The 61,850-nt window shown below is 38.0% G+C and overlaps 1 protein-coding gene across 1 annotated transcript; it reads right to left on the reverse strand.

Moving 5' to 3' along the window:
- Window positions 1-11,906: 11,906 nt before the first annotated feature.
- Window positions 11,907-56,122, reverse strand: IFT81 (intraflagellar transport 81). The gene is made up of 19 exons (XM_067307094.1): window positions 56,049-56,122; window positions 55,521-55,686; window positions 54,605-54,708; window positions 53,547-53,727; window positions 50,428-50,517; window positions 49,303-49,368; window positions 48,874-48,984; window positions 47,518-47,602; window positions 39,265-39,428; window positions 36,431-36,526; window positions 34,293-34,439; window positions 25,611-25,760; window positions 23,480-23,608; window positions 22,255-22,344; window positions 20,755-20,841; window positions 19,073-19,144; window positions 18,896-18,981; window positions 14,412-14,457; window positions 11,907-13,453 (listed from the first exon to the last, which is right to left on the reverse strand). Exons 2-19 carry the CDS (start codon window positions 55,662-55,664, stop codon window positions 13,271-13,273), a joined length of 2,031 nt encoding a protein of 676 aa, XP_067163195.1. The 5' UTR covers window positions 55,665-55,686; window positions 56,049-56,122; the 3' UTR covers window positions 11,907-13,270.
- Window positions 56,123-61,850: the final 5,728 nt, after the last annotated feature.

Below are 61,850 nucleotides of genomic sequence, written 5' to 3' on the forward strand. Positions count from 1 at the left end.
AAAGTAAATTTTTTGCACTTAATTTTTTTTTATTTAGTTACATCATAAGCTACTAAAATGGAAATATTTATTTTTACTTTAATAAATACCATTATAAAATTTCAAAGCCATATGTAACCCACTATAGTTATGTGCTGACCACTAGAAAAGAAGCGCTAGAAATGCAAAGTACCAATTTGAAGTATTCCGAGAATATCATGGTCTTAAAAAGCAATAGACATTAAAGGTAAATACTCAGTACGTGAGAGTAATACAGAAATTCATTCTTTTATAAATGTCAGCATTGATCCAGTTATCTGGCTTTCTAAAAATGGATTTATGTAAGCAATGTCTTTGCAGCTTGACTTTTATGTAGTGATTTTGACATTTAAAACCTGATCGTATAGTCTTAAAGCCATTTGAACAGCACCTGAATTTTCCTGCAAGGCATAATAAAAGGCAGTGGATTCCCCGGTTCTATAAGCAGTCGTATAATTGCTGTTGCTCTTGACACAATATGATTCCTGATTATCTGGTAACATGAACAAATTAAGATACTTCCAAGAAGATGGATATCTAACATGATTTATTTAGTATTCTCTATGTCTTTTTAAAATTTCTCTTTACTTTCAAGAAAGAAAGTCTGTTCTCTGTTTTGCAGCTGTTGAATGAGGGCAGCTGAGGCCACTCCGAATCTCAGGAGATCAATAGTGTTAGTAGCTGTTGATCTAATTATGGATTATTTGGGTCAGACTCTTTTCTCGTAGCTGGATGTGACTTCATTGACTTAAAAGAGGTTAGTTCATTCAGTTCATAGGGGTTATAGCATGAGTGAATCATTCCCCTAATAACTGTTATCCTATTAATTGTTAGGATAGTCTAATATTTCCTATAAGCAGGCATTCTGATTTTTAGGACTTTTTAAAATAAATGATTAAGCATATTTTAGTGATATTACATGAATGGCTTGGGGTTATGTATATTATTAATCCATTTGTATTAGGTATGTATATTATTACTAAAGCTCAGGGTGAAAATATTTACTCAGCAAAATACTGTTATGAATGCTTCCTTTGCAACATATCTCTATGAATTCTGCAAAGGTATATATGAAAAACATGCTGTTATAGTGCATAATCATCTATGTGTTAATACATTATACTGACCATATACATGAGACATGATGATGTAGGATTTATTACGTATTTTAAATTTTCATTGCTTAAGAGATTGCAAAATATTCTATCTACCTGAATTACAAAATAGCCTGTAACTCACTTAGTCATTTGGAATTTTCCACACTTTTTTTCTTGCATAAGTGTTTTTATGATCTGCCTTTTGTTGCATCTTAATTCTTATTAACTATCAGCCCTACAGAATACATACAGTGTGTTTGGGCATTAATTTAGCACCCACTAAAACTCATGTAGTCCTGCCTTAGAACGAACAAGGCTCAGTGTAAATGCTGGGGTACACTAATCAGGGCAGTCTATTTTCTTTTTTGTTGTTCCAAAGTCCTGTTCACGAAACTGGAAGGGATCTGCCCAAGACATTACATGAGGAAAGTGATTTAGGCCAATTTATACCATCATGTAAATCGTTAGCAAAACAGATTCCCAGAACATTATGTTCTAGTTTAATAGATACATATGTTCTGTGAGGGGAGGGCAATGAGTTTGTGAAGGGAAAAGCATTCCCTGGAAAATGAAAAGCCCTGGTGAGCTTTGGAATTTTGGAACTAATAATATTATTCTGTATTTTTCTATTTCATTTCTTGAGTATCACACGACAGAGAGGAGCATATGACACCTCTGACAAGGCTAATCAGAAGTTATGAGTATTAATTTCCTGACCTCCAACACTGATCACCTGGTAAGCCTTTGTTAAATGAAAAAATGTTTCTGTCTTGTTCTTTAACTCTGTGATGACTCAACATCCCTTTAGGGGAAGAAGTTCTGATGAAGGGGAGATTTCGCCTTTGCTCGTGAGCTTTTTAATAAAACAGTTATTATTTTTCTAATTTGTCTTCAGACTCTCTTGAGCTAATCAGTCAGGCACATCAAGGACAACAGAAATTGCAGACGTAGGTGCAGTTCTACAAAACGTTTTCTGTGACACTGAAGGCAGCTTAAGGTTGCATACAGTATCTCAGAGAGATTAAATTTGATGTATTTGATGTATTGATACAATATACCAATGCTTCTGCAGATGTCATTAGCTTTAGAGAGCCTTGTCACAAGATTCCTGCATGCTTTTAAAGTTCAGCTAGGGTAGATACAGCTTGAAAGAAAAAAATCAGGCTGCGGTTGCGAAGGCACTGGTTTGGTGGCAGGACCAGCTCACCCAAACCCTCTCCCCATCCTCTTCCCCTAGCCATTCTTCCACACTCTGAGGTCTCCCAGTCCTTGGGCAGGCAGAGCCATGTGTGTGCCCACAACACCGGGCTGAAAACAACACTTAAAAAAAGGGTTTCAAGTGGGTCAGTTCTCCAAAACTCTAAACACACAGTCACACAAGCAGTTTGCTGCCAGAACACAGGTGGTTGCAACGGGAGGAACATGGATGCAGGGACTGCATTTTTTATTGTCAGTGCAGTAACGGCTATGAAACAGCAGTCCTGTAGGAAAATAAAGTCTCTTAAAAATGGGATGTGTGTGTGGTTTCTCTTTTGAAACAGAAAGACCATTTAATAAATTTTGTTTTACTGTCTGTGCCTTCTAAAGATAGATTCTACTGAATGCATTAGTATATTCCAAGTCATACTTTCTGTTAAAAGAAGAGTTTAATGACCAAAATGAAAAATCATATCCATAAAGGCTTAAATTTGAGGCTGTCACTACAATATTACTGGAGGGATCTTGTTTCTGAGCAATTTTTGTCTGAAGTTCCATACACTCTGCAAAGCACCCTGTACATTAAGAAGCTCCATCTAATCTTTTCTGGCTGTGCAGATGCACATTGCTGGATTGATTTTCCTGGAAAACCACATCCTCAGTGTAGTCACGGAGCAACCATAGCATGTACAGTAAGAGGGCAGGCTTAATCCATACTTACAGTGTACTTTATTTCTGGCCAGTAATCACCCCCAACTTAATTAGCTAACGTTGTGTTTAGGTGTTCAATATTTATGTATCAGTAAAGCAGCAGTGCCTCAATCCCCTCTATTTGTTGCATGCCCTTTTCTAAAAACTGGATGTACCCATACGAATTGTTTCAAACCAAGATAAACTGTACCAGCGCCATGTATTTGCAGGTAAAGTTGGCTCTGATGCAGCTGTATCAGAGGAAAATTCCCTTATGAAGAAACTCCAGCATCCATGCCGTTTGGTGGAGAATACGATACCGCCAGCGTTGCTGAGCCTGCTCTGGAGCGTTTATCTGCTTCTACCGGAACCGCACAGTAACAAGCTGTAGGCCTTATAGGTAAGGAGCACGTTTCCATCAAAGTTATTGTGGTTCGTTTGAGTTTTTCATTTTGACTAAAGAATCACTTTTTCAGCAAGGGTAAGATTGCCTTGGAAATTTTTACCTTTGCATTGAATTTTTGTTTGTTGTTGAAAACCGGAATTTTTGAAAATTTTGTCAAAAAATAATATGAACATTTACCTGTTTTGTTTTGCTGACATTGAAATTTTTCATGGAGAAAATGTGCTTTTGTTCCCCGTTCAGTAAATGACTATAATACGAAAACTTCAGTTTTTGTTTAAGGCCAAATTTATCAGACTAAATAGGAAGTATTGCCATTGACTGGCTTATTCATTAACTGGGGTTACCCTGGATTTGTTCTCACATATAAAAGCAAAATTTAGTATTCCAGTGATAAATCTGGCATTTTTCTATCTGAGAGGGTCCAATTCTAACCAATTCCAGCACGCCAATACAGGGAGGGAGTACACCAGGCAAGCACAAAAAGCAGCTTTGACCACAGTTGGCCACGACTGTAAACCAGAAGCACAAACTTTAGCCTCTTACCATGTTTTAAGCCAGCCAGTTTTTCTCTCTTTCTGCTTTCTCATTTACACTTCACATTTTTAAAGACAGCGTTGAATAATATTCAAAATCTCGTCAGTTCCTGTAGATGTTTAAGAAAAAAATAAACGTTGCTGTTGTTTCTGCTCTGGGTTATATAATTAATGTTTCAGATACGGTACAAAGCAGGCATTTGTCAAAGACTGTAAATGGGCACAGGACAGGCATACACATAAAAAGCTGCCCCAAAACACTGTCGGCTGCTTTATGACTAAGGGGCCTAATCTTTGTTCACATGCGTGCACGCGCATGCACACACACACAGTGCTTCTATCTAGGCCTGCTTCTCTAATGTTTATCTCTCTGGGATTATAAAAAGGTCTCAAGGTAAGAGAAGATCCCACATTTAGTTTTATTGACTCCATGGACTCAGTGAAGGTAGTTGTGATGGTTTTTATCCTTTTAATTCCTTTTATATTTGTTACAATTTAATTTAAAGTTCCTTTAAAATGGCTTTATGTTTGCCTGCATCATATTTATGTTTGTCTGAACCTGTCATGACCTTTGATTTACACATTTCAACAAATTATCACGTTGCAAATGTACAGATGTTTTATTTATAAATTACCTTTTGTGGAGAGGCAGAGGTCAGGCGAGGATACTCAAAGCTAGGACACTGACTACTGCACCGGTAAATCTGGGGACAATATTTGCTATATCGTCCCTTTGTGTTTGGTGTAACCCAACCTCTGAGCAAGGTGAGGGTTAGGGCGGCCAAACGAGAAGGCCTGCGGGGATGGGGAGCCTGACGGTAGAGAGCTGGCCACCACGAGGGCGGAGGACGGGGCTCGGGAGGTTTCTCGGGGTGTTTTGGATCCCAGGCGCACTGCGGGGCTGCGCCCCAGGGCTGGCGGGAGCACAGGCGCCAGGACTTAATTCCTAGCTCTGTTTCTGTTTCATTCTGCACCACAGTTTGTTCATCTAGAAAATAATAAAGATAGCAGTAACTTGTTTACTTGACTGTGCTGCCAATAGACTTTACTGAGGGATGTCTGTGAATTATTTAGAGATTCCATGATGAAAGTTGCTGTCCCAAGAGTTTATTTTAACCTGATTTGTGCAGGTATGCAATGTGGCCATGCTCACACACATACAGGTTCACAGGATCAATTAACAGCTGATTCTCTAAAGCTATCCACAACTACTGTACATGACAATGCCATAAAATCAGGAAACTGGATATTCTAGAATTAATAATTGAGCCATCAGACACAGCGAGTGTATAACAGAGTTATGAAAATATCCATTGACACTGAAGCGGGATCAAAATAATTTAAACAATGACACTACACTCCTGACTAGTATATATTTACATCTGCATTTGCATCTACCACTTACGTCGAATAGATTCCACTGGCATGTCTAGATTTAGTTCTAATATTATAATTTCTAATAATTTGATCATTAGATAACACAGGACAAAATTATTACTGAAGAGAGTAAATATTTTACAGAGGAAATGACAAGAACACTGTTGTTTCTGTTTCCATTTACAGCCGTGAAACTGCATTACCATTGTAACAAACTAATTCCATTTTGGTACAGCCTGCAGTATGCCTATAACCGACACTAACACAAATGAGTTAAAATTTATTGATTAGATAAAAACCGAGAGCAAAATATTAAAAACTTCTTAAGTGATTAGATGTAATACAAATTTACAGATCTAACTGCACAGCTGGCAAACTGAGGTCAGAAGAAAACAGTCACCGCACTGTAGATGTGCAGAGAACCTGGCTCTTAACCTTGGCTTTTAAACTTGAAGCTTGACAAACAATATTTCTGCTGTGATCCGGACAGGTGGCAGTCCCATCAGAGAGCATTCGCCAGCATTACCACTCTCCTCATTTAGACTTTACATCAAGTCTGCGCGAGCCCTGGCTTGAAACCAGATTCTTGATGTCTATAAGCAACGACAAAGGCTAACGCTTAGTTATTAAAACTAGGTTTAAAGAAACAAAGATCCTGTGCAAAGGACTGCTGTTCGTTCAGATTGCACAATATTTTTAAGGGAGATGTGATAAATTAGAGGACTATTTCTAAGTGTATTTGAAAGTAGATTGTTGATTACCTAAAATAAAGTTCTTGCCCTAAACAGATTGGCCCTGCTAACCAGGTACCTACTGCAGAAAAACAGTTCTACAATAGCTAAAATAATAAAACCATCTTGTTTGCGAGTATACAAAAGGCTTGAAGAGTGTAATTACTCTCTCAGACCAAATGAAGTCCTAAATTGGAAAAGCAGCTCCATCCAAGGTCGCCTCTGTTGTTTCCAAAAATATCCTGAAACAAACGCAAGAGGGGCACTTTGTTGGATGTTATCTAGACATATATAGTTTCAATCAAATTCTTCAAGAAGTGTCAGAATAAAAGTCGAACATTTGTTTGACATTGCCAAGTCACTAGCAAGTGATCCCTTCAGAGGTTGAAAATAACTTTTATAACAGAATTAAGAATTAGAGGATGTGTTATTTGTATGTAAAAAGTGACATTCATTCGAGATGGAATTGTCAACACTTTTCAGACATTTCATCAAAGGATTGTACAATTCTTTCCACTCCGCGGGGTGAAGTATTACAAGGTTGTGTTAATGATCCCGGGAAAATATTTATAGTGCTTTTTCCAGTATAAGAGCTCTCTCTTTCCCTCTTGTTATTTTTTATGATCAATCTATAGCTCGTTCAATCAAATCAACAAGCAGAAAAGAACCTTTAGTGTATATAGATTTTAAACCGATGTATTCCACATAGAAATGGTTAAAATATGGTGGAGTAAATAAAAAAATATAAAAGGAATAGTATGCACAACAGTTAACAACCCGTTACGAAGTATGCCACGCTCCACTTCCACGTCAGAAGAATTCAGGTTGTTTTACAGTTACTCGTTGTTGGAGACATTTTCCTAAGGAGATTCAATTTTGAGAGGACTGTCTGTCATTGCCCATAAAATAATAAATGCCCAATTTTCATTACTGTCCACTGAACATTAACTAGATCTCTAACGGTCTCCTGGCTCGCTCACGCAGATACCTGAGCAGTCTAATCAGCCTGCATAAAATGGAAATGAAGCAGAGAAATCCTTCAGGACAAAAGATGCAATATGAATGTAAAATATTAGTGGAACAGGTTGTCTGTGGGTGACTTTCAGTGTTCTGATACAGTTCTGTTTTCTTTTTAATATGCTATAAAAACATGGCAAGCTTTAAAGCATGGAGTAAGGGAGGTTGATATAATGTTTTATAAATAGTTTGAAAAATTCTAAGTTTTCGAATGTTCACAGAACACCGTGCTGGAGAAATGCATCATTTAAATTGCGGTTGATAAGGAATATGCATCATTTTCATGCAGTTTTTCAGTTTTTAGAATCTCAGGTTAATCAGCGCTTTTTGCTTTTGATAATTCTTCATTTATAGCTCTGACATTTCTGTGTTTAACTGCAAAGAAATGTCTAAATACTATTTTACTTGCCAGAAAATACTGCAATAGTGTAAACTAAGTAAACTGCTGCATTTTTTACATTTTATAACCTTAGAAAGTTTCAGCTGCTATTTAAAAACAATAATCCAGCAACAAAAATTGCATTTAAAACAAATTTTTTAAATTGCATAAAATCTTAATCCAGAATTTTGATTTGCTCACTATAAACCAGTTGTATAATTTCAAAGAAGAAATTGTGAGATTAATTCCTTAATTATTTCCTTTACATTGTTATTATATTGTATATGATGCATGTCTTTATGCTTTTTGTCATTTTTTGCTTCCTAAGGGCCAGACATATTTTCTATTCCATTCAAGGGAAGGAAGTAGGGAGAGAGAAAGGAATTTATCTTTGAAAATTGGTCAGATCCCATTTTCCATCCTCCTATCAACTGCATTTTTTTCTGGTATTAGCAAAATGTGCAGGGTTTGGCTTTATCCTATTTAAAAAGTAGACCTAATGAAGTATTTATTGTATAAATGAGTGCTTTTAAAACATGAGCAGCTGCAATGAAGTTTAGAAGCTTAAAAATTAAATGTTATTCTGTACTGACAGACTTAACTGAAACAGTGTATGTAGACATGGGCCCGTGTGGGTCCGCCTGCAGGCGAAGGACACTAATTCCTGGCCATTTAGCAAATACTCGTTCTGTGCACCCTAACGTGCAAAACCATACTTTGTTTTCAAAACCATGAGGAATGGAAATACAAAAGAAAGGTAAAAATATACTTATTTTTATAATAACTACAACTAATGCCTTTAAATACAAGGAAATGCATGAAGTTTTATTTTAAAGATAAACATTATAAATACTGTAGCGCTATATTTGTGCAAGACAGCCTCTCATAGATGTCTCATAACGATAAAGCTATATTGCTAACTACTTGTGTATTTTGATTGTTCATGCCGAGAAAAACTTACAAAATATTTAATTTTTGCTATAAATGTTTCTAATGGAGCGTCGATTTGCGTCGAATGAAAGTTGTTATTTTAGATACTTATATTTCTTTTTTTAAAAAATATGTTTGTTATAAATCTGATCCTATGCCTTTAATTGCTGCTGTTCTCTCAGGAGAAATAATACAGAGCTAAATCCAGCCGACCTTATTTTGGCAAAACTCCCGCTGAAGTCAGTGCGGGTTTTGTCAGAATAAGGACTGCTCGATTTGTCTCGCAGTTCCTGCTGAGTATTTGGAAGAAGTTTGTTCCCCTCCTCGAACACCAGGGCTTCTCACCGAGTTTGGTGTTGCCGCGGCCCAGCGCCTTACAGCATTTTCATCTGGAAACTGGAATCATCAAAATCAGTGTAATGCAATTATGAAAACTACCCTTCTCACCCAGTGACCTCGGGTGAAATGGGTTGCCTTGGGAGTCTGAAGGCTGCTACTGTAGAACTAACAGTATAGAAACAGAGATGTTGCGAATTTAGAGAACCCATTTTAAATTCCTGTTGAGAATTTAAAGAACCTTTTAAATAAGCTGAAAATAGGTCAAATTCTGATAATTAAAAAACAGCTAATCAGTTGCGCGTTGCCCAGGCAGGTGGTACCACCCGCTAAAATGTAGATTCACGTAGCACTTCCTCCCTGGAACGCTGACACGCCATGGAAATGTATTCTGTCTCCATTACAGATCGCAATGGAGAAAGGCAGCTGGAGAGTTAACAGCCCTTCTTCAGCAGGAAACCTACTGCTGCAAGTGATAGCACAGGACACACACGGAGAACGGGTTCGTTATTTTTTTCACTTAAATCTCAGCAAATACAGGGCTGATGAGCGAAACCAGATCCGCAGGCATCAGTGCTCTCTTCATGCCCAGCAGAGATGCAGGAGAAAGTTTCCCATGCTCCGCTCGTTGGCGTGTCGTGACCTTCTTCCCAAGGTGACAGCTTTCGGTGACAGCGCTCAGCCCCCTCAGGTCGGCTTTCCCGTGGAAGCTGCCAAACGCTGCCAGTGGAGTGGTGATTTTGGAACTGGACTGATACTGCCAAACCGCTCTGCACAGACCATCTGCTGAGCGCAGCCATCAGGTAGTTAGCAGTGAACTTTCAGCCCCCGTTGAACTGGGTCAGACATGAAACAGTGCTATGAGGACGAAAAGCTCTGTACTCCGTTTCCAGTCCCTGAACCAGCCAGTCATTTAGAGAACAATTTTTATATCGCTTATTGGGTGCTGTTCTATCCAATCTCATTACTCAGGACATCTTCATTGTAAGGACATTTTTTAGGCACTGAACTGTTGCTAAATACTTTTGCTGTATTGTGTTTTATAATAATGATCAGCATCATAGCAACAGAAATGTCTTACTAAGAAAGCTCTGGAAATCAGAGTATATTAAAACATCATAAAATAGCAGGGCCAAACGCCTATGCTTGCGGGCATATGACTTCATCAATAGTAATATTCATGTGAGCAAAGATATACACGTAAGTATTTACAGATTTGGGTTACCTGAGGAAATCTAAGAACATTTATTTATTAAAGTTCAAATGGGAATAAAATGGTACTGCCAAGAGAAACAACATAATCGGATATCCAAATGATAAAATGACTGGTCATACAACAAGATAGATGTACTGTTTTCTCATGCCCATTTCTGATGCCAATAGCTGATTTCATCTCTTAGATCCATATGGAACTTTCTTGTAGCTCTAAGAGGGACAGCTGAAGTCAACGTGACTAAATAACACAGAGCTGGGAATACTACAGTAGTTTTTATAGCTGGAGTATTTCCTCGTCCAATTCGGGGTAGAGATAAGGAGCAGCCTTCCGAAACCAAGCAGGCTGCTGCTCAGGAGCGACGGCTGGGATCAGCGTTCCACCTGGAAGAAACTGGTGCAGTGCTGCGGCCCCAAATCTAACTATGCATATTTTTTACTTTTTTGAGCCTTCAGAAGGTATTTTCCACAGGCAGGCATTTTCCACATGGCATGTTTAATCTTATTAATTAATCATCTAGACTATTAGAAATAACAAAGCAAAAAAATAAAAAGCAAGCTATTTTGTTGCAATTTAGGTAAAGAAGTAACTACCACATGGAGTCAAAATTTTTTGAAAGCTCCCATCAAATCTGGGTGGAAAAGCCAGTGAACAGAATCCATTAAAGTTGCATTATTAAATGTCCACTTACTTACATAAAAGCTAAAAATAGGTTTTGAGTTTTTCCAATTTTCTTCTCATAACAGTTATTATGATTTTCTGCTTCTTTGCAGAAAGTCATTTTGATGCTGCTGTACTGTATAATCTGCGTGCCCTTTCTTGGTGCGGTACGAATGATGGAGTACTAAGATCAGAACAACAATCACGTCATCTTTGAGTAACTAGCAATAAATTGTTTTTACAAGAAAGAAAGACCAACTATTTTTAGGGTAACTCTCAACAGGAAAACAGAAAATGATTATACTCAATCTTATGCTACATCATTACCATGAATTTCAAAAGCATCGCTTTTTCCTGGATAGCAGGCTAATCCATGTAATAAATCTTTGCAGGTACGGTCTAGTCAAATAGGGTTTTTAGGGTTTTGCTGAAAGTTTGGGCTTGAAGTGTATAAACCCTACTCTTCTTCCCGCCCCCTGTGGTGGCTTTGGACCATGGGCGTTCCTTCAGCACTGACTCCTAAGTAACCTAAATGCCCATTTCTGGTGATCAGCCCATGCTCTCCCCCAGCATATGTAGATGGCTGCGTTATTTTACTGTTGTTGACAAGTATTCGGTAAAACCCTCCTTCAAAAGTCCAGGTATGTAACTCCCATAACTTTTTCCAGCTCAGTAGGCACTACAGTGCAATGGAGATAAATAGAATGATAATAATGGTACTGGGCTAGCAGGGAGAGAAGTTGGAAGTAGTTCTGGAGATAGCTTTCCCCGCACTGTGTAGCCTGCACATGCCATTTTCCTGAGCTTGTCCCTTTCGGATTGATATGGTCCCTTTTCACTGCCTTAGTAAAGCCCATCTCCTCCTGCTGTGCAGAGTGACCAAACCGGGGACGCAGCGGGTGGTGGCAACGCGGCACGCTTCCCCGCTCCAGCTACCCTACCTGTGCCTGCATCCCACACAACCGCCTTCCCGCCACACTCACGGAAAATCTGCGTAGGGGAAAAATTGCTGCTTCTCCTTGTCCTGGGAAAGATTAGTGTGCAGCTGTCGAGAAAGGCTATCTTCAGCTGTTCGGCAGTGTGGGAGGGCTTACATGAGGATGCCCTGGGAATCCATGGATCCGAGACCTGCTCCTTAGGCATACGCTGGGGTTTTGAACCCTTTGGGGAGCATCTGAGAGAAATTCCACGAAATGACCCTGAGTTTTTCAAAAGTCTTTCTCCTATGGCCCAGCAAAGTGCTTGCCACTAACAATTTACCTTCTATTACTTTTACCTCAGAAATGTAAAAAAAGAATACCATACAGTCAAAATGTAGTCATCAGATTTTATTTTAGTTCTGTTAACAAATATATTTAATGCAAAGACAAACAAGGAACTATATAACTCCCATCCTCTCTCTTGATAAAGAAAACAGTGAAAGATCTCAGGTATCAGAGAAAGCTAAATTATATTTTATGTTCAAATTACATCTGAAAGAACTATCAGTGACTAAGTCCATTCTACTTTAGGCAGGAAAACAGAAAAAAAAACTATTTAGAAATTCAATTGGCCAAGAAAGTAAAGAAGAACAGCAAGAATTTTGGTCTCCCAGACTTATCTCTCTGCTTCTGATCTTTCACTGTGGCTAAGAGGGGCTCATCAGAAATGATGAAGCGTGAGAGACAGTTTCAAGCCTCATCTGCATTCCTCTCATCCTGGGTCAGCTTTGGGTCTCATGATGCAATTTTTAGGGCAAAGTGAAAGTTGCTTGTGGCTCACAGGTCAAAGTTAGAGCACAAGGGAGCCTTGTGTATCTCTCTGTTCTGCATACCTGAACACACGCAAGAACCGCTGGGCCATATCTGCAGCATCAGTGACCCTCCATCCCTGAGATGACCCTCTTTGGGCAACTGTAATCGCTTTGGACTCACACTGCACAGATATCCTCACTAGAGAAAGCCGTTAATGGACTACAGTTAACACTTTCACATGGGTAACTAAGAGAAATTCGAAAAAGGTATATGTGTAAGAAAAACACATTTGTTAAAAACAACAAAAGATAGTGGAAAAAGCTCAGAATCCAAGTAATTGTTCTCAGATCCTACTCCTGACGCTGTAGCCATGAAGTGTCTCCTGCAAGCACAATCAGTTTAAATCAACCGTGCAGGGAAAGCATGACTAGGAGCGTGCAGGCAAGGTCTGTGCAGCTCCGACCAGAAATGGCTCCATTCTTGCCAGTCACACTAGATGAATAAAGACAATAGGGAAGGAGGCTGCCAAGCCAGGAGGTCCACAACTATACAATATCCAGTCCCAGGCGCTGCAAAAATGTAACCTTAGTGATTCAGAATAAGGAGCCGGGCAATTACGTAAGTTTTCTGTGACCCTGGAAAAGGATTTCTTTTCCTTTGATCTCGCTGCAGATGCATGCCATTCCCAGCCTCATAAAGCAAAGATTTACGACAAGGTTCACCCTAGTGCAGATCTCATAACAGATCTTCCTAACCACATTATGTTGTCACTTAAACAATGGAGGAAAAGCTTCGTACAGTGGTTAGTTTCACTCGTTGTTTATGCACTAAAACCAAATAATTTACGACAAATTTATGCAGAAATAATGAAAGCAATGATATTTAGTATGAGATTACCTTTAAGAAATCAACACACTGTTTTCCTGCTTTATGTTGGTATAAGAAGGAAGAATTCATAATACAAGCCTATCTTTACCTCCTTCCTGAATGACTTGACCGATGGCTGTTTGATTTTGTTGTTTTAGAAAACATTCGCTCTTACATTCCATTAACTGCTCAAAATCCTGCCACATTTTAACTTGCTTCATATTTGGCCCGTGACTTTCCCGTACAACTTTTTGCTTCTCTCGTAATTTCTGTTACAAATACAAAAAAAACATTAGATTTCTGGAACAATTTTACACCACAAAAGTTGCTTACGTAGGCAGCTAAGAATGACAAAGATTTTTATTTCCCACTGAAACAGTATTACCTTTGGTTTAAGCTAGTACCACACCTTGCAAGTGATAAATGCAACAGCACCCGTGGGCTTAGATATGTGCTTTGTGTGGATTGACAATTATTTCAATGTTTTAAAACTCTCTAAATAATAGTCTCATCTATTTGGGAAGTTATGCTAAAAATGTGAGTTCATGGTCACACAGAGCTCTTACAGTGTCAAGTTGCAGCCTACGATGGATTCACATTATCATATTATAAACATGAAATTAATGTTTTATGATGTAACCCACTATGAATCATTAATAGTGGCAGCCCAAATGTGTAAAAGTCACTCACAGACTGACTCATAAAAAGAAAATTAATAAAAGAAGGATGTTTAGTGGGAATTAGTAAGGCTAACCTCCTCCATGCTGATCTGAGATTCGTGCAAGATTAGAAATGGACAACTGCTTTTGTTTAACACTGCTACAGTGATGATCCCCTGGCCTTTAATAACAGTGATAAGGCTGACACGTTGAAAATTTATTGTCTTCAACAGGTTGCTTTATATACAACTTAAAATTTGAGCTGGCACCGTTTGTTATACCCATGTTTCAGTTTCTTATCCAAATGGTTTACAGGGAATGTGCTGTCATGTTAAGCTGTTTGACTATCTTTTACAAGCAGCTCATGCTATACGCTGTAGGAAATCAAGCCCTGAAGAGCCAGCATGATCTCTTGTCAGGGTATTAGTTACCAATGCCAGCAGTAATGGAATTTTCTTTGTGGACTGCAATATGCTTTTTATAAAAGACTGACCGCAGCATTCTGTAATAAGCCCCACAAATATATGAACTGTACAAGGCTTTTACAAGGTAAAAACCTCATTCTTACCTTCCCAAGGTTTTCTTGTTCAAGGATCATTCGTGTATACTGTTCTCTAAAAGAAATATATAATATTTTTATTATGATTTTAATTGTTTCTAAATAATAGGACATAATAATGATGCAAGCCTGGAAAATTATGAAAGTATTGGGAGGTTCATAAATGAGCCAGTCAGAAGAGGAAGCATGGAGAAACTTTTTTGTTACTGGGCAACATATCGCTTGACATCAGGGATCAGATATCCTTGATTCCCTCAGTTATGCAGTTAGCAAAAGTGTTACTGGATAAGATCTCTTACATTTTCAAAGCGCATATGATTACTGTTGCTTCCAGCTTGAAGATGACAGCAAGACCAGTTAGGCAAGACATACATGATCCCTTTTTAGTAATGCATTTACGCTGATGATATTCTGAGGTTATCCAGTACCCTCTATTTGTACAAATGTCAGAGTATACGAATCCACAGCCCTTAACGGCTACGGATGTAGCATTAGAATGAGTGGGAAAATACAGGAATGAAGGGCAGTAGAATTTCACCCCAGCTTTGACAAATCCAGTTACTGCAATGGAACCATTGTGTGTTCAGCACTTTTAAAAACCAGGCTTCACATTTAGGTGCTTAAACATAAACTTAGTAGCATAACTGTTGACATTCGTTATTAAAAATCTTGGCTGTACGCTTTTGTGTGCAACAAGTGGAGGGATTACTTTCTGACATACCCAAACTCAATACATGAAACCTGCAATATAATATGCAAATCATAACAGCAAAAGTGAGAAATATTTCTACACTTATTTTTAATTTTTTTGAAATGTGACAACAAAAAGACATCTTCACTGATTCTCTTTTATGAAATCAAGTATTACATTTTGTGTGTAACAGGTAAACTTAGAGGTTGAGAGTTTGACTGCTAGTGAAAAACAAAATAGGCCAGCTCATCAAAAGAACTTTCCAAATTGCTCAGGATAGAAGGACTTTGCACAGAGAAATCCAAATTTCCATAAAGAAATATCAGCCTTCACGATGCTCGAGTGTGAAGGTTTGCTAGCGCATAGTGAGCAGCAGTGTGGAAAGAGAATTGGAGCATCATGTTTCCAGTATTTCTCCCATTTCTACCAGGTACCGCAGCCCTTGAGCTGGAGCGCTTGGGCCCCATGCCGCCCGGTGCTGCGCGCCATGCTCTCCCCGGAATGGATGTGCAAGGAATGCAGCTGGGTCATTTACTGATCCGTCAGCCTGGGATGACTCTAGTCAGTACAGAGCAGAGCAGTCTTGAGGCTGCTCCAGGCGCGGTGCAGGCACAGCTGATCCCTAGCAATCCTCACCAAGTCAGAGGGATGGAAAGCCGCACTGCATCTTCTGATTTCCCACTGGCACACTGTATATGTTCACACGCATTTGGCCTCAAGAACATACTTTTTTTTTTTGAGTACAGTTTTCAAAATAATCATCAGAAAATTAGATGTCTTTCTTGGTAAGTTTTTCTTTACTATTTATAATGATGACTGGAAAGAATGCAACTTAATAACTTAATTAAAAAAAAAAACACTTTCTGTTTTTAGAGAACAAAATTAACTTTTCACATTCCTAAGAAATGACTGCACAGAACAGAGAGTTTATGTTCAATAAAGAGGGTCGGAATTAAGACATTTTTTGTTCAATACGTTATTAGGAAAGTGCTGTTCTATTTATGGCTCATTTTTGCTCCGTTTACATTCCAGTGCCTGCTGAAAAATACATACACATTCTAAAAGGATGTCTAGAAATACATTTTCTCTCCTCATTTTCTTTTGTGTAAAGCTCTGGATACTGAACGTTGTTGTAATTCATTTAAATGTGACTGTTCTGCGACATCTTACAGAAGGCCAAAACGTGCGTAGTCCCAGGGAGGGGGTTCATTTCCCTGCCTTCGGTGCTCGCAGTTAGCAAGTGAGGCAGGGACAGTGCAGAAAGCGGTACCGCTCCATTCGCATTCTCCTCGCCATACCTGGAATTACATAGCTGGACTCGCCCTTTAATTCCAGCGTTTGCCTTTGATGGCTTGTCTGTGTGTGTATGCACATTGTGGATGTTCACTTCACAAGCACTTGAGTTGGAGAAATTTTTGCTTAGCATCTGTGTATAAACTCAATCCTCCCCTTCCCTGCAAGGCCATAAAAGGACAGTGGCTGCTGCGTGACCTGCATTTCCTCTCAGCTGCTTGGCTGAGCTGTGCCGCCTTTCATACTAATCAATACTCACGTCATCACTAAGATTTTTCTCAAGGGTTTTTCTCTTTTTTTTTTTTTATCCTTCTGCTTAATTTTGCTGTTTTACCCATTTTTATTAGATAAATCTTCTGTATCCTTCAGCCTTCTGTTATTTTGTGAGACGGAGTAAGAAGCTTCTTATTCTCCAGTCAAAAGTGGTCAACCCTAGTGGCCTTTCTTCACTGTGGTGAGTGAAGAAATTGCCTCAGGTGATACTGAATGACATTTGACTACGTTTACTACCAACTTACTGTTGCTTCCCTAGTCACCACCACTGCAGCAGAAAGGCCCAGAAATTATTCCCAAAGGCAGTGAGTCTAAGAGGACAGATATCCTGGGAAACAGGTCTGTTCTTCCATCTCCTTTGAGAAGTGATAGACAACTACTGGCTCTCTTTTTCTGATGTCACTTCAGCAGCTAGGTGGTCTGAAGTTTTAAAATGAAACATAGAATGCTTATTATTTATCTAATTAGCAGTTCTGTCTTTGCTTTGCCACTCAATCATGTTTTTTAATTGAGTTTTATGAATGGGACAATTTTGTGAAGGATTTTGGCAACTTGTATAGAAGGCTGTACATGAACCACAGCTCTGACGTGACAGATTATAAAGATCTCAAGCAACAATCTGTCATGTCTCTGAAATACGAATACAGAAATCTAAGAGGCTTCACATCCAAGACCTATATTGCTGTGGCTTTTTACAGTCCGAGCAATAAAGCAAAGCAGGAATGCTCATTGAGCAGACTGTAGTGAGATGGAGAGGTACACGGCAAAGCTGATGCCCTCTCAGCACAGATTTAAAAAGGTGTACTCTGCAGAGACTCCTTGGTACTGTAGCGACTACATTTTTAGAGATGCGCAATCCTACTTTCAAAATATCCAAGTGTTTTTCACTCATTTCATTCATTCAAAATAAAACTAAAAACCATACTCTTTATCAAACCCAGCATACCTTAATTTTAAAACTGATGTTTGGATAACTATTTTCATGTCTGCCAAATAAAATGGGGTGAAAGCTACAGATGAAATTGTAAAACTACTGACAATAATTTAAACTTGTTCATTTTATTGAGAGCTAGATTTAAGACATTTTCTAGTCAAAGATAAAAGCAGCTGGAAATCACTATTTCTATTTCATGGAGAATTCTGGTATTTTAAAAAAAGTAATTATGAGTAAGACAAAAAAGATATTTTGACACTTTTACTAAATGAAAGTTACAAAATATTTGATTTTGGATTCTTCTGATGTTTAATTTTGGCAGGGATGAACCATTGTGTTGACTTTATTGCCTGAATTATGTTTAAACTTTTATATTGAATTAAAAGATTGAATATATATACCATTTTAAAAAGGATACTTTTATTAAAATATTTAATATGTACTGAAGTGTAAAAGTCTATATAATGTGATAAAGTTTAAAATTATTTGCACAGAAAATTAAACCAAAATATCCCCTTCTCAGAAAATATTTCAATCTTTGGCAGAACTGTATTATTTTAAATGGAAAACTACATAAAAATGTTCACCAGCTCAATTCATAACCTTTTAGGCTTCCCTTCCCACCATGTAAAGATAAGGGGTCCTGAAAAAACTCACAGGCTGGAGCAATTGACCTTATACTGGAGTCTATTAAATTGAGTGTAAAGATGAGGGTTAGTGGGATAGTGCAGAGCAGTATTTATTCTGTCTATCTCCAGTGAGAAAGGCAAAGCAAAATCCACTTAGGATAAGTATATGCAGTTCTCCATTCCTGCACCAGCGATGGCGATAGCTATTATACCTAAAAGAACAGTTGAAGATTTGCAAAAAAAATGGCCAAAATGTGGGGGCAGCATATGGTTGCTCCCTTCGAGAGGTGGCAGACCTCCTACTGCTGCATGCTGGAGTCGCAGGGAAACCTGGCTCGGTCACTGCGTCTGGTGGAGCCGCGCTTCCTGCAGGACCTCGCAGCAGCATGGCTTCTCTGGGTCTGCGCCAACAGGGGCTGCAGTGAACAGCCACTATCTGGGGCCCATAATCTCCAGCAGGAAGGGAAAATCTTTTGGTATGTCTGAGAGAACTCTTAGATTTACAGCAGTACATACTGGGATTCAAGATGCTTATTTTTAGATTATTATAGTGTTTCTAAATTTATCAGGTGAACTCCTTCAGTTCAAATGCCAGTGAGAAAATTCTTAACTTCAGTTTCAGTTTATGAAAATCCTTCAAGTTAACACAAACGAAATGCACTAATATATTTACCGAATTGCTTTTCGTCTCTCCTGTGGATCTGGGGAAACGTATGTTTTCATTTCTTCTTTAGCACGCTGCAGCTGTACTTCTATATTCTATAAAGAAATACACAAATGTTTTAAAAATATATACTATAACTCCTATTTCATTTCACCAAGAACAATTTGGTCTCTCTTCCGATCTTACCCTCTTCATGCAGTTAATATAACGGTAGTTGCTTTCTTCCTGAATACACTCCTCAAGAAGTCCTTTCACTTCCTGCAGTACAACAATAATATTTTAATGGACATCATAACTGAAGGTCTACAGTAGATGCCCTGTGTTACTATATTAACCATGAGAGTCCATAACAGAAACAGGCATAATTCTGAATTGATCATTTCTTACATGTTCATACAATTTGGGCTTTACAGTAGTCTCTTTAAAAGTAATAAATGAAAGGGTAATTTCTTTTTTTTAAATTTCAGCTACAGTTAGAGATGCTAACGGATTGTGAACAGGCATTTACTAATATGACTTTAACTTCTAACAGACACTTCACAAATGCTGCCAAGACTCTCGTTTCTTAAAGTGCTAAATACAATTGTGAACAAGTATTTCCTGGAACACATCTGTGAAATGTGTGTTAGAAGCTACAGTCATGTTAATAATATGTTAATTAGCAATCAGTAACTATGTTGGGGAGTATGGAGGCAGTGGATTAGCGTTCCCCTTCAGGTTCCCCAGCTCTAAATGGTCCATACCAAGAAAACTGATAATCCAAGCGGAATTCAATTACTCCAGGTCACACAAAAGTTGTCAACTCCAAAGCTGTGTCACTATGTGACTTTCAGACCATCAGCTAAAAACCTGAATTCTGTAGTTGCTGACAGTCAAGTGCAGCTTAATCAGTGGACTTGCTTGTCATGATGTGTTAGAATATGACTAAGGTTTGTCTAGGAAGGAAAAAGCCTTGAGTAGTTATTGCACAATAGTTCTAATGGAAGGTCTACTTAATACTAGCTTTATCTGTGGATTCTTTTATCTCACTTGGGTTAAGCCATACAAAGAACTTTTAGTGCAGAGAAAAAATAGCTGTATATCCGCCTGCACTTTAAATGTACACCTTTTTTATTTTGAAATATATTGCTTATGTGTCCAAGTCCTTGAAAATCAAGTCCAGCCAAAATTCAAAGGAGGTGATCTAGACAAATAAAGCAGATTCATATAAATATATTAATAATAGTATATCTGTACCCACATTAGAGGATTGCACTGGCTTAGGTACATCCCTTCCTAGAAGCACTATTGTTCAAGCCATACATAAACTGCATATGGACAAGCCTCACATATGTTTGTATTTTTTTTAAAACTATTGTATTTTTGTTGATAATTTTCAAGAATGCAAGACAGTCACGTTTAATGAAGTAACCTTGCCATTAATTTCAGTGTATTAATTATTGGTTAAATTGGTGTTGCTAATTTAATGAATCTGCTAAGTGCATATGAAGATTTGTCTTGATAAATTAGTCCTTAACATTTTATTGTCAAATTGTTTCCTAATAGATACTATACAGGTCGGCAGGATTTCTGGCAGATGTACCATCTTTTACAACATTCCTACTAATCGAAGCTGGACTCCACAGGATGGACTGTACATACCACTGTGTTCACTTGTTGCTATTAAAAAACAAGATGCATGGGACTGTAGCTAGTGCAGAGCAGCTGCAGGCACATTGATTTGCGTAGTTATGGATCACCACGGACTCATCTCCACCTGAAGTGAATTTGGACTGTCCATATCCAGAGGGAAGGTAGGAAAAAGACTATACCATAACGAATAACTTGCACAGCATTTATTAATATACGTGACCAAGTCACCACCTTACCTGTTCCAGTGTAGAGCGATTGCTCTCTAACCCCGCTGCACAACTGTCGTACTGGACTTTTTTTTCATCACATTCTTGAGTTAATTCCTTATGTGGAAAGGGCAAAGGGATATGTAAATGAAATCTTCAATTGACTGACATGTGACATCCAGGCAGACTGTGTTCCTGTCAGTCTCACACATCAGCCTCAGCTACTGGCACACTCACAGGCACTTACATAAACCAAGCAGGCACACGGCTATTATTACACACGGGGAAGCCGCTAGCCCCTGCTTGCATACTGGAGGATCAGCTGTATACACCACAACATAACATGCAAATATCCTCTTTATAGTCACATCCATAGGGGAGTGTTTGCAAGCAGAAAGGAAAGGTAATTATAAAATTAGAGATTAAGACAGGATAATTATACTTGCCACCCATGAAAAGTGAGCTTTCTAGTTGTACACAACAAACAGCTTAGCTGGATTTCATTTGTTGACACTTTAAATTGAACCATTAAAAATAAGTTTTCTGGAAATGTAGTTGAGAGATAAATGGATAGCTCCATTTACTACTATGAGGATGAGCCAACTTACAGCAGCTGAGAGCCTGAATGATTTTTTTCAGATCTGTATAAGATTTTGAAAGCAAATGGATAAATCTGTCATTCCTACAGACTGATAAAGGACGTAGATCACTGTGTTCAACTATTTGGATGAGATATTATTTGTGATCCACTTTAAAAGGAGAGCTTTAGCTGAGATGATTAGAGCTGAGAAACAAACAAGCCAGCACCTATCAGTCATTTGGAACCTAACTTTGCTACATTTTGAACCATGATTTTTTAAATTTTCTCCTGGTACAGCAACTTTTAAAAATTTACAGTAAAAGACAAAATATTCAGCCTGATTTTGTGCCTTCCCTGTCAGCTTTTAATAATTCCAATCTCCTGCATGTTGCCTACTGCAAATCACATTTGACCTATTCTGCTATTTCCAGCTTTCCTTTGGAGCTGATTATGTCCTTGTACAACACCAGAGATCTGTAAGTTAGGCTTATTTCTGATTTTGACTTCACTTACCCAGAATGAAAGGAAGGGTTAATACATCAAAATAACTGTATTTTGTGCTTAAAATAAAAAATGCATCACACAAACAAGGTGTACAAAGTTGATGAGACACTGAGGATTTGCAGTATTTGAAGCATTTAGGGGTCTGATAAGTGGAATCAAACTTAAGCTAATCACCTTCTGATCTGAATTTCTGTATGGTCTCAACTCAGCTTCTAAATTGCACATATCCTCCCTTTTAAGGCACAAATACATCCATGCCAAGGCATATATATATATATACAGATAGTATCTATACATACAATCAACTCCTTCTGTAACTATAACCTCTGACTGCATGGACAAATTTGCAGAGGAAAACACAGGAGTATTTCCCAAAGTCTGTCCTACTACCTACCTATTTCATTAAGAAGCTTTGTTCAAAGTATTCCTAAAGTGTTTCTACTAACCTGGCACTTCTGACGCAACTGTCTCAGTTCTTTGATAACAGGAGCTAGGTTGGACTTCTTATCTGCCACCATAGTATTCAGTTTTTTTACCTGATAGAGGGACAAATTATAGACATTAATAATATGATATTAGTAGTACATTTATATTATTAGGAATGTGAAAAGAAAAGAGAAGAAAGCCAAAATATGGAGAGAAAAAAGATGTTACAAAAGAAGATGGGACTATATATGATATAAAAAAAGCACAGGGCTAATTAATAAAGGGAAAGAACCCATATGGCAGTGGTGTCATTGGCACAAAACAGACAACTACTGCTCCCGTAGTTTGAACCGAGCACTTCACAGAGAAGTCCAGCAGACAGCCTGTGTGCTAGACACCTGAGCAGCTTGGTGAGTTGGGAAAAATCAAGGAGTTGAATAGAGGTGGGCTGACAGAAAGGAAGAGAGCCATAAGAAAAAAAAACTGTACAGGTTAAATAATGTTTTAAAATGCTAAAAACAAATAGAAACACTTTAAAGTATTTATATTGAAGATCAAAATTCTATCCAGCTTTCTATCTGAGAATCATTCTGTTTTAGTTATATCAATTTATTTTAAAAGTGCCCTAATGACTTTCAAAAAACGTTATTTTGGTTTTTGCTCTTTTATGATGTTAGAAGTTCATGTTCTGTCTTGCTTCTATGGCTATGCGATAAATTAAATTAAAACACCACAGAGCTAAGAGCAATTGAAAATTGGGTACAGAGAAAAAGAAGAGCTATTTGCTTCAGCTCTTTAGTCATGTTAAGTATTCTTTTTATCAAATGCTTAACTCCAGTATTTTACAAACACCTTAGAAAAAGACTGTATTAAAGATTTAAAACATTCCTCTCTTTCAATTACTGTGCAAGAACAAACATGAAACCACCTACTAAATCACAAAAAAGTCAAAACCAAAGACAACAAGACAGCAAGACTTGATATCCCTGATATTTCTGAAGGGGGGAAAGTAGGATTATTTTTTTTAATTCTAAATTTTTTCTTCATACATTAAAAGAAATATACATTTTGGTAAGCTTTTTCCAGATTACCTTTGCAGAGATATACTATATATATATATATATATATATGCAAACGTACATAAAACAACATGAAAAACCTGACCAAAAATATTAAACTTGGTTTTATATTCCGAAGAACTGAACATTCAAACTGCAGAAATAAAATAATTATGAAAAAGATCACCATTTCAGACATGTTATCTAGTGTTCGGCCTTTCATTTCATCCATTTCACTTTTTACTGCAGATACTCTTTCCAGCTCCTCCTGGGTGTAGCTATATCCAGAAATACCTTTCTTGTCTTCAATAGCTTGCTGCAGATATTAAAAAAAATGCAAAATGTGAGTTCATTACTCCAGTAACACAGCGAATTCTCTCATATAGCTGAGATACTGTAAGAAAGCTGAAAAGGTAAGTACTGTAATCAATTTATTTTAAAAGTCATGAATAATCTAGCCACCACAACAACTAAATCCTGTATCTGGCTCTTCTATCGTAGGACATGAACAACTCTGTAATACCACGATTTGGTCATCTGATGCCCAATGAAATTAACAGAAAGTTTCCACCAAATTAAGTGGACTTTAGGTCAGGTTCTGAACAGTTAAATATGTAAAGGACGGGTGCTCAATCTGAAGATGTAAGGTCTAATTATTTTATAAACAACTGTCAAGCTAAACTAAAAAAATTCTGTATTCATTATAGTAATACTAATGCCATCTTACCAAATTTTAGCAAAACTTTACATTTAATTGTAAATGTACAGTTTAGCAATGCTTGCTCATTAAGTATGCAAAGAGGGTATTTCTGTAAACTGAAAGCTGAGTGTTGACTTAAGCATCCACAATTTGCTAAAAAGGAAAACATTCATTCTTAAGAGACACATGTATCTATGAACTCCATGTCCATCAGCCTCACAAAACCCCTCACAAGCATATGTTTAAGAAAAGGTTTTCTCTCATAATAGCTACTGCTACTATGATGGGACCATTTTGTAGACTTTAATAGCAGTGTACAGTTTGATAGGGCACTACACCCAGGGCAAGAAAACTATATTTCTAGCTTTGCAAAAAAGTGCATGCTAGTTTTCTGGTGGTAAGAACTTTATGAAATTAAAGCTCTGTAGTTTTATTATAAGATAGTTTAGAAAAAGTCAGACTTGCACAGGAATATACCGGTGACCACGTGTAGCCGCTTCATGGAGAAACTTCTAGGGCTTTGCCTCTGCTGTGATTTTATTGTGGGATGACTAGTATATATTGGTTATCCTGCTGTAAATAACAATTTCTTAAGTGAAAACACACGTCCACACACATCCAGATTCCTTTTAGCTGAGTAACAATCGGAGGAAAAGCCCTGATCCTTTACTGCTTAGGTGCTTCTTGGTACCCAGGCAGCAGTTCTGGTTATATTTTTAATTAGACAGTGAATGCCCTGTTGAAATTGCATAACATCATCCCTTGCAACTATATGAGAGCCCTTTCCAAAGTCTGTCCTATGTATTCTCACACTTTCATTTCATTTTTTAACCGAACAAGTATTTTTATGTTTAAAAATGCAAAATATGGGCATATAAACACTGATATAATAACAAAAATATTTTGATAACAAAAATACTGATATTAGAAGAAAATATTGTAGCAGTAGATTGTTGTAGACTAAAAAGGGAATCTCCTTGCATTTGGAATACATGTATATTCCCTGAATGCTTACAGGTATGCATAGCAGAAATCTTTTTCCTGCTTTTCCAGGTTAGAAAGAGCATTCCTCTAGTTTTAAATTTTGGAGTAATATGTCTGTCTTTTCCTTCACTTACTGTGAAATACATTTTCTTCTAAATGTTCCGGGGTTAGAATTTTTTTTCCCTCCCCCTCTCTTTTTTTAAGTACTATTCCTATATATTTTTGCAGCAGTAATTTGAATCCTGTTTACTGTTAATAACATAATTTTAACAGCCCTTAACGTATATATGGATACCAGAAACTAACCGAATAATCCAATCTTGCTCTAACTGAGGTCAGGGAAGATTTGCCATTGACTTCAGAAAGTAGGGTCAAACCCCTGAGGCTAAAAAGAAATAGCAGAACATATATGACAGCCTGTAAAAAACGACTGCTGCACAGAAAAAACAGCAGCTTGGCATAGTCAATAGATGAAAATAAATTTTTTACCCCCGTATGTCTTTTACTAATGGCAACAGGAGAGCTGAGGATGAAATACATTAGAAAATAGCAAAACAACGTCCGCCTCATTACATAGCTAGTTATCAGGGGAGCCGGGGTGATGAACTGCCGGAGTGGTACATGCTTGTATTACCAACTGCTGCTGAATAGCCTCATGGCGCTGTTTTAGCAGTTCTTCTGTCCTCTGGAGGATACCATACTCAGCTGTAATTTCTGCTATTTCTAGTCGCTTCTTTTTATAATACGTGTTTTTGCTCCGGAGCTTATTAACATAGTGTTTGAACTGAAATGAGAAAGAATAGAAATATCTGTCATTTAACTTAAGGCAAAAAATGGCCTCACCACAGACTGTTGCTATAAACAATGTAATTATCCTATTTGGACTACATACTGAAGATTAAGCGTTTAGAACAGAGGAGTGGAATTCAGGATTCCCAGAGTCTATTTATTTTCGGTCCTGCATTTGCTCACTGTTCGAGATCAAAAACACCAGCTCCATTGCTCTGTGTCTCAGCTCACCCATTTGTAATAGGGAGATGATTCAATTCTACTCACTCACCCCCATTTGACAGTTGGAAATGTAATTAGTGTTTGTAAAATGTTCCGAGAATCACGGATAATAAAAAAGTTAATGTAACAGTAATTTGTACTTGCAGCAGAACAGGAGATCAGCAGTGCCAGCCCCCAAGAGCTCTGCAGACCAAGAAGCATGATAAGAAAGTACAGAAAAATTAGGAGAAGAGAACATGGGAAAAGATTATTGGTTTTTAAATGCTGGTTCTCAATAGTTAAAGTTTATTGTTCTCTTTCAGTGCTTCTTGCAGACCTGAATGACGTTACTGGCTAATTTTTTAACAGGAAAATAAAAGTAGAGTTCTTGTATAGAAGTGGAGAACTGCCATAAATAAACTTTGCATAAAATCTAAGGTAATGGAGAATTTACATTTTCACATCCTGAAAGATCAACAGCCTTTGCTAATTTGCATCTGAAATCCTTGTGTGCGCAATTTGAAAGACATCTGAAATACCAGGTGTTGAAACACACAACTAATATTTTTCTTTGCCTTAATTTTTTCCATCTGTCAGACAGGCTTAGCTTTTCTTCTTATATTTTACATGAGAGATGAGAGGCAATTGCCAGTCACAGCTACAAAGTGTATTCAGATGCAGAGACAGAAAACAAATAAAATCTATTAGAGTAAATAGTGCAAGAACAGGCTTTGGAATGTTCCTTGTCCAGGAGGGGATCAGCATGTGCAGAATGAGCCTACAACAGGCAGCCTCAGGGAGAAAGCAGCAGTCCCACTACCACGGATAGAAATCTAAAACTCCAACATGAAAGAACCTACATTCTGAAATTTACATTAATTTTCCTTTTTTATAAAATTATGTGACTCTCCCTTCTGAAGAATAAATCCAAAAATCCAATGTGACTACAGCCTAAGAACCCCCAGAGTAACTGTATGTTCTATAAAAAGTGTCCTGGGCAAAATGCCCAAAATGAAATCAACCCTGTTCATCTGCCATCCTGTGCAATATCTAGGCCAAAGCTGCTTCTCTCTTGCTATGCTCCAGAACTATTTTTAAAGCCAAAAGCTATAAACGTTTTTGGTGAAAGAACAAACCCACAAATTACTCAATGTGCTCTATGCAGATTGGACTATGTGTGGCTTTGGAATACCATTTACATTGTGCGTATTACCTAGGACACGGATAGACAAGGTCACCTAAGACACAGCACTGCACAGCGGAGGCGGCGTTACAGTCCTACTGTCTTTGTTATATTATTGGTGCATTTAATATATTATTACCAGAATGAATTGTTTTTTCATAGCAAATTCAACTACATTCTCCTAGTTAGTACAAGAGACATCTTTTGTTTTGCTTAGACAATTCCAACTCTTCTGTGATTTTTCAAGAGACTACAGAAGTACAAATACATTCTCTCCAACTAACTGAAGAAAATTGAAGGGAAGCATAGTTCTCCGTCTCGATGGAGTTATTCCAGGGATATTTCATTAGACCAGTGGAATATAGTAAAGAATGATGTAAGGGAAGAAACTTAGCTCATATGTGACCACATACAGCTATCAAATCTGAGTGATTTTCTGTCAGTTTATCCCAGGATAGAAAGTAAACTATTATTCTCCTCACTTCTATAGCTACTTCTAAGATTTTGAAAATAGCTTGAGTGGGAGGTAGAGTATTTGCATATTCAATATTCAAAGCACAATGTATCTTACAATGGAAATCAAAGGATCTTGTTGATTAAAGAACTGATTCTACCAATGTTCTATTATTAGCTGATTAAGTTAGGACTATATAATAAAAATTCCATCCAAAACTAACTATCTACAAGCTGCTTACATTGACAAGTGAAACCTATCCATTTTAGGAGATGCATGTCTATCTTTGATTGTAACCTCTGTTTTTTTAAAAGCAAACTTAAGTTTTCACATAACTTACATTTCAGGAAACAAGGTAAAACAAGATATAAACAACCGTAGCAAAATGGTAATATCTATAGAAAAAGAATCAATGGTTTGGCAAAATTTGCAAGAGATTTCATCTACTCCAAATGCAGCACAGATTAGCCCCTCAAAATCTCACCAAGTGAAGCCTTCTTTAGATCCAGGGCCAAATTCAGAGCTGGAGTTATTAGATTTAACTCCACTTAAACCAGCAGCTTGGAAGGATCTTATGGCAAAATTAGGTTTCTCCAGCCTAAAATCTGAGAATCCATAAGTATCCAAAAATTATAAATAAGCCTGCAGAAAGATACCAACGTTTTCGTTTGTGCGAGCATTACTTCTGAACCTTTAAACAGCTCCTGCTCCCACCAATATGTGGATGAAAAATCAAGCCCTTAAAATAGTATAAAACACGGTATTGTACTGTGGCAGAAGGTCTTTTAAATAATATGAATAATTCAAAAAAAGAATAACTATGTCTAGCCATATCACTTTCAAGCTCATGACCCAAAAGGAATCCATTTTTGACCAACAGCATTTTCCCATAGACGAGGTCAACTGCTCCCTGCGTAGAAACTCAGCAGGCTCAACCTACCGAATTCCCATGGATCTGTCAATGCCCGAAGTAACGTACCATTCAAGGCTATGTCCGCTAGTAAGCTTTTCTTTCTCAAGCAACTTAACACAAATAGTTATTTAAGCTTCAAAGATTAAATGACTGGACAAGAACCAAATGCTGGCACTGAGTTAGCAGTCAAAGTAAACAGGCCTTTTGACCCATGTTTGCTAGCCTAGTCAGAGTCCCCTGAGATATAAAAACTATCCATATGAAAGCAAAGAAATATTACGCTTTTCCACTTGCCTATTTTTATGGGTGACTATAATATGAAAAGCTTGGAAGGTAGGTTATAAAACAGAGTAAATGAAACCATATACTATCATATATTGTCCTGAAGCATGCAGGTATTGAGCATCCCTGGGGGAGTTTCTGTATTATGTTCCATTTTTGTTGAAAAATCCACCAATGCCGGTACTTTATGCTTCTCCATTTATTACAGTCTGCAAGCGATTGATATCAACAGATTAAGTCTTACAACACTTTTGTGAGGTAACTAAGTACTATTATAATCCTAAATGACAAAACCGAATCAAAGCTATTAAAATGGCATCTGTAGGACCATACAGAGTCTGGCAATTCACCCCTCTCCAGGAAAGAACGTAAGCATGTTAACCACATGCTTCAGCGCATTGCTGAACTGGGATCAAAGCCCAGCTCCTCTAATCCTTAGTCCTGTGCTTTCACTATAAACTCGTAATTTCTTTTCCTTAAAATTAACATTTGCCCCATGTGAAAGTTTCACAAGGTTCTTATTCCAAGATTATCATTAATGGAGAAACTGAATAAGCTTGTTTGCAGAAAAGAACAAATCCCAGATTAATCCCCCACTTTTGTGTCAATCTTTAAAAATAGTGTTTTGTGGATTACTGTATTAATTTGTATTTTTATAGTAATCAAAATATTATTCGTATGAAAGCACTACAGAAAATAAGGTATTAATTATTAAAAAAAAATCTTTCTGAAATACAAAATCTAAAGAAGCTTCCAAATAAATAGTTTTGTCAATAAAATTATTTACATAAACAGGATAATTATAGCAAGTCTTAGTTAGGTATCTCTATTTTTTTTGAGGATTAAGGAGCAGATGTTTAATTTTCTAGCTAGACCAATTAACATATATGTACAGTTCAAAGTATTAAAATTCAGTTAAGATAAATTCCTGATCATGACAGGTTTTCAGTAATCTTTTCCAAGACACTCTAGATTTGAGCTAGTACAGCCCTTGTTGGATAAGATTAATGACTCATATACAGAAGGACAAACTTTTAAGAGATCAGACCAGTATTATCTCAGTCTATTGAAATTAAAGTATCCGACAGTTTGCTTAATAGACAGATTAATCAGGAAAATTCTTCATTAGCTGTGAGTAGAATATCTCTTCTAGGCATGCTTGCTCCTGGGCAGGAAAGAAATATTGAAGTAGCCATTAGTAATAATTTGGACCAATCAAAATATTTTTAATGAAAAACCATTTTCAGTTATCACTGAAAATGCACAGATCAATAAAATTAATGATTTATTCATGCCAGTGGGGGCTGAAAGAGCATTCAGTTCTGTGAAGCTATATTTTATGTCTGAATCACTGCATATATTTGGCCTCAATGATGCTTAACTTCTTGCAGTAAAAAGCTTCTGGCTTCTGCAAGAATCCTATAGATTTGCCTTCTTTGTTCTCACAACTCAACTGTAATCCACTCTCCTATTTTCTTGTTTGAGGAGTTTCTGGCAGAAAGGAATACAACTGTTCCCAAGCTCTTAATGAAGAGAGGAAGGCAGCATACTGATGTGATAATATCCTGGGTCCTGGCTTAAACCATTTAATGTTTGAATTGTCAGCTCTTCAATACTCTTTTCAAAAAATCCATCTATTTAGTTATGTGCTACGTATCTGTTTCCCGGTGAATTCAGATTCATTTGACAGTTTTAGAGGAAAAGTGACAAGAAAATCTATGGTACAAGACTCTTGCTTTCTGTTTTCAAAGCGTATCAATCTGTATATTTTTTATATTGTTTTACGTGGGATGAGGTATGGATGTGCATTTGTATGAAAAAATTAAACTAAGTCCTTATGTAAGCTAATATGCAAACCTCTTATCTGTTAACAAATTTATAGAACTGTCTATACTGCAGTTTCAAAAATATTCATTTTAACTACTGTAGGTAAGCACAGCTATGATACTATTCTACTCTAATACCCTGGGAAAGCATAGGCTCTTGGGGCCCTACACTGAACTCTGAAAAGTACAATGTGCTGTGTAAAAAGCTAAAAATATCACAGCTTTACCTAGGATCACTTGTAATTGAACCATCTAGCCTTCTAAGTGTCAACATTTGATGCCCCAATTTTCAGGATCTGACAGCTGCAGCTAGGAGCTTGCCAACTTTGCCCCATGTTCGTTGCACTTTTGTTTGAAGTACTTAAAAAGATTTATAATCCTTGAAGCAGACAATTTATTCCTACCATTTTGTGTTTGGTGTAGAACGAACTGGTTATTCCCTACTGCTTCTTCTAAGTTCTATCTAGCTGTACAACCTCTCGAACCAACTGGAATGCTGTAACATTCCTGTTTATGATCAGAGAAGAAAGCAAAACACTAACACCTAAAAACATAAGCCAGGATTGACCTTTTGGTGAATGAAGTGCTAAGAAGACCTCAACTGGAGATCCAAATACTGGTATGGGAGCACAAGCTAGGAAGGCATTAATCCTTCGATTGCCAGGTCTTGTGAGTGCCGTGATGTAAGAGGATACAGCAGGGCTAGAGAAAGAGAAGATGAGAAATGCTGGGTATAGGAGACAAATAACTCTTTAACTGTAGAATTTAGATGGGCTAAAGGTAGCAGGATTAAAAGCCAGCTTTAAACTTAAGATAGCAAAAGTCTGTGTTAAAAACACTTCTTTCTTCCTTTTTGAAAAATGGAGGAACTAAATGAAAAATGTGCACAACTGCAACAAAAGAGTATAAGGAAGCTCTGGGCTGTCAGAAAGTGCAAAGTGAAGGCTGAATGTACAACCTCATTCTGTTCCCATCGAACATATGTATTACAATAATGTACTACATTAATCAAGATTTCCTTTGGTATTGGCTCAAAGCTGGAGTAACAGAGCAGTGAACTAGAAAATACAAATTTAAAAGCATATCATCTTAGAAACAAACGTAGACTGAAAGGTTATCTAGGTGAGTGATGAACTGAGACTTTCCTGATGAAAGATAACCTGTTCACTTCACTTTTGCTTCAACACCTCTTCCCCGCAGACTCATTTGTCTCATCTCTTAGTCCTGTCTTCTCATAACCTAGACTCTGAAGCAGGACTGTTTCAGTAATATGTGTTACTATTGTGCTTTAAAGAGATAAATAAATTATGATACTGACTTCCTATGCAGCATTTTTGTCAGCAGAGCTCAAGACAGTTACAAAAAAGTTAAATATCACTATCTCCATTTTATAGATGAGGAAACTGAGACCTTTGAAAATGAAGTGACCAAATCCAAATCCTTTGCTACAATTTTAGCCACAAGAAACACTCTTTTACTGTTTTACACTGGTGCCTGTGAGTACTACCTCACTATAATTAATAAACAAGGACAGGACATTAGTTTTTTAATATTGTCTCCTTTGGGACAATGTACAGAGAGTATTTTACAAAATAAGAAATGCTTTTTGACAAACAGGCAAACACTTCTTATTTTAAGCAGATGGTTTTGCTCAAAGTGCTCAGTCATTTATTCTCCAGTCCTCAAAATAAAGACCTTAAAAGATTTAAAAAGTCAAAAGCAGAATGTATTCAATAAAAGGAATGTAGGTTATGTTCAAAACAGGTCTCTTCTTCCTTTTTTTCCATCTTGAGCCACTCCCTGGGTCAGACAAAGAATACAAATTTTTCATTATCAAGCCTCTTACTAGGTTATGCAACCACTTTTCCCTCCTACCCTGCTCTCCTTGCATTATTGTATTAGCTAACAGTTCATGAATCTGAGCAAGTTGTCCCTATCAGGAGTAGGCACAATATGAAGCATCTCTTACATTACCATGCATTGACAGATAATGTAAAACATATGCTGCTGTCTTTCTAATGCAATGCTGTTGATTAGTTAGACATTTCTTTCCCATTATATGTCATGAAGCACGTATTGTCTGCTTTCTGTTTTTATTTTTTTATTTGAAACGTCGTCAAAGACTCTAGCAAGGTGCACACGGGGGTTAAAAAGCCTGTCATGGAGAGAAATCTAATCCAGTGGTTTGTTATTACTACCACCTCTGGAACACAATAAATGTGTACATTATGTCATAGTACAAGTAACAGATCAAAGTCTAAAGTCTTAATTCTTCAAAGATTTACTGAAGTTTGGCTAACATGAGTAATTTCATTGGAGTCAAGAGATATCCATTGCTCTAAACACAACCTGGGTAGTAAGTCTCTGTTATTGTTTCCACCTGTAGTTTTCATCTTGATTTACAGAAGGGGAGAAAGGCAAGAAGGAAGACAGTATGAACAGAGCAGCACGAGAGCAATGTGTCTTCCATATTATACAGGAACCTTTATGCAAGACTCTACACATACACATTTCCATGCTTGATTTACTCAGTAAGGTCCCTTTAAAAGAAAACTGATTTCTGTGGAGCTGGCTTTTCCGAAAGGACCTGGAAGGCAGTTCCTTTTACAAAGGGTGTTCTCTGTTTTGAGTAGTATGTAAAAAAGCACAGAAACAGGCAAAGAAAAAGAAAACCAAGACTGTAAGTCTTAATAAATGATGGGAGTGCAAGTGAAAAGAATATGCAAAAGAATAAAAAGATATACTAAGTCAAACAATGATGCAGCTGAAGTACTCTTTGCTTTAGCGATTCTGCCTGTAAGTAGACTCAGCAGGCTTCTTCCAAACAGAGAAAAAGTATTGTCTTAAGACAGATCAACTCATTTTGCAGACACATCATTACCCAGCTCCAGCAGCCTTATTCTTTGCAAACTTTTGATGAAGAAAAAGCTGCTTTGATGAGTACAGCTTCAAATAAAACTTTGCTTGAGCTAAGCTGATTATGCGAGTCAAAATCTGTCTCACAGGTAAACTTCAGGAGGGTCTGTGAAAACATTTTTGGAGTAAACACCTATGTGGCTAATAAATACAACAGAACTAACTGCATTTCTGATAATTGCTGGCATTTTGCTTTTCAATCATGTATCATACAAAGGACAGATAGTAATATTGTTGATTTTTATTGTACATTTATTGTAAATTGATCTACATGGCTTATCACTTGAAATCCTGTTCCTATCATTAGTCTTGTTAACCTTTATAGTTTGTCAAAGTTATTTATCATCATACCGTTGTGATGATATTAACATTATTTTGACTCAAAGCTCTGGATTGTTAAGACAGACCAACTTTAAGTACTCATACGCTTTGCAAACTGTTATGTATGATTTCAGCTATAAATATTGGAAAGCATTTGAAAGCACTGGACAGCATTGTACTATCTGCACTTCAAAAAAAGTCTTCAAATATGCTTTTTTTCATCAAAGTCTAACTTACTGTACATAAGAAAAGCAAAAACTAAGCTGTTGCAATGCTGAGGCCATACAGTTTGTCACCATACTATAGAAATTGATAAGATACTGTAGAAACAGTTACTACAATGTAAAGTTAAAAGGAAATTGTGAGTAAGCAAGAATTGACCCATCTATTATGAATTTCCTCTTTCTCATATACACTGTTAATTTGCATACCTCATCCCCTTTCAAAACTTCAGAGCCTTCTAACTCACGGGCCTGATTTGTTTTCTGTAGCATCTGCCTCTCAGTGTTTGACATCTCTTCCTTAGCAGCCTGAAGTTCTTCTGCCTTGGCTTCCTTTTTCCGAGCAATTATAGATGCCTGCGTGATCATTAGAAATGTATATAGACAAGTCAAATAAAAATTGCACTTGTTTAATCATTAGCAAAATATAATCCATTAAATTTCAGGCGTGGCACCACTAAAAACATTTCAACTATAGGAAACTGACTTTCATTAAGAAACGTGAGCGTGTCTCTGCAAAGAAAAAAACAACGATTACACATTATATATATGGTGGGTTAAATCACAGCTTCATTGAAGTGGATTGCAAACTCCCAACTTTCTTTAGCAGAACCGAGATTTCACCCATATGTTTACTTCCCCAGATTCATGTTGATATATTTTACATTTTAGATATTCACTCCTTCACCTCATTTTTTCATTTTCATTGAAAAAAAAGGAGTATGCATTTTAGCGTTCTATTTCATCTACTTAGTTCCTTCTTGTGCATATGTAAGATACACCAACATGGCTTAATTGGAAAGGTATCCAAGATTTCACAAATGTCATAATACAGATTTTTATAACTCCAACCTACTCCAACCTACAGAAATATGTTGTACTAACAGCAGAACCTAGGCACTAAATCTTGGCAAATAGCTAAAACACAAGGAATAAAGCAATACAGTATAGAAATACTGCAGATTACAGATTAGTCCCTTTCTTTGAGTCTAGAAGATAAAATGTTTAATAAAAAATATTTTATAGCAGGTAGAATATTTAATAATACCTAACATTTGACCAGGAGATTAATGGATTTAGGAACACAAGTCTAAATTAGTTCAGAAGAAAATAAACATTATACTCTTACTGAAATGTACTATTTAAAAATATTTTAAAATAACACAATCCATGAATTTAGACACATAGTTGGTTTCTTTGTATGAAAGGAAAAACTTGAGAAAAAAATGAAGCAAACGACACAACAGCTTTCTCACACTAGGTTAAAAGGACCAGCTTTATTTCTAAAAATATATCTAATAGAGAATTCTGCCTAGGGTAGCATCTCAGCTCTTCGCTTCATGAGTTATCTGCTGTGACAAACGGCAGTATGATATATATGATTATTTTGTGAAACAGAAGCCAGTCCCTAGTAGAACAAAGCAAAGACCACCATATGCTTTCAACTCACAAAGGAAACCTGAATTCCTGGAGCAGTTCCTCCACTGAACATCATAACTATATCACAAACTAGTTGGTCTTTTGTACCAGCACATTATGTAGCAGGTTAATCTTTAGGGAAGAAGTGTATCTCTTACAAAACAAAATTGTGTGTTTCATATTGCATTTGCGATTGAACTGTAGCATGTTTTATCACATTTTTTTCCTCCTATTGATACATCTTACCTAACCCTTTTTTTTTTTCTAACTGTAACCATAAGCATTATCATGAAAAACTTCCATAAAATTAACAGCTATACAGGTTGTTGGAAAAAAAAATCACTTATGTTTCTGTGTAAGCTCTGAAAATCTCAGATTTCACAAATCCTTTTTATAACTTGTGAATTTACTAAGACTAGACCAGATAGCCTATTTTAGAAAGAGATTATTTCATAGCCTTAAGATGAAAAGCAAAGAATACCTTCTTAATAGGTGTAACAGGAAAATAGCATGTGGTCAGTCACAAGCAAGTAACATAACTGAAAGTGAGCCTTGCATCTAGGTCTGACTGCAGCAGTCAGCCCACACACTGTCTTCTAAGAATCTGTCCACAGCTGGAGCTTTACCGAAATAGCTCCTCCTGAGAAACCCTTCCAGAATTACCGGGATGCAGCTCAAGGACAACACCTATCCACTTAGGGGCAGCAATTAATACAAACTCACTAACACCACTGAAAGCAATTGTCTGAGTAAGCTCTAAGCGTACATATATTCAAGTGCTATTTATTTCGTTTTTTGTCTACCATTATTATTTATGTCTACTGATTTATGCTAAATAAATTAAAGAAAAAACAGTAAGTAAAACACTCAATCAAAGATTAAAATTGCTTTACTGGTTCTGCTTAAAAAAATGTTTTGTTCCTTCTTACCTGTTGACGATACATGGAAAATTTACTGTCAATTGGCTCATACTTCATCATTCTCTTCTCAATAAGCTGATTAATTTGTGCATTTACTTCATTTATCTGGAAGACAAAGTAGAAAACTAAGGAAATAAAGCTTTATTTCTTTGTCTTCTCCAAGAAAATCAAATGCTTTGCAAACCAAATTTACAATGCAACTGAAGGAAATATTACTAGTTCCATTTTTAAAACAGAGAAACAAACCCAAAAAACTCAATGAGTCATTCAGTATTGTCCAGGAAGAGGTTATGTTTTTAGATTTTCAGTTCTGCGCCCTTATGATAAGACCTGCAGAAGCATGATGTTGGCCCGGAAAAGGAAGTGAGCTGGTGCAAACAGACAGAAAATGCCTGTAAATTGGCACACAGAGATTAAAAAAAAAGAGTGATGTTGCCATATATTATGTGAAAATGTAATTTTATCAATATTTGCTAAAATATTTTTCACTCAACCATTTATCACCAGTTTAAAGAGAAGCAGATTAAGACTAAGTAACAGCAAATTTCATCAATTCTTTGAAGATTCCCACACCATCATCTTCCAGCTCTGTGGTACATTCTTTCTACTGCCACAAAATGCAGCTGTTTGCCCATATTCTCGAATTCTTGATCTTCATTCTAGCTGAAGCTTTAGAGCCTGCTGTACCTGAAAACTAATAAACAGCTATACCAGTGTACTGCTTCCAGCTTTTCCAATTCTGACTTAATGGTACGCTGGGACTCTCATCAGCCATGGAAACAAAAGCCCAAGCAACCTTCCTTTAATTCTCTGCTAGCTAGATGAGTGCTGATAAGCAAGCAGTGTATATATGTGCTGAAATCCAATGAATTTAAAGCATAATGCAGGTACAGTGCTGGGAATTACCTTAATATTTCTGCCAGTAATACCTGTGTACTTTGAAAGCTAAGTATTTCAAATATAAGAATACTGCAATACTACAATTCTCTTCTTTTACCAAAGCTATTAGTGGTAGAACAGGTCTGAATCTGAAGATGGTTTATAGATTCCCTTCTGTGAATACTCCTGTTTTATATATTATAAAATGCATGATAGTAGGTTGCTTAGTGCAACTCAGCTCCTTTTTCAGACATTCAGATAATAGAAGACTGACTTTACAAAGAATGCTGTCTAAGGCCATGCTGTGATAACAACCAAGTACACAGCCTGCTTTTATTAGATAATAAGATGAACATTCTTCCAAAATACAACAAATTAACAGGGAACCTCATAGGGAAAAAAAGATCTTGAGGCGCTTTAAAATATTGCCACAACCCAACGATACACTTGGAAAAATAAGGTGCAAAGCAGGGCTTCAACTATGTCTAAAAGAAATGATTGCAACCACAGACATTATTTTGATTAGAAAAAATACGCTGGGAAGGCAGAGGTTGAATTACAGAGCTAGTCTAACGTTTCAGATCTAATCTACAGTTTAATAATGCTGTCATCCTTAAAAATATAATGATCAGGATCCAGAAGGGCATTGGGCTGTCATTGATTTTACTGTTACGATAAACAGACTTAACCTTAAAATTTGAACATATTCTTGCTGGCACTTGACTGCCAGTTCTTGTCTAGGAACATCCAGAAAACCTGCAGGCATTTCTTCATTACACTAATGTGACATGCACTAGGAGAGTGAACGCTCAGGCTACCAGCATGTCGACGTAGATGCTGAACCTCTCTGCTGTCAAGACACAGCAAGAATGGGGGGTGACAGCCCTAACAGCCCCATGGGTAAATCATTCTCTGATCTATCACAAAAGCGCTGTTTCTTCATTATCCGTCTTTCACAGCAAATTAACGGTTGGAGATCCTGGGAATATAAAAAACCAGCTGGGAAGGGAAAGACAGGACATTCAGACTGAATAGTGTACACAGTGGTACGCAAAACTATCCTTCCTGCCCTAGCTAACATTTTCGAAAACTTTCATCACAATCAACAGAAATACTAATAAATAGTGCTCCTCTAAATTCCTCTAAAACATAATATTACATGTTTAATCTTTCATTATGATGATGCAAATATGAAAACTTCACTGAATGAAATATACAGACGTACTTCTGTGGCAACAAATCACACATTTGGTCAATTATAAATTATGTTTTGCTATAACACCAAGTCTGTCAGATCCTAAACTTGCTCAGTAACATAATTATTAAATTTTTAGGCTTAGATTTCCCTACACAACTAGGATATATATTAGGATTAAGGATTTTGCTCATTCTAACAGAATTAGCTTTTAATATCTGGAAAAAAAAGGAAAATTAAAACAAATATCCGATACACAACTTTGCTTTGTTCTTACCAACGAAAACATCAATAATACACAACTATTCCAAACACAAAGGAGTTCTCAGCCATCACACATTGACCAAGACGGACTATTGCTGAGATACACTGTTCAGAGAAGGTTGTTCTCCACTGCATAATCACTCTTTATATGTTGATATAAACTCCACTAATGTCATAGCCTCTTTAAGGATTTAAAACAAGCTAAAATTGAAGAGAACAAAAATCAAAACTCCAGTGCTAAATTAACATCTTTGTTCATACCACAGCAAATTGCTAACGCAATTTTCTAAATAGCATTTGAGGATAGGTGGATTTTTTTTACTTAGATAAGAGCTTGCATTTAGTGAATGACACATCTGCTTTACTTTTAGAACTGAAGGGAATTTCCTTTGGGAATTAAACACATTTTCTCAAGGATGTAAAGTAAGGATAAGAGAATTACAATGTACAAGAACTCTAGAGCATGCTAAGGAACACAAATTAGGTGTGACTTTTGTCAACTTACCTTGATTTCAAGTACATTGAGATCAGATTGGCTCATAGCTGGCTCTACAACCACCTTTTGTAAAAAATACAATGATTTCTTCTTACTTTCAAGCTCTCTAGGTAATTTTTCAGTAACCAGGTATGAATTGAACTTTATCTCCTCTTCCAACTTCTTCATTAAGCCTTAAAATAAATTAAATCAATGTGTGTCTAAACAGAGTAATTAGATAAGTTAGGTTTCATTTCACCAACACTTCAAACTATTTAGCAGTAGATTACAATAATAACAGCATAATGTTTGAGTCTTCCTCTCAAAAATCAAAGAAATAGGTAGTTACTTGATCTAGATTGTTAATCTGGATATTAAACAATATACTGTATATTACACCTATTACCAATCTATATCTCTAACTTTACAGTTATTAATTCCTCAACAAATTCTTTAAATCAGTAAACAAGTAAAACCTTACACAAAAGAATGGCATTGAAAGCCATTAGATACACATCAACATACTGGATTCTATGGTATTTTTTTGTTGTGAACTAAATTCTTCTGAAGTTTTTAAAATTGAGGGCCTGACTTAGGTCGCTTATGCGCATTCAGGGAGAGGGACAGCAAAGCATGCCACAGCTATGACGACTTGCTCAGGGCTTCCTCTAAACTCATATCCCTTGGAACTTCCATGGCTGGAGCAGCGGAGCAAGCACCCAGAAGTTGGTTCCACCCATAGAATGCATAGGTGCTTGCTTCATGTGAGTTATGTCATCTACAGCTGAAATTATTTCAATGTGAATCTTTTAACTGCATCTCAAAATAGAGCACAAAGATCTTAATTTGACCTAACTCACGTATAGATTATTTTTACGTCTTTGGAAATTCTCCATTGAAATAAAACTTCTTTATTCTACGTCGGTATCTAAAAAGGCCTTAAAGTGAGGTGAATTAAATGTATATCTACTTTAAAGGTATTCTACATTGCCAGAGCACTTAAAAGTTACTTCTCCGTAAGTAAGAAATAGACTATTTTTTTCCTATGAGAACAAATGTCTAATCTCAGGACAGCATGTTGACCAAGAATGCTGAAAATAAAAATAAAATTGAAAAAAACAAGAAGAAATTGCTGAGTAAGGTCAAGAATCCTGTTGAGAAAAGCAAACACATTTACAAATTTTGCTCTATACAAGCCTGATGCACACTGCATATCACCATGCTTATGATGACTTGGCTCTTGCTAGGTAGAGTAATTTAGCCTCCTTTGCAGATAGTTTATAAACACAGGTACATTCAGAAAGAACAATACACAGCTGGAAAAATGTGACAGAATACAATAAAATAATTATTTAAGTTACATTGCACAATCTTCAGCTGACAACAGGCAGCTGTAGTGCCAAGACACCTGTGCCAAGGACTACAATGAGATTGGGAAGTTGTATGTCAGATGAAAGTGGGAATAAGTACTTCAGACCAAAAGAAAGGCAAGCATTCCAGGTACTTTTTAAAACTTCTTTTTTTGTAAAGAATATGAAATTACCATGAAATGCCAAGAAAAACAAGAAATTCCAAGTCGCTGTCTCTTTCACTTACTGCATAGAGATACAAGAGTACAGCTGATGTTGCTAAAACAGAGACAGTAGACGATGCAGGTCAAAGTGGAGTTTTGGGACTCGGGCTGAAGAGCCTGCTGACCATACCACTGACTGACAAAAGGAGAAGGTCCAAGCAAAGTGAAATACAAGCCTAGGAAAAGGGGCCATTGTTATTCTGCAGCTATTTACCTCTAGAAACAGGGTACTGACAGATCCTCCTCACCCTCTGCTTTCAGTTCAGACTGAAAGCAAAGCTACTTGCTTTGGCTGCCAGAGAGGAAATAAGACGTTCTTAGGTCTTGAGAAAAGTCCTCGAGAAACAGAAGAAAGAAAACAGCCCTTAGGGAAAGCGCTGCTGCTAATGAAGTGAAGTCAACACAAACTAAAAATGAGTGGGAATTCCTCTTTTCCAGCAGTTTAGTCTGTCAATCTATGTTTTTATGGAAAGCAACACTATGATAGGATGTTTTACCCTTCAGGAAAAGTTTAATGCAAAACAAAGGAGCAGCATCAATAGCGGTTTCAGAACGGTGAGTGTGGTTACTCTGTGTGCAATAGCCATTATGTACTTGGCACCACAGCTACACCCTGAGATATCAGAATTGGATTTACTCAAAGAGAATATTAATCAACATGTAAGAATTCCCTCTTGTTTCTTTCAGAAGAACTGGCTTCAGCCTTCCTCAGCTCACTACAGAGCCGGGCAGGACGGACTAGGTTTTAATGTTTCACTAAATCTATCACCTCTGCAAATACAGCATGGCTTCCCACATACACCATGAGCTGAGCTATCACCTCAGAAATGACTAGGAACACAACTCCCAATTTGATATTTCTAATCAAGAACTTTGGCGTGGAAATCAACGTGATAGCAATTAAATTGTTCCCATATTGAATGTTAATGTTTTAAATTTATCAAACTAATTTCTTTTTTTCCAATTTCCTCTTAAGAGCAAAAAAAATCAGCATATGTAACCTATACTTTACTTCTGGTAATACTCCAGCTTTCTTATAAAGCTGTACGTGCCTAAACAATTTACTGTACATATGATACTAAATTCTGGAAACTACCATGCCTGAACAAGTGCCTTCATAAGAGCAGAGACCTATTGACTTCACAGGGTATAACCTTGATTACTGCCTGGATTTATTTCTCAGATAACCTGAGAGCTGTTACCAACTTCTTTTAAACCCTGACTGCTTTTGCATCACGCTTGCTCTGGAAGGTGCAGCAAGCAATGAAGCAAGTTAAAACTTGACATCTTGATGGGGAAAGACATGATGATGTCAGCATCACTCATGACTAATACAGCTTCTTTCCTAAATACTTTCGGATATATTTTTCCTCCTGTAGGATTTGACATTTGCAGAAGTAACTACTTAAGTGCTATTTCTGCTGCTTAACAGAACCTTAAAAAACAAAACAAACACAGGGCAACTCTTTTTTTTCCCCCCCCCAGTGAAACTTTTTTTTTTCCCAAATTCCCAGGCTAGAGGAAAGCAAAGCAAGCATACTTTAAATCTTTCCATTACACACTCCAAAATCCTGTTTTTAATGTTTTAACATTGGCTTATGGTTACAAAATCTATATACGTAAGCTGCACAATAAGTCTGGCTCTTTGCCCTATTTTAGTCAGGTTCTGCCAACCATGTATTTACATGCGAAGAGCTATTAACAGCAATTCCTCATGTTTTCCATTCCTTTTTTTTATTATTATTATTATTACAAAGAGAGGGGTGGGAGATAGTTTCTTAGTGCTTACTTGGTCATGTAGGAATCAGGCAACTTTCCCTACTTAGTTCTACTAACGGATAAAAAGCCTGATTTACCTTACACTTAAATTCCTACTTCTTTTCCCTTTACAGGCCACCAGTTGTGCAATTTATACCAAAAACATTTGCGACAATTACAGATTAAAGAAAAAAAAAAACACATTTATAGGCTATTTGCCAACACTTTGTTTAACATCACATAGGAAGACCGTGACGGAGGCAGGTCTAGAATGGACTTCCACGTGGCATTCACTTGCTTAACAACGTCCTCCCTTCCCTTTCTGCAATTGTTCTCTATATAAGAGTATTAAGATGATTCAGCCTGTGCCTTCCAGCGATATCACTTCCCTCTTCCATATATCAGACAGAGGTCTGAGACACGCAAGCACTGAAAGACTATGATCAAACCATTCCTTCAACATCTCCTTTGAAAAACTAAACAGCTTCCTGAATCTTCCACTATAAGGTATACTTTCCATGCTCGTAATTATTCTTGTCCTCTTTGAAACCTCTCTAATTTTTCAGCATTCTTCTTGAATTTCTAGACAATGGACACAGTGTTGCAGTGAGGGGTATATCAGACCTAAAACCAGAGGTAATATAATCCTCCTACACCATTTTTCTTCTATGAATAAATGCTAGGACAGCAACAAATCTTTGGCTGCAGCTTTCCACTAGGAGCTCCAGTTCTACCACTTTTCTGCCATGACCCACAAGCGCTTTTCAGAGTCAGTTCTTAGGAACGAGTCCTCCATCCTGTAACTACATTATTCCTAGAGGAAGAGCATCACATTTGGCTATTCATTAAAATATATACTGTTGGCTCATGCTTGGCTTACTAAGTGATTAAGGTCCCTGCGAATCAATAGTCTGCCCTCCTTGTTATCCAGTCACTTCCCCAATCTTTATTTCATCTGACAATTTTAGCAGTGATCATTTGCTATTTTCTTTCACGTCACTCTGATGTAAATAATAAACAGTGGAGAACCAAAAGCTGATTTCTGCAGGTCCCCATTAGAAACATCCACTCAGTGCTAATTCCCTGATTAATTTACATTTTTAAACATTCAATAAACTACTTTTAATCCATTTAATATATGTCATGCTGAATTTTACTGCCCTAGTTTGTTCATCAAAATGGAGTGCAAATAGTGAGTCAAAGGATTTAAAAAGTCAACCATAGCAATACCATTAGCCTTACCAACCAGACCTGTGTTCTCATCAAAGATATCAACTTAGTTTAAAAGTGTTTTCCCCCAAGCTTGCATCAACAGTAATTTTATTTCCATCTTTAAATATTTTTATTAAACAAGTTCCAACTAAGCCATTCTCCTTTACCATACACATCTATAACTTCAATTATAACCTGGTCAGCAGTGTTGATGGAGATTATTTAAACTTGGAATTTTAGGGAAAGACAGTTCTGGGGATCAAATGAAGATTCAAACCAAACAAAAGAATAATGTTAATGTTTTCATTCAAATGGAATATGTTAATAATAGCATCCTAAACTGCTATTTTTCATCAAGTGTACAGAATGACACAAAACAGATCTGTATAAAGCAATTCCTCTTTAACTGGTACCTTTGAAGGCCTCAGTGCTCTAAATCTATTACAATGTATTAACTTAATGAAGTATATAAATTACACATTTCACTGTTTATCAACAACAATCATTTTAATACATTCTCTCAATCAATATTTTCAAGCCAGTTACCACTTCTCAGTATTTCTGCCAATGAAATGAACAACAATGTTCTGTACAATGGACAGAGATCAAGAATTTCAGTAATTCAGTTCACTTCTTGGCGTTAACAATTTGTATTTGTGCCAGCAGAGATATTCAAAGCAAAAAGATGGCAATCTTGCTGAGAAAGTATGAGTTAGGTTATTCTAGCTAGTGGTCAGAGTCAATAAAAATACTATTCATATCTGGAATGAAAAATTAGAAACTGCAAATTCATGTCACTTATGTTAGTTCTAATCGCAGCAACCACCTCTGCAGTTAAGCAACACACTGAGTAGTACTGCAGTTAATAAACAGGGAAGGAGTGTTGTATGGAAACCAGTGTTATCAATTTTAGTGTGCAGAACATTTCATAATGATCAACTTGTTTTTCACAATACAATAAAAGTTCTTCTAAATATCATATTATCTTGCTAAAAGAAAAAAAAAATCACTAAACATTAGCTACATTTACCTGGCCCAGCTAAAGCAGACTGATGCTAATGAAACTCATAAATATGTTCTAGTTGCATTCCTTAAAGAGTTCCCTTACATTTCTATAAAGAAAACTTCATTCTAAATTAATTACAGGATGAAGTAATCAAACCAGTATGCATCCTTAAGAAGCTTCCACTCATTAACAACAACTTTTTTAATTTTATCTTGTTTTGGAAGTAAAAACACTGGAAGTATTCAAAATGGAGGAAATGATTTTAAGGGAAAGTATCTAACTTCCAGTGAAAATCCACAGCTACCAAACAGCCTTTGAATTGACAGCATAGAAGTTATAGTGATATGAGTAGGCAGCTGAGCTACAGCATTGCAGCCAAAGGGAATTTTTAAAATGAAATAAATTGTGCTAACTGTAGACCAACAAAGCTTTTAAAATAAATGGAATCCTGTTTAATGCATTTTGGTCCCCTAATTTCAATTATTTAAAAAACACAGTTGTCATTCTGTAATTGCTACTACAGGCAGTGTCTTTGTAATTACTACAAGGAAAAGCAATTAGAAAGCTAAATCTTGGAGTCTTTCTTTGGGCAAAATTTCAACACAAGTCTCTTAAAGTAATGATTCCAAGTTTTTCTTCAGAACATCTAAACACTTTTCTTTCCCCCCTTTCATGCAGGGCTCAAGATAAAGGAGTTAAATATGTTAACTTTATCTATATTTTCATCTCAATGATTAAGTTACGTATTTACTGACTTTTTATTATGTTGCCTTTGCTCCTGTGAACTGAATCCATCAAGTTTCCATTGGCCTTAAAAATACCCCAGGAACTGAAATAGAAATGTTGACACAACTTTGCTGCATAAACTCTCTGATAGCTACTACAAGAATGGAACAGTTATAAAATCAGTCGCAGGTTTCTTTGAGTAAAGAAGATAGTTCAGATATTCTTTCAGTTCCATTTGTGGTTCAGTAGCTGATGAAGTATCATAACATTTTTAAAAAATTATGAAATACTTTTTTTAAAATGTAAATTTAAGAAGTAACGATAATACACTATGCTGATCACTGAAAAAAAAATCCTCTAAACCCAAAACAACTGCTGTTTGAGGAAGGATTTGAGGCATATTGAAACAGCCAAAGCAGATCTGTGATGCAGTTGGAATATCAAATGTACTTGAAAGAGTAGGACAATGATTTACTTTGCTAAATATAAATCTAAAAAGACTCAGATTCTATCCTTTGGGAAGTAACTCATACGTGTATTGATGTCCAACCTGCTCAACAGGAGTTCTGGGTGCACAAATCTTAGAAAAATGGCAAGAATTTAGAAATTGCTTTTTAATGGATAATACCATGACAGTAATACAGACATATAACAAAAATTATTCTACAGCATTTTTCACCACAGCAAGTTAGAATGCAACTGAAAAAGCCCTATGATAAGGATCATTCTGAGACTTATACCCTCATATTACAGTCCTCCATACAGTAAAGTATTTCCCTATAAATCATTCCCAATGACTGTATAAACAACACATAAAGCTTCTGTCAATCCTGTGATGTGTTACTAATAACCAAATGCAAGAGACAAACTGAAGAGGGTTAAGTGATTTGCCAAAGGCCACATACATCAGAAACAATAAATCCTAAACTGACTTCCAGTTTTGTTGCCAAACTGCCAAGCTAATCCTAGCTACATTTCCTTCAAAATAATTAAATCATCAGAAACCTAAATGTTGTAAAACTGTAGCCTTTGCAGACAGTTAGTTTTGCATTTATCTTGCAACTGAAGTTTCTTCCCATTTGCTATTTTTATAAATGATCATAGAGTATTAACTTACTTCACAAGTAGTATAATTTATGTTGGTGAGGTTATCTGCAGATTGAGATACCACTGAAAATGAGAAGCACTCTTGCCATTATTAATGTAATTGGCAACAGTCACATCATGAGAACAAAGTATTTTATATGTAGGTATGTATGTATGTGTATATATATACACATACATACATATATGTGTGTATGTGTGTGTGTATATATGTACATATATGTATATATATATACGCATACACACACACACATATAACCCATGGTCTATATAAAAAGCTTAATTAGGAAGTGGCTTTATTTTTGATACCATACAAAATTGCAGTACTAACTCACACTACTTTGAGAAAGAAGTCTTAAAACTTTTCAAACAAATATTTTACGAACAGAAGGTAACTACAAAAACAAGTCTATACTGAATAAAACACAGTATTAAATGTATTTGTACATTCACTGAGAAAATTTAAGAAGCAACATTTTATCTATTCCCAATTACAAATACAAGACAAAAAGCTTTCTGAATCAGAAGTCTGTCTTTTAAAGATGCTTCTGCTTTCTCCAACCCCTTTTAGTTCCAACTGTTTTCCCTTGCAGAATATTTTGGTTAATATTCAGTATTTAGCTGTTTGTAAGGTAAGAAAAAAACCTGAACCTCAAAAACACGACCAAGGTATCTCATCATCTTCCCTTGTGATTATCTCCCAGGCTTTCTGTGGCAAAGCACATTCAGCCTTTGGATCTCCAGCATGTGCCTTTAGAAGACAAGTTCTTTCTTTCTTTAGCTTCTCTCAAATTCCTATATGCTTTTTTTGGCACTACCGTAATATTGACAGCCATCCAGTGTTGATTTCATTTCTAACAGGAGAAGAAATGTAAACACCCAAGCTTTATGGATTACTACTTACTTTCAGGTTTTGAATCCACTACTGCATGATGCATCTCTTTCAGCTGGAGCTGCACTCTTTGCAGTCTCTGCTCTGCATGGAACAACTTTTGAGAGATAATTGTACATATACATAAGCTCATTCCTTTGTCATGTATATTCAAAGCACAACCAAAACAAAGGAGTATCAAAAAGAATCCCAAACACAAAAACCAGCAGCTTTAAGCATCTGGTGATCATCTGATTCACAAGGTAACATGCCAAAACAAATTTTCAACAATTGGCCGGGATTTATTTGATATTCTCTAGAGTTAATTAAAGGAAGTATTATTCTTGAACTATTCCCAAGTGACATTTTCTTTATGGCAGAAATTCATTAAACAATTTTTTAACCAAAAATATTAGTGTCTCAAATATAAGAACAACAAAAAAGACGGCTAGAATCAGGATTGCAGTAGGTAGCTATACTGCAGTTCTTGAAATGCAGCTGAACTGTCACAGCAATCCACTGTTCTAATACTGAGCCAAGTTGAGAACACGCTGGAGAGCTTGTTGCCAAACAACACCCAGTTGATTAGCATTTCTGTGATTTAGAGAGCTAGGTGTGAAAAAGTGGAATTAGCTGGACATCTCACTTAGATTCAAGCAAAGACCCAACAGCTGAAAGCCCATCCAGTAATATCCACATTGATTTGAAATCCAGATATAGACTACAATACTAGAAATCTGGGGTTTTCCCCTTTTAATACATCTTTCAAGTTCATGTTATATTTGAAATCAATAGAACTTGGTGTGATGATATTATAATATGGCACTGGAGTTTGTTAAAAATAATTTGTTTTGACAACATATCTCAGGAATAAAAATCCACCCTTAGATTAGGATGCCAACTGCTTCCAGTGACACATCATCTTCGTCAGACTTGAAGACCAAAACCCCAAGTTGCTCCTGAATACATATCCTCCCCTCCAAAGCACAGTGAAAAACTGAGGTACTTGCTGTGTTACTTCCCATCTGAAATCTTAGTGCAAATGCAGAGGGATATAAATCAAGCTAAGGAAACATTTGCTCACTATCATAAAGCTAATGATCTCTCTCTGGGTGCTACAACGATAAGTCATGGAACATTTCCTGGGACTGCTAAACAATGATGTCAGTGGCAGCTGAGGCAGCCAAGTATCTTGAACGAGGTGTTCAGAACTTGCAGGGTCAAGTCTTTTCCTTTAAAATGTACATAGATATTCTTATTTTAAATGGTGTTTAATTTTCTGGTGTTGGGAGAACCTCTGTACTGCTGTCTCTGATGTTATTCTTTAAATGCATTATCCCCAAACAGATGTCAACAACTATTTTAAGGGGTATACTTTCATGTCAATACCTGATTTTTTTGTTCTTGTTTCTGTTGAGCCAAAGATTCTTCTCTCTCTTTTTCTAAGCGAAGCTGTCTTGCTATTTCAAGCATTCGTTGATGATTTTGTACTGTCTCCACCTACAGCAAGTGGATAAATAGTGCATGTTACTGTCAAATAGTTGAGAAATATATTAAGGCGATCATATGTCTCACAAGCCCACTTAGCACTTCCTTTCCATACATGTTACTACTCAGAAATGACAGCAAAGCACTGGACTCAAGACTCTTAAAAGCTCTGGACTAATGCCTAGGGAGATTCCCTGTGGGTCAATTAGTTATTTGATTCCTTCCTAGACATTCAGTATGTTTATCTTAATCCTTGTTTGCATTCCAAAATCAGAGTTGCAAGCCAAGGATTATGACACTGAAATGTAACAGTGTTACTTCTCTTATTACCCTCTTCTTAAGACGCTCCACTCTTTTGATGAGTTGATCTTTCTCCTCTTCCATTGCACTGATATCCTGAAAAGCAGCAAAAATACAGAAATGTTAATTTATTTACAACACAATATGGATTACATGAGATTCTGCTCAAATTAATATGAAAATCAGAATCCTTCTCTGAATACATTGAAACTGTTATAATTGTATAGATCTATGATCAGAACATCCAGGATTCCAGATTCTCTTCTCTCTTACTTCCCCCCCAATTCCCACTCTCTTTAATACTTTATCCGCATCCTTGAGTATTAGTGTGAATACTTAAAATAAAAGCAGGTGAATTACTCTAAAATAAAAACAAACAAACAAAAACAACTAAGTAAAACCAGCATGAATTCAACATCTGATGCAGTCAAACATATGTTCTTAAATGTTACCATCATTACCCTCTCCCTGGCAGGCAATTTTGCATTAAGTTGCATAGGAGTGTTGTCTATTGCCACTTTTTCCATTGAAATTGTGTTAAAAGAGATACTTGCTAGTTCTTAAACATGGATCTGATTCTTGTTCTCCTTTTTAATCATATTTTACAACAGCAGGACTCCACAGATAGATATTAATGAGAGAAGGGAAATAAATGATGCAAATTTAGGCCTATCTCAACATTTTCTTAGCTTATGCATACATCTCATTGGAAAGACAGATATGTGCTTAAATATTTTGCTGAAACAGGGCAATTATCTTTACTTAACACCACAACCACACAAGATCACCATTTTTGTTGACTTAAGCTCTCAGTTCATTCAACGGCCTCTGAAATTATTACCCTGTATCAGTAAAGCAGAAGGTTTTAAATCAGTTTGTGTTCATGGGGAAAAGGGAGTTCTAATATTTGAAAATCATTCTGAACAGTCTTGGCAGCCTTGTTTCCCAATCTGCTTCAGAAAACCCAGTTGTGAGTGTGAGCGATGGCTTTCTACTCTGTTTGCCAACAAAGAACAATTTCAGAAAGGCAGCTGTAGTACCTATCAGTTATGACCTCTACATCGTATGCACTGCAATGAGGCCACAAAACCAACAAAAATAAGACATTAAAAAAAAAATCTAAACAAAAGTCATACAGTTTTGTCAGGTTTTTACCCTTCTTATTTCTGCAGTAGAGAAACCAGATGTTCTGAGCTGCTCACATTCCTTATGTAGGTTTTTGAATGCTTCCATAAGTTCTTCATACTATAAAATGAGGTAAAAATATGAAAAATGAGCTTTGTGGCTAAGGGTTTCCAGACCAACACGTTGCTTTATTACTAAGACAATAAATATAAATAAATAAATAAATATATATATATATATATATATGGTGAGCACAAGATTTAAAGAGAGTTTTCATCACAAAAGTTTATCAACTTATAAAACAAAAAAAACAACCCCACAGTGAATTATCTTTTGTTTGAAGGTGCACTCAGAAGTTTCAGAATTTCTTCACTGATTTCACCTCTTCCCTTGTAATACATAGTGTATTTTCAAAACAGGAAGATAAGATGTTATCTGAAAGGAACAATGCTACATTAACAAATTATTCTCCCTTACTATAAATCTGAGTACCTCACATATGTAAATTTATCAGCCCACAAAGGAATATCTTGATCTCACAAGAGTCTTGATCTAAGCACAGGGGCTTGAGTTTATAGGATACCGAGCTTCTGGCCTGCAAAGTGGTCCAAGAGCACACCTGACTACTTAACATATAAGAAATCATTTTGATTGTAATTGGGCACCAGGGTCTTGACACATTGCAGAATTGTGCCCTCAGTATCTCTATATTACAGAGATTGATATACATAGTTTGATAGCTGGAAAGAAGTAGACAGTGTGCTACTTCCACACCAGTAAATTGCCCACCAGTAATCTTAAACTGAGAGGCAGTGTGAAAGTCTGTGTGGGTAGAGAAATAACAGGGGACAGAAAGAGTTTAGAAATCTGGATAGGAAATAAATTTAGATTCAACTTGGAGAACTGCAAGCTAGGATATAGGGAAAGATAATCTCTGCAGAAACAGCCACTCAGTAAGAATGGAGAAATCTAAAAACAGAATATTGAGTACTTTTTTACTTTCTGGAAAGAGCAATTGATATGAACGTTGAGCACAATATGGCAACAGCAGAGGCCAGTTCAAACAAAGATGACATATTCCTGAGCAGTGAAGCAGTGATCCTACTTTATAAAAACCTGGGGAACCAGCATCTAGAATGCTCTGTTCATTTCTGGGCGTTTCAGTATCAGGCACACACTGACAAGCTGGAATGAATTCAAAGAATAACAATAAAATGGCTACAGACTGAGATTGAGAAAAAGATAAAATAATGGAGAAGGAGCTTGATTAAATGGCAAATAAAAGTACAGTAAGGTATACACAGGCTGGATGGTGAAGAATGTGTTACAAAAAAGTGGGAGTAAAAACACAACTGGCCTTCAGTCGCTTATGCATTATAGAAGTTAAGTACTTTAACAAATAATGAAATAGCATGTAGTCTCTGAGCAACAGTACTCATGATTGCTGATCTCCAACAGCTTTCCTCTGTGTGGACTCTCCAGCTCTTTCAAAAGGTGAGTTCACTAAGCCCTTCCCTTATCAGGGCATAAAATTTCAGGACCAAAGGCAAGACCTGAACAAAGGCATAGCATGGTTTGCCGGATCATAACAAAGGGAAGGTTTCTCACTTTCACTGAATAAAAGACATTGTGCAACTGGTCCATCTGTACACACTCTACCCGAAATAATTGACATACACACAAATGACCAAAGAAAACCCACAGGTTCCAACAGTGGAGATATTCCTGGCACCTGAGGGCAACGCATTCAAGGCTGGACAACTAGATTTATATCTAAAGTTGCTTACTTTTAAAATTACATACTGTTGCCAACCTGATGTCCAAATCACAACACAACTGGGAAAGTGGCAACTCTTCTGAGTATTGTGTTTAAACAACGTGGAAAAATACATTTAAGCTTAATACTCTATACTGATAAAACTTGACCATATTCTAACATTTCTAAGCTCTCATATTTGAAATGTTTCTCACAAAATACAGTATTTCAAGCCTCTCTATCCAATTACTGTAGGTTAAATTCTTTAATTCATTAGTATCTAAATATTTGCATGGCAACATTAAATTACATAAAAGCACCATATTACCCCAGCTTCTATTTTGAATTAGTCAGTAGGGTATTAGTTTAATAAGATAGTTATATTACTGTGATCCTAAAATGGAACACATCTTACATAACGGAAATAACGGAGTTGGATATTTATACATATTGGGATTGCGACATACTGAAAAGACATACAATCTACATTTCTTTCTCTCATTGCTACTTCTGCTTAGTTATTATAAATTAGAAATCAGATAGCGTCAGCAGCAACAAAAAAGAAAAAGGGTTAGTCAAGCTTCAGTCAAGCTATACAGCTTTGCTGGTGCACAGTTAATAAATGTAGTTACCTGTTACAAACGTTCAAAAACACTGTGATTTTGCAAGCCATTATATATAACAAAAGGCACAGAAAACTGGATAGAAATTAAGTAAATATGTACCTCAGACAATACAAATCTAAAAATATATCTTTGGTTCACTTTAAACTTTAAATTTCAGACCCACCCAGTTTGACTATCTAAGATCAACATTTAACGCTCACAAAAGAAGTGAAAACATAAAGAGTAGGAATGTCAGTCTGGGAAAAAGAAATTTTTTACTTATCCACAAAAAACAAATGGTCAAAGCAGAAGCGTGATAAAACTAATACAAACATTAGAGGCAAAATATTTTACAATCAATAGACAATTAGGAGACGATGACTTTTGGTCACAGTGTTGCCTGGATTGATTAGAACTGATAATTTATAAAGTTAAAAATATCTATGTCATATTTCACAGCAAGAAAAAAAAAAGCATTTAAAACTTAAGAAATAAAAAGCTCTCTTAGCCAACATGATCTGAACATCACTTGGTACCCAGTATTTAATGTCTTTAAAATCTTTTAATGCAATGCAATATTAATATACAACTTTGGGGTTATCTGAAGAAAGGTACTCAAGAAATACATCTTTATTGTGAATCTTTGCCTACCTTTGATTCTAACATGCTTTAACGTAACTCATTTAAACACTTCCATCTCAACAGTAACTCCCCAATTCATTTATCCCTCCTCCTACTGCCACTTTAATTAATTAATGTAAAATGTTGATATTCATGAAAAATGCTACCTGTTTGTTGGTTTCAGCCACAGTATCATCCTGTAGGAACTCAGCTGGCACTTCCAGTCTTACTAAGAAACGTGCCAGGTAGGCTCTTTTCTTAAGTTCATTGGTCCTCTGAAGAAGCCAATGTAAGACAGGATGAATTACAGATTTGCTTCCAGTAACTAACCCTTGGCGAAATGCACTCCTATACAACAACAACAGAAAGCAAACATCAGCTGCTACCCATAAATCTCAGACTAAAGAACACTGGCTTGGAACAAGCAATTTACAGTATTTTGACATTCTTTCTCTGTTTGCCTAATGGCTTTCTTAATGCTATTAAGAGAGAAAGTGTTCATGATGCCAGTTTGCCATTTATGACCTGCTTCTGCTACCTTGAGACAGATACAAGCCCATACACATAAAAAGGCTAAAGCCTGCAACAGTGGGTCTTCCATTTCTGCGATGTTCTCCAAGAACAAAGGCAAGGTGGGAAGAGTGTAGGTTTTCTGAATTATAACCTGCTACTGGAGGGTGCAATGCAGCCTCGTGAGCCTGCTCTGCCAGGGAGCCGGAAGGGACTGACCCTGCCAGTCATGCGGCACCCTCTCCTGGCTGACTCTGCAACAGCACCTCGGGCAGCAGCTCTCAGGCACGGGGAGCACGACTGAAGGGCAGTCAACAGTCTTCTGCAGGCATCGCCTATCCCAAATAATAGGTATTCTGTGGGGGGCAGCAGAGGAACTGTCTTCAAAACGTTAAACATAATCACTAGGATAATCAAAGTCAAAATACACACAACTACTGAATGGAGGTTATTACCATTGAAGCTGTAGAACAAAGCCAAATCATAGAAATAAACTTGTGATTAAATCAGAAAGTGAAAGAATTTATTATGACCATTTTTTCCTCTTTGAATGAGGAAATGGTGACTGGACAAAGAGTAACTGTTCATGGTATCTTTCAAGTAGCAATATATTAAATTTAGATGATGCACATGTTTTTGCTTGCCAAGCCATTTCAACAGTTTGTCTTTAAGACAAATATATTTTAACACTATTTATAGACAAAAAGATACTTACAAGTCTGATATACTTCCTGGAGGTTTGTATTTAAGGATACCAAGAAGACTCAACATTCTTTTAGCTGTTTGTTCCGGCGTTTCCTCTCTAATGTCAACAGCATGCTTAAAAAGTTAAAAAGAAATAATTAACCAATATTTGTACAAGTCATATTAATTAACTGATGACACTAAAACACTATCCACTTGATACATGATATGTAAATGCAGTGAGATGTTTCATACCAAATGCCCTTTTTATGACCAAATTCTGATTCTCTTCTAATGGACTCTTCTCTAACCATGTGTTCAGGTAACTTTATTTCAGGCATACATTCTTCCTGGTAATGAGTCCTCATCTACACAGACAAACTGATTGCTTTCACCTCAGAAGTCACCAATGCTGGCACGACAGGGTGCATGTTTCTGAGACCCACGTGTATGAATGATAGCTTCCACACCTACACACAGCTTTGGTAGCCTCAAGGGAGAGGGAGTCAATATCCACTGCTACAGCTGAATCATGAGGTTCAGATCTTGATCAATTCCTGCCCTGGATATGTGAGCAAGACACGGCCTGACTTTTGTCTTAAGAACGCGATCATTGTCAGTATGAACAAAGTTAGGATCTGTATCATGATTCCCAAGGAAAAAAATATAGAGTCATCAGTCTCTGGGGGACAAGGATCCAGTATCTCTGGCCCAAGAAACATTTGCTAGTTTCCCCAAAACAAGTAGGTACATAGACAGCGAGGATTCTTGCCAGGCACATTTATTTCCGTGAAGATTCATAAAAGCTATTTTGGTAAACCAAACATGCCACGAGATATACAGAGCTGGCCCTAAATAAAAGCATTCTGCGCAATTCCTGTGGCAAGCCCGTTTAAGAAGACGTTCTCCGTCACCCACGTCTGAACACTGCTGATCTCCTTCCTTACCTTTGGGTCAATCTCCCCCAGCACATCACTGAGCAGCTGCAACAGCTGCATCGACTCTAAGGAGTCGAACGTGATTAAATTGTAGTTCTTCTTGAAGGGCTCCTGATTGAGCTTCTCCACAATGAACTTGATTTGGTCACTCATGCTCGTGGCCTGGAAAAACCCTCTGCAGGGGAGACAGAAGAGATGCCAAGAGGCCTCGGCGGGGCAGAGGGCTGCGGGGCAGGGGGCTGCCGGGCGGGCGCACCATCCTCACAGAGGCCCCGGGCTGGCACCCGGGCCCGGCGGGGCCCCGGCCGCCCCCTCAGCTTGGGGGGCGCCCCGAGGCCTCCGAGGGAGGGCCCGGCCCCTCACGGCGACGGCGGGAGGGGAGATGAGGACACAGCGGGGCCGCTGCTCCCCGCCCCGGGCCGCCCCCACGATGCCGGCGGCGCCCTGGGGCGGCCCAACCCCCCCCCCGCCCCTCGCCCCTCGCCCCCCGCCCCCCGCGCGGGCCGCGCCTCCCCTCCCCCCGCGCCGCTCGGTTACCCGGGTAACGGTTGCCAGGCCGGGCAGATGGCGTCACTTCCGACGCTGCCGCGCGCTTCGTCTAGAAGCGGGCCCGCAACGGCCGGGCGCGAGGGGGCGTCTGCGCGTGCGCAGAGCGGGAAGGGAGGGGGAGGGGGAGGGGGCGGGGCGGAGCGGGGGCGGGGGCGGGGGCGGTGAGGGAGGCCGCTCTGTGGAGGGACGGGGCCGCCCTGACAGGGACAGGGACAGGGACAGGGATGGGGATGGGGATGGGGATGGGGATGGGGATGTGGCTCTCGCCCTCTCGCTGCCCCTTTCCCGCCCCGCGCTGTGTGAGGATGAGGGGAAGCCGCCCCGTCGGTGCCGCGGCCTGCCCGGGCGCCCCTTCCCGCCCGCGCTACGCCGGCGGCCCGGCGGGACACCGCGCTCCGTGCTGCCCCCTTTCTGCCCGGACGGGCCGGGGTGGCGGTTTCTTCATGCCAAGCTCTTGGCCAGGCGGCCCGGGGTGGTGAGGGCGGAGGTTTCGCACAGGGGGGCGCCGCGGGGTCGGGCACGGCGCCGTGGTTAGTTGCGTGGGTGGGTTGAGAGGCGGGGTGGGCTCAGTGCCACCCCGCCCCGCTGTGCTCACCTGAGGTGACGGTGGGGTGAGCGCTCCGTGGGCCGGCTCCACTGTGGGACTTCTGCTGCGGTACGGTTGATGCAAGGACCGACAGAAATAGGCTTGAAATTCACCATTTGAAGTATATACTTAGTTTCACGGTTTCCCAAGAGGGAGGATATCGTTGTTGCGTGTGTAGGAGATGTACAAACAGATTGATGCAGTTACCCAATTAAGATTTCTGGCAGTCTTTGGCAGCATTAAAAAAAAAAATGTCAAGCGTGGTTCACATAGCCTGGTGAATGGTTATTCGCATATCGGGTGAATGGTTATTTCAGTTCTTTGAAATGGAAAACTACACGGAGGAGCCACACGAAGCCGGGATGGCAGTGCTCTGTCCAGGCTTCGTTAGACCTAAACGGCAAATTTATATTCTTGAGTTTGCACATCAATTGTCAGTGTGACTCAAAGTAGCAATAAGTATGTAGCGCTAGCTATGCTAAATCTGAAACAAGGACAGGAGCTTCAAAAAATACCAAACAGTCAAAAATAGGCTATGTATCAAAGTGAAATTTGTTCATGAAACTGGTATCTCCAGTCTGCAGGTTTTTTTGTTGCAGATCACTCAAAGCCCATGTTTAAATCTTAAATAGGTGGAATTTGGAGCCTCTGCCATTTCAATTAGCTTCTTGGATTGTCTTAGAATCCCATGTGAGTCCACAGATGATGGATTAAAATATGCAGTGAGTCATATTAAATTGAAGCCAATTGAAATGCACAGGTTGTAAATCACTGCAGAATTTGACTCAGTAAATAGCAATCATAAATGTAATACTTTGCAATTCTAAATACTGCATCTGTCTTAGATTAGCTCCTTTCTTTCTTCTGAGGGATCAAAAACACTTCACAAAATACTAATTTACCGATCTTCACAAGAAACCTGAAAAGTGGTACTGCATTGCTATTCTAATTTTTAACTGGGTAAACTAAGTCACAGAGGGGATGGATGAGTTGCTTGTGATTGTGTGTTAAGGCTGTAGTAGAGCCAGGAACGTAATCCAAGTCTCCTGACTCCTGGATTTGAACTTTAAAAAGCAGATCATGTTTCCTTTGTGCTTTTAGTCTGTATACTGACCTTTAGGAATCATATTTACCTACAAGTTCCCAGAAGAGATCTACTTTCCCTTGACATGCTTTCCTAGAATCAATTGTACTTTTTTCTCCTGATGAGTATTTTGAGCATGTAGAATATACAGAGGGAGCAAATGAAAACAGTATTTCCTGTGGAGGTGTTGGGGGCCAGTTCTAGTCCCTGCAAACTGCATAAATAGGTAATTAAAAGTGATGGAGCCATGTGAGTCCAGGGCAGTACTTCCTTGAAGCTGGGGAAAGAGTGTTTCTGTAAATACTGATAACTCACAGTTCTCAGTACAGGGGAGAGAATGGATTGTGCTCACAGTGCTGAGGATGGAGAGAGGTCTGGGCTGGATACAGTGGGAGGATGCTGCTCTGAGATTCTCCTTTACATCAGACTATTTCAGTCCCCACACCTTCCAAGAAGCAAGGGATCTTTTCCCTCTTTTTGTGTCTCCTTAACTTTACAGAGGCAATGGATAAAGGAAAGGAAGGACGTTTGAACACCTAGAAAATGCCAGGATAGTAATAAGGAGAAAAGATCAAGAGATTATTTCACTGTCCTGGTGGAAACCCAGGAAGTCTGATCGTTCTGACTCGGAGAGGGGGAGGAGACCCTGAAGACCAGAAGTCATGAGAACTGGGCTAGCTGTGCTCTGGCTTGCTGCTGCCAAAAGGCTGTTCGAAAGCTCTAGTGATTAAAGGCAGGAGTGAAATCACACATCAGAGCCCAACTTCATGGGACTTTCTGATTCAGCGAAAGCATGGAGGATCCTGTGGCACAACCTTTCCTATGCTATCTTAGTTGGGTTGATGTGGTATCTGGATCAGGTCTTACAGAATTGAGGGCCAGTGTTCATATATATATTTGTTGTATAATTCTGGGACATTTTCCAAATTCCCAAATTAGCTGGCATGGGGAGTGACAGTAGTGTTTCAAAGTTTCCTAATGACGTAAGAGCTATTATGACAGTTCAGCCCTATAGTTTAAGGCAAGGATAAACTTGGATTGGGCTTATGTTTTAAATTGCTTAAGAGAGGCTCGTGGAAACTGTTTATTGAAAAAGCATCATCCAGAGGCAACTAAAGGAAGAAAGAGAATGGAGCCTGCAAATAAACTATCCAGAGCTCTTTAGGTCTGCAGGCACGGCTTCATGACTCCCTCCTGACTTCCTCCTCCCTTTATAGCTACCGCTGCATGGATGACTGCCTTGCAAAACTGCGAGGGGAGCTCGACCGTAGAGGCCAGCAAATCAGAGTGGAAAGAAACCTGAGCAAATTGAAATCCTTCTCCATGCGCAAAGAGAGATCACCTTATATGGGAACATCTATGGGCAAGAAGATGAATGCGTCTGGCCTAGCTGCTGAGGTCAGATCCCAAACAGATGGAAGATGTTAATGTGAAAACTAGAGCATTTAGGAAGAGAAGATAACACTTCTATCTGCTTTTCTTATGCAATCTGAGTCCTGTGGTTTTTCTCTTTTATTATGAATAATGGGTTATGTGTATTTAGGTCTGACTAGGTTATATTAAAAATCAATGTCTTTGTGGCTATTCTGGCACCTAAATGCATCCCAGGTCTGCCCCTGGTTCTTCCCAATCACAGCTTTTTCAGCTGTTATTATGTATCAGCTCTTTCATCTTATTTACTGAAGCGTCAGCAGTATCAACCATAGCATAGGGACTGCAGTCAGCAACAGCATAAGGAATGACCACTGATGTCTTGAAAACTTAAGCCTGTTTGTATCAAAAGGTGACTTGTTCCTGTGTGCTAGAGCATTTAAGATGAGACTGACAGATAAAAAGCCCTTCTTCTTCTGAATTTTTTGTCATGGCTGTAGCCATAGGTAGCATTCTAGGTAACTTAAAGCAGTGTAGGACTGGAAAAAAAGTATTATCTCTGTGTTGTGGGCTTTGTTTATTTTGTGCCTTTGTGTGGGTCTTCTGTTGCAAGAGAAAGGCTCCTGATCCTTTTAATCTGAGTCTAATGAATTCTGATCTAAGCTTCTTGTCTTACATACTCTGAGCCTGAGATTTACAGCTCCCACCCTGACAGCCCACCTAAATCTCCTGTGTTTGCATTGTTGTATGGTGGCCTCACACCAGCTCCCTTGGCCAGATGCGAATAGTTGGTTTGCAGCGCTCTGTCCAGCTCTGTCCAGTGCGTGAAACTATTGAGTAGGAAAGAGGCTGCAGCCAAAGTGTGTACCACGTACTGGCTCTGCTCAGAGGAGTAGTGACTGCATCACCCAGCTGTACTCCCTTTTATTCCTATGAACTGATGCAAAAGACACAACCGTTCTGAGATCCAACAGGATGGTGTCCCATGCAGTGTGAGGTAAAGACCTCCTCCAGGGCCATAGGTGTCCTGAAAGCTTGCTTTACCATTTCCCTGCTCCTTGCATGGCTGTTGGCACCCGTGCAAAGTGGGTGTCACATGCATCTGTCCTTTCTGGCAGTGTATTGCACCTTCTTTGCACTGGTGCAAAGTGTTGGGCAGTGGGGAGTCAGGCCCAGAAGGCCAGAGTGACATTGGTTTCTGTCTTTTCAGACTCATCTCTGCGGTTGCCCCAGCACTGCTCCAGACTGACAGAGCATCCTCACAGAGGAGTCCTGTTTGCCCAGTGCGATGTTCAGAGCAAGAAGAGGTCGTTGCAATCAGGTTGAAGTGCTGTGCACCGAGGCCCAAGGAGACCATCCCTGGTGAGGTATTGAGCCATGCATTGATGTAGCGCTGCCCTCTCCTGGAAACCCGAGCAGCAGCAGTCACAGCACAGTGCTCAGCTTTTGGGGGGCTGGAACAGTTGAAAGGTTTTTTTTTTTTAAATGCCCAGTTTATTTTTGTGTTGAGGAAAAGAGCTGTACTGGAGCCTGAACAACATGGGCAGGAGCCTCATGACCTTCCTGTACTGCTCCTCTCCCAGGAGCTGCAGGTCTGAGCAGCCTGTTCCGCCTTGATGTTCATCTAGCTCTTTGCTTCTCCTTTGAAATGTGGACAAGGGAGCCAGCAAGGTGTCCTCTGTGGTGGCTGAGGCCACCCAGCTCTTTTTGTAAGCTTTAGTTAGTGATGCACCCACAGCATGCCTTGGAAGTGGGTTGTAAATGATCATCTCATTTTAGAGATAATGAGTAAGAGGCACTGGGAGGGGAAGTGACGTGATGAAGGCTACACAATAACTCCCATGGCAGAAAATGGGTGGTTTCTTTCTTTTTCCCTTTGCTCTGTATCTTCAGGCCTTCAGTGAGTAGGACTTTAAAGGAGCAGAAAGATTGAGCGCTGGTGGTAGTGTTTGAAGGTGGTACTACTGAGAGGAGATGGTGCCATCAACAGAAAGTGATGAGCAATGCTCAGTGATCAGCTCTGGGGCTCCAGGGTGAAATTCAGTGCTCTTTCTGTGAACAAATCAAAGGAAATAACTCTTCATGCAATGTGTAGTTAGCTGTGGAACTCCTTGCTACAGGATTTTGCAGCTGCTGAAATTTTACCTGGGAAGACTGGGTAAATTCATGGAAGAATAATCTATTGAAGGTTACTGAATGTGTAAAAAACCTCTCTGACTCAGGATGTCCTTAAGCTGCTGAGAGATTACTGAGTCTGAGAGATTATTTGGGGGAAGTATTATATGCTTCCTTTGTCCTCATGTTCTTCTCTAGGCATCCATTTATGGCCATTCTTGGAGATGATAGCAGCCTGAGGTAATGGTCCTGTGGTCTGACTGTAGCTGTTTTGATGTGTATGTGAACACTAATCCTGCTCCTGCTGAAGTGTTTTGGAATATATGTGTTGAATTCGCACTGTAGATTCAGGCCTTTTAAACATATTGTAAATGAGTGAAGTCTGATCCTGTGCAATACAAAATGGCTTCTGTCTTTCTTCAAGTCAGAGCAGGGGGCTTGAAAGTATTTACTACCTCAGAAGAGCTGCTCAGCAAACCACAAGCTTTCAATTAATGCCTGGGATGTTTGGATTGATTCAGTAAAAGCAAATTCCCCAGCAGACACTGACAAGTTGGACTTGAGAACTTAGCAGGAAATTATCTCTTGGGTTTTTCCAGCCCAGAACTTTTTGGCTATGAAAAGCTGGGGTAGT

Source organism: Apteryx mantelli, chromosome 17, assembly GCF_036417845.1.
Source record: "Apteryx mantelli isolate bAptMan1 chromosome 17, bAptMan1.hap1, whole genome shotgun sequence".
NCBI lineage: Eukaryota > Metazoa > Chordata > Aves > Apterygiformes > Apterygidae > Apteryx > Apteryx mantelli.

What these genes read in the sequence shown, in the direction of transcription:
- IFT81 (XM_067307094.1), bottom strand. Translation starts at nt 55,664, where the DNA reads ATGAGTGACCAAATCAAGTTCATTGTGGAGAAGCTCAATCAGGAGCCC. An exon ending in CCAGGAAGTATATCAGACTT is followed by an intron (nt 53,728 to 54,604) that starts GTAAGTATCTTT and finishes GTTGTTGTATAG; the next exon opens with GAGTGCATTTCGCCAAGGGT. An exon ending in TAGATAACATGTCTGAAATG is followed by an intron (nt 22,345 to 23,479) that starts GTGATCTTTTTC and finishes TCCCTCTATCAG; the next exon opens with GTAAAAAAACTGAATACTAT.